This window comes from Lathyrus oleraceus, chromosome 2 (genome assembly GCF_024323335.1).
Source record: "Lathyrus oleraceus cultivar Zhongwan6 chromosome 2, CAAS_Psat_ZW6_1.0, whole genome shotgun sequence".
Taxonomy (NCBI): Eukaryota; Viridiplantae; Streptophyta; class Magnoliopsida; order Fabales; family Fabaceae; genus Lathyrus; species Lathyrus oleraceus.
The window spans coordinates 260,070,155-260,142,243 of NC_066580.1; the positions used below are offsets into that span (position 1 = coordinate 260,070,155).

Below are 72,089 nucleotides of genomic sequence, written 5' to 3' on the forward strand. Positions count from 1 at the left end.
TTGGCAATTATATTAAATCACGTATTTAACATAATAAACAGTGAGCGGTATCTAGCAACACATCACTGCTACCCAAGACACGAAAATGTCATGTGACCTGACAAATCCTTCTATGATAATACTTATATGTATAATTACCCTTTTGCCCTTATGTCTATATTGAACACAAGGCATAAACCGTGTCATCCTTGTCCAGTTTAATATTGGGCCCATAGACATTTATCCTGTTACGTAGGATGGGCAAATTCCATCTAGGTCACTCATGTCCCTTAGCATGCTTCGTGGAGTACCCATCAACTGTCTTTATGGTCATCCAGTTACGGACAACGTTTGATCAACAATAAGGCACTCGACTCTACATCTACGGTCCATAGTGGTTTCAGGTCGAAGGGTGGTATACACCATTATCACCATGAGAATAACTTATGACACCGCATAACATTCTATATAGTATTCTCATAGCGGGTCAATCCAGTATAAATATTACTCTTAATATTCATACCTATGTTTAAGACTTGATAACTCCTTATCCATGATCCATGAGATGTGATCATCAGTCTATATACATAATAGTCTTAATGCTTTAATGCTATCCCACTTCACAATAAAGCTCGACTACGGATACTTTAAGAATAGTGTCCTTATGTTTAATGTGATCTCATGATCAATTCACACTTGATACATTAAACGGACTAACTATTCTAGGGACTTTATTAAACAAACATAATAAAGAAAAAATCCTTTTATTATTAATAAATAATTTGATACAAGTACCAAAAGTATTGGCCTCTAGGGCTTACATCAACAATCTCCCACTAGCATTAGAGCCAATCAGGCATACCCCTAATGCCCATAGATCTAGTATGGCCATCATGCTTCTGGTGCGCAAGAGGCTTTGTCAGTGGGTCAGCAATATTGTCAAGTGTAGGTACTCTGCATATTTTCACATCTCCTTTATCTATTATCTCTCGAATGAGGTGATAACACCTAAGTATGTGTTTGGATCGTTGGTGAGATCTAGGTTCCTTAGCTTGTGCGATAGCACCATTGTTATCACAATAGAGACCAATGGGATCCATAATGCTAGGAACTATGCCAAGTTCACTAATGAACTTTTTGATCCAAACAGATTCCTTTGCTGCACTTAAGGCAGCAATATACTCGGCCTCGGTTGTAGAATCAGCAACTGTATATTACTTTGAACTTTTCCAGCTCACAGCGCCACCATTTAAGAAAAACACATAACCAGACTGCGATCTAAAGTCATCCTTATCCGTCTGGAAGCTAGCATCAATATATCCAATTATAGCCAACTCTTCCCGACCTCCATATATCAAGAATGAGTCCTTAGTCCTTCTCAAATATTTAAGGATATTCTTGACAGCTACCCAATGAGCATCACCAGGATCAGATTGGTACCTACTCGTTACACTTAAAGCATACGAGACATCTGGTCGAGTACATAACATGGCATACATGATAGATCCTATTGCAGATACATATGGAATCTTATTCATGCGATCCCTTTCTTCCTTAGTTGAAGGGGATTGTGTTTTTGATAGACACATGCCATGTTGCATAGGTATGAATCCTTTCTTGGAATCATGCATATTAAAGCGTCTCAACACTTTGTCTATGTATGTACTCTGACTTAGGACAAGCAGTTTTTGTGATCTATCTCTATAGATTCTGATTCCTAATGTATAGGCTGCTTCACCTAGGTCCTTCATAGAAAAGCATTTCCCCAACCAAGACTTTACTTGTTGCAAGATAGGGACATCGTTTCCAATGAGTAATATGTCATCTACATATAATACCAGGAAAACGATCATGCTCCCACTAACCTTCTTGTAGACACAAGGCTCATCTTCGTTCTTGATGAATCCATATTGTTTTACTGTTTCATTAAAACGAAGATTCTAGCTTCTAGAAGCTTGCTTCAATCCATAGATTGATCTTTGTAACTTACATATCTTTTGGGCTTCTTCTGGTATGTCAAATCCTTCAGGCTGTGTCATGTACACATCCTTAAGAAGATTCCCATTAAGGAAAGCAGTTTTGACATCCATCTGCCATATTTCATAATCATGATATGAAGCGATAGCAAGTAAAATCCATACAGATTTAAGCATTGCAACTGGTGAAAAGGTTTCATCATAGTCAACCCCATGAATTTGTTTATATCCTTTTGCAACCAGTCTTGCCTTATAGGTATGTACCTTACCATCCATGCCAGTCTTCTTTTTGAAGACCCACTTGCATCCTATAGGGTTAACTCCTACAGGAGGCTCTACCAAGGTCCAAACCTGGTTTGTGTACATGGAATCCATTTCAGATTTCATGGCTTCTAGCCATTTCTCAGACTCGGGACTAGTTATGGCCTCTTGGTAGGTCACAGGCTCATCTTGATCCATGAGTAATACATCACCTTGATCAGTTATGAGATATCCATATCTCTCAGGCAGGTGACGTATCCCACCTGACCTACGCTGATCTTGTTCTACTTGAGCAGGTTGCTCTTCCACAACTACTTGTGTTTCCTGCTCTAATTCCTCCATAGGTGTATCAATGCTTTGTGATTCTTGAATTTCTTCAAGCTCTACTTTCCTCCCACTGATTCCTTTGGAAATAAAATCCTTTTATAGGAAAACTCTAGTTCAAGCAACAAACACTTTACCCTCAGAAGGATTGTAGAAGTAATACCCTCTTGTTTCTTTAGGATACCCCATAAATAAGCATTTGTCAGATTTGGGCTCAAGCTTAGTTGAAATTTGTCGTTTCACATAAACTTCGCAACCCCAAATCTTCATGTAAGACATTTGTGGTTTCTTACCACTCCATATCTCATATGGTGTCTTCTCAACCTTTTTGGATGGAACACGGTTAAGTGTGTAAGCTGTTGTCAATAGTGCATGTCCCCAAAAGGAGTTTGGAAGATTAGCGTGACTCATCATGGATCAGACCATGTCTAACAGGGTTCGATTTCTTCTCTCAGATACACCATTCCATTGGGGTGTTTCAGGAGGAGTAAGTTGGGATAGGATCCCACACTCTTTCAGATGGTCAACAAACTCTAGGCTTAAATACTCACCACCTCGATCTGATCGAAGAGTTTTAATATTCTTACCTAGTTGGTTTTTAACTTCATTCTTGAATTCCTTGAACTTTTCAAAGGACTCTGATTTGTGTTTCATTAAATACACATAACCATGTCTACTGAAATCATCAGTAAATGTGATGAAGTACTGAAAACCTCCTCTGGCTGGTATGTTCAGTGGTCCACATACATCAGTATGTATGAGGGCCAAAAGATCATTAGATCTTTCACCTTTTCCTGTGAATGGAGACTTTGTCATCTTTCCAATTAAATAAGATCTTTATGAAGTCTCTACTCCATTCTTCATATCTTCTAGGTACTTTGGGCAGTTTCTCTTCCAGTGTCCGGTGTTACCGCAATGGAAGCAGGTGCCTGCCTTTGCTATGCCTCCACTAGGCTTCAAAGCAGCAACAGTGGGTCTGGGTTTGGCAACTTCCTTTCCTTTCCCTTTATCACCTTGCTTGATGGGCCTTTTGTTCTGTCTCTTTCCATTTCCGATCATCAGAATGGACTTCCCTTTTGACTTCAGATTCTGCTCAACAGTTCTTAACATGGCTAGCAGTTCAGGAAGAGATTTGTCCATATCATTCATATTGAAATTTAGGACAAATTGACTGAATCTATCTAGCAACGATTGCAAGATCAAATCAGTCGCAAGTTCCTTTCCGAGGGGAAAACCCAACCTTTCAAGGTTTTCCACATACCCAATCATCTTAAGCACATGGGGACCTACATGGGCTCCCTCAGCTAACTTTCCTTGAAAAAGGGCTTTTGAAACTTCAAACCTCTCATGCCTTGCTTGCTCTTGATAGAGCATCTTCAGGTGTTCGATCATATCGAACGCTGCCATGTTCTCATGTTGCTTTTGCAACTCTGAGTTCATGGTAGCTAGCATGAGACAAGCAGTTTCATTGGCATCATCGACATGCTTCTTATAAGCATCTCTTTCTTCCTTAGGTGCAGAACTAGGAGGTTCCTCTTTAGAAACAGGTTTCTCCAAGACATACAATTTCTATTATGTTTGAGGACAATCCTCAGGTTTCGGTGCCAATCCAAAAAATTTGTCCCAGACAATTTTCCTTGTCAAGGATTGATCGCAAGATGTTGTTAGAGGTGTTTGTTGTCATGGTAATCTACATAAAATTAATGAAAATATAAGTATCAATAACATATTTAATTAGGTCTTTAATTGAATATGCTCCCACTATTTTACTCAAAACAAATGACCCTCACCATTTGATTCGAAAAATCCCGTTGGAAGATTTTCTAGTGGGTCGAGATCCACATTTCACTTTGTTTTAAGTCCGCGTAGGCGGATTACACAAAACTAGGTTATTTAGGTAGGAACTCCTTCCAATTATATCTAATACAACTCTCGAATATTTTAGTTGGGTGAATAACTCCTTATTCCAATCCATCACATGAATCATTTCCAACTCTTGCTTCTAAACACATATAATCTTATTATAATTTGTTTAGTTAAGTTTGACCCATTGTTTTAGCAATTGGATATTACAATTATCCCATCGCACCTTACTAATATAGAACATGCACCTCACGTAGGCGAAACCTACATTATCCGATACTAGTCTTGATGAGTGCTAAAACTTGGAAAGCATAAACTTAATATTTAATTTGAGGGTGCAATTATTTTGATCTCACCGGCTTATTTATCATATAAATCGTCTCTCACATGCATCAACATACATTCACATGCATCAACATACATTCACATGCATCAACATACATGATGAAACAGTTATGGCCCCTAACGCAATTGTTCTCCCAAGCCAATGAGAGAACCTAAGCTAACCTAATAACGATCTAAGCTTCTCCAAACAAGATCTTCAAGGTTGTCCTCCTTTGATATTGAATTACTCTCTTTCTTCATAACATTACATTACATAAGAAACTCGTTTTACATACGAGGGAGTGAGATGAGAAAAGAAGTTACATTAAGAGATTAAAAAGGAGAGGCACGACACGCAGGTCATATTTTAAAACCCAAAACAAAATAAAGGAAAACTAAGGCCATAATCGATCACCACAAGACAATAATAATAAACACATTATAATTATTAATTTTAATTCTTTTGATTAATTAAAACCAAATTAAATTTCGGCGACCGATCACACTACGTAGAGTTATGCTGGGGTCCGCGCCGAAAACTTTAATGAACAGTTCATTTAAAATCGACGTAGTTTTTGCATCAACACAACTCTTGCGCAGTCACAGAATAGAAAAACAGACTTTGTGAATGTGACGACCGTCACAAAGCATGTTACGATCGTCACGTCCAGCTTGTTACGACCGTCACAGGGCCATGACGAATGTCACGCGGCCAAAATAACAGAAACGCCTAGAATTCTGGATCTGTGAATGTGACGGCCGTCACAAAGCATGTTACGACCGTCACGTCCAGCTTGTTACGACAGTCACAGGCCCATGACGAACATCACGCGGCCAAAATCAGCGCTTGAAACAGTCAACAGACGTGATCCAACCAGCCCTCAATTCACAACTCTTTGACAACACAACCCTTGTGTCGTCACTAACCCTAATGCACCAATTTCAGACCGTCAAACACATCTCGATTGTTGATTCAATATGATTGATCAACATGTCATTGCTTCACCATACTAATGTCGGATTCCGAAGCAAATGACCATTGATCGCTCAAAGGAAAACAACCATTAAGTGTTTGAATGAACGAAATAGAAACAATATATCATATATACCGTATTTTGCATTAGGATTACTTATATCATATATATATATATATATATATATATATATATATATATATATATATATATATATATATATATATATATATATATATATATATATAATATATATATATATATAATTATATATATATATATATATATATATATATATATATATATATATATATATATATATATATATATATATATATATATATATATATATATATTATATATATATATATATATATATATATATATATATATATATATATATATATATATATATATATATATATATATATATAACTTGATCTATCTCAATTGCGTAACCTATGGACGATCGATGTATCGCTGCTTCACCATACTAATGTCGGATTCCGAAGCATAGTCAACATCAATCATCCAAATCATACATACATGATGCCAAATTTAATTACTCGGTTATTCTTTGATCCATTCTGTCTTCTAATCGTATTAATACAGAAAATAAATAGCTATCAGATGCATGGTTTCGTAAGTGGCTCTGATACCACTGAAGGATAAGGGCGATCCAAAACGCAGCGGAATTTAAAATTTTCTCCTTTAGTGATCCTTACGAATGGGCATGATCAGTGATCAAATCGCTACCTCTTGTGACGATTGAAACCTTTGATGCAAATCTATGGAGCGATCACGAACGTTGAACGACGACAACGCCTCTACTCAGTCCACACGAACGGATTCCTTCAATCTCAGTGCTAGCTGCTACGAATGAAGGCTTTGAGTGAGAGAGAGAGAGAGAGAGAGAGAGAGAGAGAGAGAGAGAGAGGGAGAGATAGAGAGAGACGAAATTGCAACTGCACTAAATGCTATTGCACAAGGGTTCTATTTATAGAACCACTTGTGTGGGTTGCAAGCTAAAAAGCCCACTTAAGTGTATGTGGCCCATATTTTATAATATGCCAAAATCACTTAAGCACGTGGTACCTTACCATATTTCGTATTCTACTTAAATACACCGTACCTTATGATGTTATACAATTCACTTAAGTGCATCGTACCTTACGGTGTTCCTTAGTTACTTTATCTCTCATCAATCCATCCTTTGTGTGTGACCCTGTAGGTTTTCGCGGCATTGCCAATTATATTAAATCACGTATTTAACATAATAAATAGTGAGAGGTATCTAGCAACACATCACTGCTACCCAAGACACGAAAATGTCATGTGACCTGATAAATCCTTCTGTGATAATACTTATATGTATAATTACCCTTTTGCCCTTATGTCTATATTGAACACAAGGCATAAACCGTGTCATCCTTGTCTAGTTCAATATTGGGCCCATAGACATTTATCATGTTACGCAGGATGGGCAAATTCCATCTAGGTCACTCATGTCCCTTAGCATGCTTCGTGGAGTACCCATCAACTGTCTTTATGATCATCCAGTTACGGACAATGTTTGATCAGCAATAAGGCACTCGACTCTACATCTAGGGTCCATAGTGGTTTTAGGTCGAAGGGTGGTATACACCATTATCACCATGAGAATAACTTATGACACTTTGCATAACATTCTATATAGTATTCTCATAGCGGGTCAATCCAGTATAAATATTACTCTTAATTTTCATACCTATGTTTAAGACTTGATAACTCCATATCCATGATCCATGAGATGTGATCATCAGTCTATATACATAATAGTCTTAATGCTTTAATGTTATCCCACTTCATAATAAAGCTCGACTACGGATACTTTAAGAATAATGTCCTTATGTTTAATGTGATGTCATGATCAAGTCACACTTGATACATTAAACGGACTAGCTATTCTAGGGACTTTATTAAACAAACATAATAAAGAAAAAGCCTTTTATTATTAATAAATAATTCGATACAAGTACCAAAAGTATTGGCCTTTAGGGCTTACACCAATAATCACTACTTACCACCTGAAGGGAGTACGATATTGAGAAAATGGGGCACATGCGTGTCCCCGAAGTCTCAGACTTACTACGATGAGCTCTTATCAAGATGTTTCTAATTATTGCTCTTTAAGTTTGATTTGTAATTCACTAGGTTGATGTCTGATAGGGTCAATGTTGATACTCTTGTAGCCTAGTGGGCAGTTCCTTGATATGTACCTGTATTTCGTCTTCTCGATATTGAATAAAAGAGTTTCTCGACTTTTGGCTTCATAAACTTCTCTCTTTATGCTTTGTATTTTCTTATGTTAAATAAACAAACTCATGGATTCCTTGGAATTGTTTTCCCTTACAAAAAAAATGAATATAATGTAAAAAATAAATGTACACATTAATCTTTTCGCATACATACATGCATTCCCGCATTTATTTGTCATAAGCCGCTAGAAAACAAAATGCTTACTCTCTCTGTTTTTCCATAACAACAACGACGACTCGTCATCAATACTTCACGCGCTCCAACAAATCAAAGATAATGGCTAATTAAAAGCTGACAATGCTGCTGTCAGTGAATCCCCCTCCCAGGTCTCCAAACTCAGAGGGCCCCTGCCTCTGCTGTTGCCAATGTCACCCATGCTGCTGGGGTGACCAATCCTACTACTGTTGTCGACACTATCATCGAAACTCCAGTGAAGATTGTGGTGCCAACCACTGGGAACCGTCAGCTGGTCCCTGCTGACCCGACTAGGCTTGCTGTTGCCTACCCATGGGGAATGCCCCCACACCTTGTTGATCATCTCACCAATGGGAGGACTTTCTTCCCTCACCCTGCTCTCTCTGCTTCTGCTGCTACTAGAAACACTGGTTTCCCGTGGGGTGTCCCCACTGTCCAAACTCCTCCAGTCGATGCTACCAATCTAGAGACCAACCAAGGTCAGGTCCCTAAAGACACCCTTGGCACTGAGGATGACTACCGAGGCGCACACCTCCATTTCTGGATCCCTACTCAAACTGCTTAACTTGCGAGCACAAGTCAGTTCCCGGCCATTCCATTTGGATATCCTGGGGCAACCTTCATGCACACGCTGACTTATGCACCTATCAATCCTGCACTCCAACATGTGTAGACAGAGGCACCTCAGGCCCATAATGCCTAGGCTGGAGGACAATATCCTCAGTTGGTTCACACAACCCAAACCGTGCCTTCGGGTTTCTCTTACCTGCCTCAAATATGGTTTACCCCAAACATGCCCGCACAGATTACTCTAGAAACTTCCCGACCGGCCAATCAGGTCGCTCCTCCCGCTGTTGATCCGGCCAGACCTGTGGATTATCAGCTATTGGACGAAATAATAAGGGCCATCGAGGGTTTCTCCGCCTTCAGCATAGACACCCGAAACCTCTGCTTTGTCTCGAACGTGGTACTCCCGTAGAAATTCAAGGTGTCTGACCTTCCAAAATACAAGGGCCTCAGTGTTTCTCGTAGTCACATCACCATGTACTGCCGGAAAATGGCGTCATACATCGATAATGACAACCTCCTGATCCATTGCTTCCAAGATAGCCTGTATGCGGCTTCCCTGGATTGGTACATGGGTTTGGAGCGCACAAAGATCTGGTCATGGAGGGATCTATCTGAGGCATTCTTGAAACAATATAAGTACAACCTTGGCATGGCCCCGACAAGACTTTAACTACATAATTAGTCACAAAGATCTAATAAAACCTTCAAGGAGTATGCTCAACATTGGCACAAAATGGCGTCTAGGGTCCGGCCGACATTATTTGACAACAAATTGGTAGATATCGCCATGGGTACACTGCAAGGGCTGTATTTTGAGAAGATGATCGACAATTCATCGACAAATTTCGCTGATATGGTAACCATTGGGGAACATGTAGAGAATGGGCTGAAATCGAGGAAAATCACAGACACGACCGCTCCATAGACAACAAACAAGAGGCCGCATGAGGGCTTCATGAAAAAGAAGGAGGAGGAAGAAAAAACTGTGATGGCAAGTTCTCGCCACCAATATCAATTTCCGATGGCCCCTATGCCGTATTATCCGTATCCATACGTCGCTGTAGCTCAATATCAGCAACCGCCATACCAATACCAACCGCAGAAAGGTAATCAACAACCAACACCTACTCAGAAAAATCAGAATCAACAATACAACCTTGACAATAAAGGATAAGATTAAGGGCAAAATAACAGAGGTAATTATGGTAAACACACTCAATACGACAAGATCCAAGTATCATATGCTGACTTGGTACCGTATCTGATCCATCTGGGGGCTATTGTGCCAAAAGAAATCCCTTAAGCTATTCCGCCTTATCATCCCAAACATAACACTAATGCCTCATGTGCCTACCATGTCGGGCATGTGGGACATTCCACTGAAGACTGTTGGTCGTTAAAGAACAAAATCCAAGACTTGATTAACCAGAAGATTATGTATTTCTCGGAGGAAAAGTCGAACGCGAAAACGAACCCTCTACCTAATCATGATGGTCCCAAGGTCAGCATCGTCATTGAAGAGGAAGCCGTAGAGCCTGTAAAGTGGGTCAATGAGTTGAAGACTTTGTTGTCCGTTGTGTTGAGAAGACTCGAACAATTTGGGTTTCTAGCAGGTGTACATGATGATTACATAGTATGCGAGTTTAATCCGGACAATTGCGACAAGCTGAGGGGTTGTGTGCAAGAACTAATGGATCAAGGTTTAATACAGTTATCCAAGTCTAAAGTAGCAAAAGAGGTGGCAGTAATTGAACCAATAACAATTGTGTACAAAAAGAAGAAGGTCGAAGCTCCTCCCAAGAGGATTCAACCGATTCATTTCCATGTTCCCACTCTATTCCCGTATCAGAATACCAAGGTAGTGCCTTGGAATTATGAGAATACAACGTATCAAGGAGGAAAAGAAATCTACATTCCTGACACAGAAATCGTCAACATTGCTGGAACGGGGGGCATGACTCGGAGTGGCTGTGTATTCGCTCCAAAATACACTCCTAGGGTGTCTCTAGCACCCATAGTTATCCCGCATAAGGAGAAGGTCATTCCTACTCCGACTCTGCAGGCAGGGGCCACTGTACCCGCCACTCCGAGCGTGACGACTGCTCTAGTGTTGACAAAGGTTATTGACAATAAAGCTACAGAATCTGAAACGTCTAAAGATAAAGGGCCGATGGTTAAGAAAGAACAAGTTGAAGATCACAAGAAGAGCGTCACTTTTGAGGAAAGCCAAGAGTTCCTCAAATTGATCAAGAAAAGTGATTTCAAAATTATTGACCAGTTGAATCAGACTCCCTCCGAAATATCGATTTTATCCTTGCTATTGAGTTCCGAGGCTCATCGTAAGGCATTGCCGAAAATTCTAAATGTCGCTTATGTGATGCAAGATATCACAGTCGATCAATTTGACGACGTGGTTGCCAATATCACTGCCAGTAGGTATCTGAGATTTAATGAAGCATACCTACCTCCTGAGGGAAATGCCCACAACAAAGCACTACACATTTCGGTCACATGCACTGACTCTCTCCTATGACGAGTCCTCGTTGACACTGGATCTTCGCTTAATGTATTGCCAAAGTCTACATTAAGCCAATTGTAGTTTAAGGGGCCCGAGATGGGGAAGTCGATTTGCCTATCTGTGTTGGACCCCACCAGTTCAGTATCACCTTCCAAGTCATGGATATCAACCCAGCTTACAGTTGTCTGTTGGGCAGACCATGGATTCATGCCGCTGACACAATCACTTTTATGTTGCACCAAAGGATGAAGTACTTAATTAATGATAAACTGGTAATTGTGTGTGGTGAAGAAGATCTATTGGTCAGTGAACTCTCCTCTTTGAGATATGTTGAAACAGATGAAGGGATCGTCGAGGTTCCGCTCCACTATTTAGAGTTTGAAGAAGTCAGTTCTGCTACCCCCAATCACAACCAATCTTCTACTGCCATCCTATCCTCAGCGAAAAGTGCCAAATAAACACTGGAGAAAGGCCCACTTCCCGATTGGGGTAAGGTGGTCAATGTGGCAGAGAAACGTGACAGGTTTGGTATCGGTTATCACCCAGCAGCACGCAAGGCAAGTCCAAAGAAAAAGCAGTTCAACCCGGTCAAATTCAGCAGCGCCGACTATCAAAATGAGCATATTATGGCAGTTATTGGATAGTCCAGCGGTAGCAAACCAGGGGCACCCAGCCTCATACGCAGATGTCCTTTAGGGTTCAAGCTTCTCAATTGGATGGCCACCGTGATTCCCATAGTAAACTCGGAAAAAACGTAATGCATTTTGTTTTCTCGATCCCTCGTCCTCGCCCAAGACGATAGGATAGCTTGTAAGGGCCTCCATGTTTAAACGTATTGTGTGAATAAATAAAAAGTAATTTTTGCATGTGTCACACCCCAATTTTGACCCTGAATCGCCAATTTGACACATTCATCATAGTCGTTGCATCTTTACGTATCATACTATGCATTCCATACCGCATAGTGCCTAAAATATCAGTCGAAACAATTTTTTCGGATCTACAGACAAACCGGTTGAATTAATCAACGGATGTGCATCAAATTAGTGAACGAAATTTTTTAAAATCAAGCTTCTAGACATCAATTCTATTAATCTACGTTTCGCGTAGTTTAATATGGTATGCTCGATTTATTTTTCAGCTAATTTTTCGGCCACTTTTTGATCGGCTCGAGCCTGTTTAACCGGTCAAATTTATTTCAAAATTAAAAGAAACGCTGAATTTTTTCAATAAGTTTATTTCGCACTGATCATTTTGGTGCATTCGATTTAATTTTTCGAGCGATTTTGCACCTGATTTTTATTCATTTTAAATCCGTTTATTTTCATTATTGTGTCAGAAAACTCAGAAAAGTTAAATAGAATTGTTCATGTCATCATTTTATTTTATTGTGGTTGTTTTAAAAAAAGGTGAATTTTATTTATTTTAATTAACTGAATTTGATTTTCATAAATAAAAGCATCTAGAAGGGCCATTCTAGACATTTTAATTTATCTTACCATGTGTGTTTTTTTGATTCGATCCTGGTTGTCAATTTCAAAATAATCAAAGGCTCACAATGGCTATCCATGTCCACCTCTCTCGACCAATCAAAATAAAACAAAATAAGAGAAATAAGAGGAGAAGAAACTTGGAGCAATAAGGGGGACCAAATGGCCCACAATACCAACGACTTTTTTCTCCTCTCGCGTGGCTAGGAAATTGAAGACAAATGGAATATAAAAAGAGGAACCTCATTTGTAAATATCTCTCCACACGTGACTGCATACTAGAAAGAAGGGGGAAACTCTTCACTTTTTGCATACCTACCCAAATCACGACCCTCCATCTCTCTCCACCTACTCTCTCACGCAATAACCCTCATTAAAAATTCTTCCTCTTCATCTTCTCCACCTCACCGTCTGTTCCTCATCCACAACACAATCTATACCCTAAACCCTCCGCCACCACTCCAACCCTAAACCACCGCCGAACCACCTTCGTCTTCACCGTCAAACCTCACCACTCATATATCCTTCCGCCGTCAACAAAGCCTTCAACCGACCACCACCGATCTCGCCGGAAACCGCGAGCTTCGCCTTTGTCTTCCTTCATCACGCCATCACCTTAATCACATCATCACCGCCGACCATAAACCCACGGCCGCGACAACCACAACTGTCCAACCACCGCCGAACCTCCTTCGCACACTCCATGTTCGTCCTCCTTCTTCGCACTACCGCTGACAACAACCGTCGCAAATCACTCACTGTACCAGTCATCATTCGCACATGTTATTGTTACTTGGGATTATTGGGTTACGTTTGATTTTTGTTTAACAGGTTGAAGTGTTCGCTGAATGTGTTTATGAATCCAAAGAGCGGATCCAGGTTCAATTTCAGCTGAGAGATTGGAAGTTTGCATTCACGCCGGTTCGATGAAAGAACAACCAACAACATCGATTTTCTCAGATCCAAACTAAAGTCTATTTTCATGGCAGTCACGAAGCATTTGCTGTTGTTTCCAGTCCGTTGAACTACACCAACGGGCATTCGCACGAAATCTCACTCTCTCTCACATAGCCACAGTAACTGAACTCAATACCAAACAGAGACCAAGATGGCCGAGCAAACTTTCATCATGATCAAGCCCGATGGCATTCAAAGAGGCCTCGTTGGGGAGATTATTAGCAGGTTTGAGAAGAAGGGTTTCTACTTGAAAGGTTTGAAATTTGTGAATGTGGAGCGTGCTTTTGGTGAGAAGCACTATGCAGATTTGTCTGCAAAGCCTTTCTTTAGCGGATTGGTGGATTACACTATCTCTGGCCCTGTTGTTGCCATGATCTGGGAGGGTAAGAATGTTGTGACAACCGGAAGAAAGATAATCGGTGCCACAAATCCTGCTCAATCTGAGCCTGGAACTATCCGTGGTGACTTTGCCATTGACATTGGCAGAAATATTATTCATGGAAGTGATGTTGTTGAAAGTGCTAACAAGGAAATTGCTCTGTGGTTCCCTGAGGGTGCTGCTAACTGGCAAAGCAGCCTTCACTCTTGGATCTATGAGTAAAGATCAAATATGTGGTTGATTTTGAATCTGCCCTATTTTTATCTGTTAAATTTTATTAAGTCTGTTTTGTGTCTTGGTTTGGATGTCAAGTCTCTTTATGTTGTTTCTGTTTGATTTTTCAAATCAAAATCTAGATTTGCTTGAAACGTTATCACAGTTTGATGAATCAAATCATTTTTTTTTATTTCTAAAAAATCCAACCTTTTAAACCATTCCAATTTCAATTTATAAAAAAATCCAATTAGGTTATTTGATTCATATGATTGATTACTAATTGCCAAGGTTAGTGATTAAGGTCATTGTTTCACTTTGATCACCAATCAAATCATTTTCTTCTTAATTTCTAAAAATCCAACCTTTTAAACCACTCCAACTTCAATTTAAACCATGTCTCAATTTATACGAATTAAACCTTGACCAGGTATCAGTCGACAGTCAAGAGCAATATTCAAGCGTATCTTCTTTATTAAAATTTGAAGAAAAAGATTATCCTGGATGGAATATCCAGTTATAATCCCGAATATGGGGCTCAAGTTGTAAGAGCTTGTAAGCCATAAGTGTTCGTCTTCTCTCCAAAACGCCTGTAAATATCTCAAACCATTTTCTTAATAAAATTTGAAGAAAAAGATTATCCTGGATGGAATATCCAGTTATAATCCCGAATATTAGGCTCAAGCTATAAGAGCTTGCAAGCCATAAATATTCGTCTTCCCTCCAAATCATTCGTAAATATTCGAACCATTTTCTTAACAAATTGGAAAGAAACAGACTGCCTGGGTGGAATATCCAGACGTAGTCCCGAGTATTAGACCCAAGTTATAAGAGCTTGCCGGTCATAAGTACTCGTCTTTCAAACTCACAAAATACTTAATTCCTACCTTAACACTGTTTTCAATAAAGATGGAAATGGAACATGGTGTATACCGTGCACTCTTGAGATTAAGATTCGAGGTGGATGCCTCGCCTATCTTAGCTCTCGCCATCGTCTAAAATTGTCAATATGGTTTCTTCAAACCCCTTTCTCAATCAAACCTCAAAATACTTAATCTTTATTAAATATTTTTTCCAGTAAGATGGAAATGGAACATGGTGTATACCGTGCACTCCTGAGACTAGGATTCGAGATGGATATCTTGCTCATCCAAGTTCTCGCCGTCACCCAAAATACATCCAACCAATCAAACTCTTTTCTTCACCGCAATGCAGTCTTTAAAAACCTTTTTCATAAACGAAAGACATCTTGTCTTAAGATGATGCAAAGCAATGCTTCGGCCAGAATTGTTGAGTTGAGATAAGTGACGTTTTTCCGAATGTTGATTTGTAAATCCATTCGATGTGTGATATACGTCCGCTCCTCATCGTTTTTGGGTAAAACAATGTTTTCGTCGATTAATACAATATAGCTTTCGCTAAAATCGACCAACAAACAAACATCTTTCTACCCAGAACTACGTAAGCCTTGATTTCTCTGTTGAGATACGTAGGAGCAGGATTTGTAAATCTTGTCAGACCCACTAATAAAAAACTTAGGTTTAGTCCTTCGTTAAAAATCCAAAAATATTCTCCTCTCTTCTATTCTTTCTTTCCCACTTAATAAATTGAAAAGTCTAACATTTCAAACTAACATTAACGCATACAACTGACCTGATGGTTCCCGTTGAGTACAACGGACGTGAGGGGTGCTAATACCTTCCCCTTGCGTAATCGACTCCCGAACCCTGATTTGGTTGCGACGACCATAATCATTGTCGTTCTTTCTTGGGTTTTATCGATATTTCCCCTTTCCTTTTTGGAATAAATAAATTTCGGTGGCGACTCTATTCAGTCCATCATGCGAGTGTACGATTGCGCTTCGCTTAAGTCGTGTTCTCATTTTTCGAGGTGCAACAGATGGCGACTCTGCTGGGGATAACTGATCTCCCTAAGTGAGTCAAGCCTAGTTAGAAAGTTTGTGTGCCTTTGTTTGTTTACCTGTGTGGCTTTTTCTTTATTGTTTTGCTATATTTATTGTCCTATTGATATAAATCTGTTGTATTGGTTCGATATGCTTTGGGACTTGGAGATACTCTGATTGCAAACCTTGTGGGAAAGACTTTTTACCTGAGTCTCGAGTAAAAACATAAGATAGGACAAGGTTGAGTAGTGCGGGTCCGCGAGATGAATTTCTCGTTGGGTCGGTGCGAGAACCTTACTTAGAGTAGATTCTTGAGAGGATGTTGTCGCTCGGCAAGTAAGTTGCCGCAAGCTTCGATATTTTCTTTAGGATCCATGACTCCGAGGACCATTTGTAGAACCTTAGTTCTTTGGCAAACTAGGAAAGATGGTTGTGTAGTGTGGGTCTGCGAGATGAATTTCTCGTTGGATCGATGTGAGAATCTCGTTTAGAGTAGATTCTTTAGTTGGAGTTGATGCCCGACAAGTAAGTTGCCATAGGCAGCAAACAGTCTAATGGATCGATGACTCTAGGAACTTTTTGAAACCCTAGATAGGTAAACAAACAAAGGCACACAAACGTCCTAACTAGGCTTGACTCACTTAGGGAGATCAGTTATCCCCAGCAGAGTCGCCATCTGTTGCACCTCGAAAAATGAGAACACGACTTAAGCGAAGCGCAATCGTACGCTCGCATGATGGACTGAATAGAGTCGCCACCGAACTTTATTTATTCCTAAAAGGAAAGGGGAAATATCGATAAAATCCAAGAAAGAACGACAATGATTATGGTCGTCGCAAGCAAATCAGGGTTCGGGAGTCGATTACGCAAGGGGAAGGTATTAACACCCCTCACGTCCGTTGTACTCAACGGGAACCATTAGGTCAGTTGTATGCGTTAATGTTAGTTTGAAATGTTAGGCTTTTCAATTTATTAAGTGGGAAAGAAAGAATAGAAGAGAGGAGAATATTTTTGGATTTTTAACGAAGGACTAAACCTAAGTTTTTTATTAGTGGGCCTGACAAGATTTACAAATCCTGCTCCTACGTATCTCAACAGAGAAATCAAGGCTTACGTAGTTCTGGGTAGAAAGATGTTTATTTGTTGGTCGATTTTAGCGAAAGCTATATTGTATTAATCGACAAAAACATTGTTTTACCCAAAATAGATGAGGAGCGGACGCATACCACACATCGAATGGATTTACAAATCAACATTCGGAAAAACGTCACTTATCTCAACTCAAGAATTATGGTCGAAGCATTGCTTTGCATCATCTTAAGACAAGATGTCTTTCGTTTATGAAAAAGGTTTTTAAAGACTGCATTGCGGCGAAGAAAAGAGTTTAATTGGTTGGATGTATTTTGGGTGATGGCGAGAACTTGGATGAGCGAGATATCCATCTCGAATCCTAGTCTCAGGAGTGCACGGTATACACCATGTTCCATTTCCATCTTACTGGAAAAAATATTTAATAAAGATTAAGTATTTTGAGGTTTGATTGAGAAAGGGGTTTGAAGAAACCATATTGACAATTTTAGACGATGGCGAGAGCTAAGATAGGCGAGGCATCCACCTCGAATCTTAATCTCAAGAGTGCACGGTATACACCATGTTCCATTTCCATCTTTATTGAAAAAAGTGTTAAGGTAGGAATTAAGTATTTTGTGAGTTTGAAAGACGAGTACTTATGACCGGCAAGCTCTTACAACTTGGGTCTAATACTCGGGACTACGTCTGGATATTCCACCCAGGCAATCTGTTTCTTTCCAATTTGTTAAGAAAATGGTTCGAATATTTACGAATGATTTGGAGGGAAGACGAATATTTATGGCTTGCAAGCTCTTACAGCTTGAGCCTAATATTCGGGATTATAACTGGATATTCCATCCAGGATAATCTTTTTCTTCAAAATTTATTAAGAAGATGGTTTGAGATATTTACAGGCGTTTTGGAGAGAAGACGAACACTTATGGCTTACAAGCTCTTACAACTTGAGCCCCATATTCGGGATTATAACTGGATATTCCATCCAGGATAATCTTTTTCTTCAAATTTTAATAAAGAAGATACGTTTGAATATTGCTCTTGACTGTCGACTGATACCTGGTCAAGGTTTAATTCGTATAAATTGAGACATGGTTTAAATTGAATTTGGAGTGGTTTAAAAGGTTGGATTTTTAGAAATTAAGAAGAAAATGATTTGATTGGTGATCAAAGTGAAACAATGACCTTAATCACTAACCTTGGCAATTAGTAATCAATCATATGAATCAAATAACCTAATTGGATTTTTTTATAAATTGAAATTGGAATGGTTTAAAAGGTTGGATTTTTTAGAAATAAAAAAAAATGATTTGATTCATCAAACTGTGAAAACGTTTCAAGCAAATCTAGATTTCGATTTGAATAATCAAACAGAAACAACATAAAGAGACTTGACATCCAAACCAAGACACAAAACAGACTTAATAAAGTTTAACAGATCAAAATAGGGCAGGTTCAAAATCAACCACATATTTGATCTTTACTCATAGATCCAAGAGTGAAGGCTGCTTTTCTAGTTAGCAGCACCCTCAGGGAACCACAAAGCAATTTCCTTGTTAGCACTTTCAACAGCATCACTTCCATGAATAACATTTCTGCCAATGTCAATGGTAAAGTCACCACGGATAGTTCCAGGCTCAGATTGAGCAGGATTTGTGGCACCGATTATCTTTCTTCCGGTTGTCACAACATTCTTACCCTCCCAGATCATGGCAACAACAGGGCCAGAGATAATGTAATCCACCAATCCGCTAAAGAAAGGCTTTGCAGACAAATCTGCATAAAGCTTCTCAGCAAAAGCACGCTCCACATTCACAAATTTCAAACCTTTCAAGTAGAAACCCTTCTTCTCAAACCTGCTAATAATCTCCCTAACGAGGCCTCTTTGAACGCCATCGGGCTTGATCATGATGAAAGTTTGCTCGGCCATCTTGGTCTCTGTTTGGTATTGAGTTCAGTTACTGTGGCTATGTGAGAGAGAGTGAGATTTCGTGCGAATGCTCGTTGGTGTAGTTCAACGGACTGGAAACAACAACAAATGCTTCGTGACTGCCATGAAAATAGACTTTAGTTTGGATCTGAGAAAATCGATGTTGTTGGTTGTTCTTTCATCGAACCGGCGTGAATGCAAACTTCCAATCTCTCAGCTGAAATTGAACCTGGATCCGCTCTTTGGACTTATAAACACATTCAGCGAACACTTCAACCTGTCAAACAAAAATCAAACGCAACCCAATAATCCCAAGTAACAATAACATGTGCAAATGATGACTGGTACGGTGAGTGATTTGCGATGGTTGCTGTCGGCGGTAGTGCGAAGAAGGAGGACGAACACGGAGTGTGCGAAGGAGGTTCGGCGGTGGTTGGACAACTGTGGTTGTCACGGTCGTGGGTTTGTGGTCGGCGGCGATGATGTGATTAAGGTGATGGCGTGATGAAGGAAGACAAAGGCGAAGCTCACGGTTTCCGGCGAGATCGGTGGTGGTCGGTTGAAGGCTTTGTTGACGGCGGAAGGATATATGAGTGGTGAGGTTTGGTGGTGAAGTCGAAGGTGGTTCGGCGGTGGTTTAGGGTTGGAGTGGTGGCGGAGGGTTTAGGGTGTAGATTGTGTTGTGGATGAGGAACAGACAGTGAGGTGGAGAAGATGAAGAGGAAGAGTTTCGAATGAGGGTTATTGTGTGAGAGAGTAGGTGGAGAGAGATGGAGGGTCGTGATTTGGGTAGGTATGCAAAAAGTGAAGAGTTTCCCCCTTCTTTCTAGTATGCAGTCACGTGTGGAGAGATATTTACAAATGAGGTTCCTCTTTTTATATTCCATTTGTCTTCAATTTCCTAGCCACGCGAGAGGAGAAAAGAGTCGTTGGTATTGTGGGCCATTTGGTCCCCCTTATTGCTCCAAGTTTCTTCTCCTCTTATTTCTCTTATTTTGTTTGATTTTGATTGGTCGAGAGAGGTGGACATGGATAGCCATTGGTAGCCTTTGATTATTTTGAAATTGACAACCAGGATTGGATCAAAAAAACACACATGGTAAGATAAATTAAAATGTCTAGAATGGCCCTTCTAGATGCTTTTATTTATGAAAATCAAATTCAGTTAATTAAAATAAATAAAATTCACTTTTTTTTAAAACAACCACAATAAAATAAAATGATGACATGAACAATTCTATTTAACTTTTCTGAGTTTTCTGACACAATAATGAAAATAAACGGATTTAAAATGAATAAAAGTCAGGTGTGAAATCTCTCGAAAAATTAAATTGAATGCACCAAAATGATAAGTGCGAAATAAACTTATTGAAAAAATTCAGCGTTTCTTTTAATTTTGAAATAAATTTGACCGGTTAAACAGGCTCGAGTTGATCAAAAAGTGGCCCAAAAATTAGCTGAAAAATAAATCGAGCATACCAGATTAAACTACGCGAGACGTAGATTAATAGAATTGATGTCTAGAAGCTTGATTTTAAAAAAATTCGTTGACTGATTTGACGCACATCCGTTGATTAATTCAACCGGTTTGTCTGTAGATCCGAAAAAATTGTTTCGACTGATATTTTAGGCACTATGCGGTATGGAATGCATGGTATGATACGTAAAGATGCAACGACTATGACGAATGTGTTAAATTGGTGATTCAGGGTCAAAATTGGGGTGTGACAGTTGCCCCTATTTAAGTATCTTCAACTAGAGAATATGAAGAAGTACACTCTTCATATGATCATAGTGGGAGATAGTTGAATATTAAGAAGACCCGAAATTTGATCCTGAAATGCAAATGATATGAGATGCTATGTATGTATGAATGACTCTTTTTGTTTTTGGCTTGCCAGGGATATGGTGAACCCTTAACAGGAGATGCTACTAGACGGACCAATCTGTGGGGAATGCTGATGGTCCACAGGGAGACAGACAGATGGTAAAAACCAACTCGCTGGGGAAAATAATCCTGCTGGAGAATCTGACACACACTAGAGAGTAATCGAAGTGAAAGTTGACAAACGACACTTAGAACACCGGATATTTTGACAGTAAGTTCACACATGACTTACTAAACCCGAATAAGAAAAATTTCTACAATAGGTTCATACATGACCTGATAAAACTGAAATAATCATAGAGAAAGATTCTTCAAAACAGGTTCATACATGACCTTGTAATACCGGAATAAAGGCTCAACAACAACGAGTTCATACATGACCTGACAATGCTGGGGAATACCAAGAACGGTTCTGACAGCAAGTTCAAACATGACCTAACAAACTCAAAAAAAGTTCAAAAAGAGTATATCAACAGTTCATACATGACCTGAGAACACTGAAATAATCATAGAGAAAGATTCTTCAAAACAGGTTCAGACATGACCTGGTAATACTGGAATAAAGGCTGAATGTAACGCCCCGATTTTTATTAAGTGTTGTTATTATTATTTTTATAATGTTTGGTTTATAATTATTTCGGTAAAATATTTTTTTGTGTGTTAATATATTATTAGAGTTTAATTATGAGAATTGTGGTATAATAGCTATTGGGCCTAGTGGTGTATATAGTAATTAAGGGAGGTGTAACAATTAAGCTCATTAGTTAGTTTTTATTTAATTAAAACAAAGAATAGAAATAGAATAGAAATAGAAAGAATAGAAATAGAAAGAAGTAGAGAGAAGGAGGAGAAAAGAGAAGAAAAGAGAGAAAAGTTAGGGTTTGGAGGAGGAAGAGGAAATTGGAGGAGAAGAGCATCATCTTGATCAACCCAAGCTTGCTAGAACACTATAGAGTAACTCAATCATCATCTCTAAGGTAAGGGTGTGAGTTATCATTTCCTATAATTATGAAAATGATGGATTTTATGTGGGTAATGGTTGTTAGAGGATATTGTTGGGGTTTGATGTTGTGATTGGATTCCTTGCTTTGAAAATGTTGTTTGTGTTCTTGATGTAGTGTTGATTGTTTGTGATTATTGAACATGTATCAATTCTTTGCAAAATTTTAGGGTTAGGTTTAGAAGAATGATAAATAACATTGTGTGTTGTGTTGTTGTTGATGGTTTGGGGTTGATGTGTGTTGTGAAAAATATGCTATTGTGTTGATGAATCAAAGTATGAGTAATTTCACAAATTGTGAATTTAGGAAGTGTTGGAAATTAATTGAATGATGTTTAGAATGATGAAATAAAAGTTAAATTATGGTTATAATGGCTTTGTAATATTGAAAATATTGTAGTTCGTTGAATTCTGAGAATGAGACTTTTTACGGAATCGAAATCGGAGGCCCGGAAGGTATTTAACGGTCAAAAACGCATTTTCTATGTTTCCTGCTAAATTCACGGCGCGAAAGAGAGTTCGCAGCGCCAACTGAGTTGAAAACAGAATTCTTTTGTAAACTTCAAAAAGTCATAACTTTTGAACCGTAACTTCGTTTTGGTCCCCGTTCGAAGCGTTGTGAAGCTTATGAAATTTTCTACATGTTGTTGATGTTTATAGGCCATTATAAGGGCTTATTTTAATAAGTGATTATTTTGGAAAAGTGATTAATAATTGATATAGTAGGAAGCCTATTTGATTAATGAGGAATACCACTTAACTATAGTGTCTAGGTGTGCGATGTAAATAAACATAGCATGAGGTTAAATTACCTAAGAGATTGTATGATGAAACAATTGATTGTGATGAATATTCTCATTTGTTTTATATATAAACATATGTATGAATGTTGGTGAAGATGATGTTGTGTGAATGCTTTTATGCATGTGAATGGCGACGTGGCCTAAATGGCAATAGCGACGTGGACTTCGGCCATTGTGATGAGTTATGTTGATGTGATGATGATTTTGGTGTATGTGTATCATTTATCATGGAGTCACATACATTTGCATAAGCGACGTGGCCTTTTGGCAATAGCGACGTGGCCTTTTGGCAAAAGCGAAGTGGGCATAAAGCCTTGGCCTTGATGGCAAAGCGACGAGTCGGTACCGCATAGCATTTGCATAGTTGAGTCACATATGTTGGTTATGTTTATTTCCGCATTTTGTGATAATTGTTGTTATGTGACGGTTTATGATGTGCGGTAATATTTTGCGATGATGCGATGAATCGTAATGTTTTATGATGGATTGATGAAATGTTAAAGTGATGAGATGCTATGATGTAACATTGATGTTGTGGATGATTATTGACTTTGTTTATGATTAAATACATAAGCATTCAAGTGAAGGATTGTGCGATGTGGTAACAATATTTCTAACTTTCCGAATTTACTTATATATTGCTTATCATTATCTTGATTATATGATTTGAGTATCTCACCCTTTTGTTGTTGGTCATTACCTTTATATTGGTAACGTGCAGGTGCTCCGCGTTGAGAGGAGGATAGTGGTAGCACACTTTTGGCGTCATTGGTCTGATTAGGATTGTAACACTCAGGGGTTAATGAATGCTTTTCATGATTTTGATAGTAACAATGCCCTTTTGTATATCATTGTATATGATAGTTGTGATGGGCATTGGTTTGCTCGTTTTCTTTTGAATGTGTAAATGTACGACTCAACTTAATTATCTAAATGATTTCCGTTGTGATGTTTTGTGTATTGCTGCTATATGGACTAGGTGAATCCATATACAGTGTTGTTTATTATTTAACAAGGACTAAGTGGATCCTTGCGCAATTGCCGTGTTGTGTAATTTGTTTAAATGTTGATGAAATGATATATGTGATGCCTCAATTTTGTGTGAAATTTGTTTACTCTGATTTTTAATTGAATTTACGACGGGTAGAATTGGGGTGTTACATTAGTGGTATCAGAGCAGGTCGGTCCATCCGACCACGTTGTTGAGTCTTTTGTTGTTTAACGACCTTATGTTGTTAATTTGTTGCTAATCCTTGTTTGTGTTGTGAGCAGAAGTGTAAGATGGCCGGAAGAAACGCTGGGAGGAATGATGAGGCTCTTGCTGGAGCTATGCAGGCAATGGCTCAGGCGTTCCAGAACCCACCCAATGCTGACGAGAACGTGGGGTCTCGTAGTCTGGCGACGTTTCAGAGGGAGAACCCGCCTACTTTTCTGGGTAGGTATGATCCTGAAGGAGCCTTGGCTTGGTTGAAGGAGATTGAAAGAATCTTCAGAGTGATGGATTGCACTCTTGTGCAAAAGATCCGTTATGGAACTCATAAGCTGTCAGGTGAAGCCGATGATTGGTGGGTGGACACTCGTCTAAGGTTGGAAACTGCGGGCGAGGAGATTACTTGGGAAGTGTTTCGTAGAGAATTTCTGAGGAAGTATTATCCAGAAGATGTGCGAGGAAAGAAAGAGATTGAATTCCTCGAGTTGAAGCAAGGGAACTTGTCAGTCACGGAGTATGCTGCTAAGTTCACTGAATTGGCTAAGTTCTATCCTCACTATGATGTAGCCAATGCCGAATTCTCTAAGCGCATCAAGTTTGAAAATGGATTACGTCCGGAAATTAAGAAAGTTGTGGGATATCAAAAAATTCGTGTCTTTGCGGATCTGATTGATAGTTGTAGAATCTTTGAAGAGGACAACAATGCACACTATAAGATCTTGTCTGAGAAGAGAGGAAGGGGCCAACACAGTCGTGGTAAGCCATATGAAACTCCGGTTGGAAAAGGGAAACAGAAAATGATTCCGGGTCGAAGAATAAGTGGGGGAGATGCTCCTGCTAATGTTATCTGTTTCAAGTGTGGAAAGCCGAGTCACAAGAGTAATGTGTGTAGGCTTGGTGAAACGAGATGTTTCCGTTGTGGTATGCCGGGACATGCGGCTCGTGATTGTAAGCAGAAGGATGTTGTTTGCTTTAACTGTGGGGAGGGAGGACATATCAGTGCTAAATGTCAGAAGCCAAAGAGGGGACAAGAGAGTGGTAAAGTGTTTGCTTTGTCGGGAACTCAGACTACAAATGAAGATGGACTTGTTCGAGGTACTTGTTTCATTAATAACATTCCTTTAATTACTATTATTGATACCGGTGCCACACACTGCTTTGTTGCTGCGGATTATGTTGAGAGATTGGGTCTTTCTTTGTCTTCCTTGGGTAGAGATATGATTGTTGAGGTTCCCGCTAAGGGAACGGTATCTACGTCTCTTGTGTGTAAGAGTTGCCCCTTGTCAATATTTGGTAAAGATTTTGTGGTTGATCTTGTTTGTTTGCCGCTTGTCGGGTTGGATGTAGTATTGGGTATGGACTGGTTGAAATCCAACTATGTTCATATTAATTGCTACAACAACACTGTGAGGTTTTCTTCTGCCGAAGAAGAGGGAAGAACAGAATTGTTATCCAAGAAACAATTGAAGGAGTTCATAGAAGAAGACGCGTTGGTGTTCTTGTTGATGGCAAGCTTGTCTGTGGAGAGTCAGGCTGTAATTACGGACATGCCGGTGGTGTGCAATTTCCCTGAAGTTTTTCTCGATGAGATTCCTAGTGCACCGCCAGAAAGAGAAGTTGAGTTCACTATTGACCTTGTACCTAGTACTAGACCCATCTCTATGGCGCCGTATAGGATGTCAGCATCAGAGTTGGCTGAACTGAAGAGTCAGCTAGAGGATTTGCTTGAAAGGAAGTTTGTGAGACCTAGTGTCTCACCTTGGGGAGCTCCAATTTTGTTGGTGAAAAAAAAAGACGGAAGCATGCGACTTTGTATTGATTATAGATAATTGAATAAGGTGACGATTAAGAATAGGTATCCACTCCCAAGGATCGATGACTTGATGGATCGTTTAGTGGGTGCTCGTATTTTCAGTAAGATTGATCTAAGGTCGGGCTACCATCAAATAAAGGTGAAAGATGAGGACATTCAGAAAACTGCTTTCAGGACTCGTTATGGACACTACGAGTACGCTGTGATGCCTTTCGGTGTTACTAATGCGCCGGGAGTATTCATGGAGTACATGAATTGCATTTTCCATCCTTATTTGGATCAATTTGTGGTGGTGTTCATAGACGACATTTTGGTTTATTCTAAGTCGGAGGAAGAGCATGTGGAACATTTGCGTATTGTTTTGCAAGTGTTGAAAGAGAAGAGATTGTATGCTAAGTTGTCTAAGTGTGAGTTTTGGTTGAGAGAAGTTAGCTTCCTTGGTCATGTTATTTCCGGTGACGGAATTGCGGTTGATCCATCGAAGATTGATGCGGTGTTGCAATGGGAAGCTCCTACGTCAGTTACCGAGATAAGAAGTTTCCTAGGCTTGGCAGGTTACTATAGGAGGTTTATAAAAGGCTTTTCTAAGTTGGCACTTCCTTTGACTAAGTTAACTTGTAAGGGTGCGGCTTTTGTATGGGATGTCCGATGCGAAGAAAGTTTCCTTGAGTTGAAGAAAAGGTTGACAACGGCTCCGATTTTGATTTTGCCAAATCTCGAGGAACCGTTTGTGGTTTATTGCGATGCTTCGAAGATGGGATTAGGAGGTGTGCTTATGCATAATGGTAAGGTGGTTGCTTATGCTTCTAGACAATTGAGGATTCATGAGAAGAACTACCCTACGCATGATTTGGAGCTTGCGGCGGTTGTGTTTGTTTTGAAAATTTGGAGACATTACCTTTATGGATCTAGATTTGAAGTCTTTAGTGACCATAAAAGCTTGAAGTATTTGTTTGATCAAAAAGAGTTGAACATGAGACAAAGGAGATGGCTGGAATTGCTAAAGGATTATGACTTTGGGTTGAACTACCATCCGGGAAAAGCGAATGTGGTGGCCGATGCTCTAAGTAGGAAGACTTTGCATATGTCGACCTTGATGATGAAAGAGTTGGAGTTGATTGAGAAATTCCGAGATATGAGCTTAGTGATCGAGGTGACACCAAGAAGTGTGATTTTGGGTATGTTAAAGATTAACAATGATTTTCTTGATAGCATTAGAGAGGCTCAGAAGTTGGATATGAAACTTGTTGATGTGATCATTGGACTCGGACAATCTGAGAATGAGGATTTCAAATTGGATGCACAAGGTGTGTTGAGGTTTCGTGATAGGATTTGTGTTCCCGATGATGTGGATTTAAAAAGGATGATCTTGGAAGAAAGCTATAGGAGTAATTTGAGTATTCATCCCGGAGCGACTAAGATGTACCAAGATTTGAAAAGATTATTTTGGTGGTCGGGAATGAAGCGTGAAGTAGCTCAGTTCGTGTATGCGTGCTTGACTTGCCAAAAATCAAAGGTGGAGCATCAGAAACCTGCGGGGTTGATGCAACCGTTAGAAATTCCTGAGTGGAAGTGGGATAGCTTTTCCATGGACTTTGTGACGGGTTTACCAAATACATCTAGAGGATGTGATGCTATTTGGGTGATTGTTGATAGACTTACGAAGTCGGCTCACTTTATTCCTATTAACATAAGTTATCCGGTGTCGAAGTTGGCGGAGATTTATACCAATGTTATTGTGAAGCTGTATGGTGTTCATCTTTGTATTGTTTCGGATAGAGATCCGAGGTTCACTTCAGAATTTTGGAAGAGTTTGCAAGAAGCTTTAGGTTCCAAGTTGAGGTTGAGTTCGGCGTATCATCCTCAGACGGATGGTCAAACGGAGAGGACTATCCAATCCTTGGAAGATTTGTTAAGGGCGTGTATTCTTGAACAAGGAGGTTCATGGGATACTCACCTTATGTTGGTGGAGTTTACTTACAACAATAGTTACCATTCAAGTATTGGAATGGCGCCTTTTGAAGCTTTGTATGGGCGGAGGTGTAGGACTCCGTTGTGTTGGCATGAATCTGGTGAAAGTGTGGTACTTGGACCCGAGATTGTTTGAGAAACTACCAAGACGGTTAAGATGATTCGGGATAAGATGAAGATTTCTCAAAGTATGCAAAAGAGTTATCATGATAAGAGGAGAAAGGATTTGGAATTTCAAGAGGGTGATCATGTGTTTCTAAGAGTCACACCTACGACCGGTGTTGGACGAGCATTGAAAGCTAAGAAGTTGACTCCTCGTTTTATTGGACCGTATCAAATTACGAGTAGAGTGGGAAAAGTTGCTTATAGAGTGGCGTTACCGCCAAACCTCTCAAATTTGCATGAAGTGTTCCATGTGTCTCAACTTAGGAAGTATATTTCGGATCCGTCTCATGTGATTCAAATGGATGATATTCAAGTGCGCGATAACCTTACGGTTGAGACGATGCCTTTGAGGATCGAAGGTCATGAGACGAAGTCCTTACGGGGAAAGGAAATTGATTTGGTGAAGGTTGTTTGGATTGGTGCAGTCGGAGAAAGTACGACATGGGAATTGGAGAACAGGATGCGCGACTCCTACCCCGAGTTATTCAAATGAGGTAATTTTCGAGGACGAAAATATTTAAGTGGGGGAGAGTTGTAACGCCCCGATTTTTATTAAGTGTTATTATTATTATTTTTATAATGTTTGATTTATAATTATTTCGGTAAAATATTTTACTGTGTGTTAATATATTATTAGAGTTTAATTATGAGAATTGTGGTATAATAGCTATTGGGCCTAGTGATGTATATGGTAATTAAGGGAGGTGTAACAATTAAGCCCATTAGTTAGTTTTTATTTAATTAAAACAAAGAATAGAAATAGAATAGAAATAGAAAGAATAGAAATAGAAAGAAGTAGAGAGAAGGAGGAGAAAAGAGAAGAAAAGAGAGAAAAGTTAGGGTTTGGAGGAGGAAGAGGAAATTGGAGGAGAAGAGTATCATCTTGATCAACCCAAGCTTGCTAGAACACTATAGAGTAACTCAATCATCATCTCTAAGGTAAGGGTGTGAGTTATCATTTCCTATAATTATGAAAATGATGGATTTTATGTGGGTAATGGTTGTTAAAGGATATTGTTGGGGTTTGATGTTGTGATTAGATTCCTTGCTTTGAAAATGTTGTTTGTGTTCTTGATGTAGTGTTGATTGTTTGTGATTATTGAACATGTATCAATTCTTTGCAAAATGTTAGGGTTAGGTTTAGAAGAATGATAAATAACATTGTATGTTGTGTTGTTGTTGATGGTTTGGGGTTGATGTATGTTGTGAAAAATATGCTATTGTGTTGATGAATCAAAGTATGAGTAATTTCACAAATTGTGAATTTAGGAAGTGTTGGAAATTAATTGAATGATGTTTAGAATGATGAAATAAAAGTTAAATTGTGGTTAGAATGGCTTTGTAATATTGAAAATATTGTAGTTCGTTGAATTCTGAGAATGAGACTTTTTACGGAATCAAAATCGGAGGTCCGAAAGATATTTAACGGTCAAAAATGCATTTTCTATGTTTCCTGCTAAATTTGCGACGCGAAAGAGAGTTCGCGGCGCCAACTGAGTTGAAAACATAATTCTTTTGTAAACTTCAAAAAGTCATAACTTTTGAACCGTAACTCCGTTTTGGTCCCCGTTCGAAGCGTTGTGAAGCTTATGAAATTTTCTACATGTTGTTGATATTTATAGGCCATTATAAGGGCTTATTTTAATAAGTGATTATTTTGGAAAAGTGATTAATAATTGATATAGTAGGAAGCCTATTTGATTAATGAGGAATACCACTTAACTATAGTGTGTAGGTGTGCGATGTAAATAAACATAGCATGAGGTTGAATTACCTAAGAGATTGTATGATGAAACAATTGATTGTGATGAATATTCTCATTTGTTTTATATATAAACATATGTATGAATGTTGGTGAAGATGATGTTGTGTGAATGCTTTTATGCATGTGAATGGCGACGTGGCCTAAATGGCAATAGCGACGTGGGCTTCGGCCATTGTGATGAGTTATGTTGATGCGATGATGATTTTGGTGTATGTGTATCATTTATCATGGAGTCGCATACATTTGCATAAGCGACGTGGCCTTTTGGCAATAGCGACGTGGCCTTTTGGCAAAAGCGAAGTGGGCATAAAGCCTTGGCCTTGATAGCAAAGCGACGAGTCGGTACCGCATAGCATTTGCATAGTTTAGTCACATATGTTGGTTATGTTTATTTCCACATTTTGTGATAATTGTTGTTATGTGACGGTTTATGATGCGCGGTGATATTTTGGGATGATGCGATGAATCGTAATGTTTTATGATGGATTGATGAAATGTTAAAGTGATGAGATGCTATGATGTAAAATTGATGTTGTGGATGATTATTGACTTTGTTTATGATTAAATACATAAGCATTCAAGTGAAGGATTGTGCGATGTGGTAACAATATTTCTAACTTTCCGAATTTACTTATATATTGCTTATCATTATCTTGATTATATGATTTGAGTATCTCTCCCTTTTGTTGTTGGTCGTTACCTTTATATTGGTAACGTGCAGGTGCTCCGCGTTGAGAGGAGGATAGTGGTAGCACACTTTTGACGTCATTGCTCTGATTATGATTGTAACACTCAGGGGTTAATGAACGTTTTTCATGATTTTGATAGTAACAATGCCCTTTTGTATATCGTTGTATATGATAGTTGTGATGGGCATTTGTTTGCTTGTTTTCTTTTGAATGTGTAAATGTACGACTCAACTTAATTATCTAAATAATTTCCGTTGCGATGTTTTGTGTATTGCTGCTATATGGACTAGGTGAATCCATATACAGTGTTGTTTATTATTTAACAAGGACTAAGTGGATCCTTGCGCAATTGCCGTGTTGTGTAATTTGTTTAAGTGTTGATGAAATGATATATGTGATGCCTCAATTTTGTGTGAAATTTGTTTACTCTGATTTTTAATTGAATTTACGACGGGTAGAATTGGGGTGTTACACTGAACAACAGGTTCATACATGACCTGATAAAACAGGAACATTCAAAGAATTTTCAACAACAGGTTCATACATGACTTGACAACACTTGACTATTCAAAGAATTTCCAACAACTTGTTCAAACATGACCTAACAACACTTGAATATTCAATGAGTGCTCAATTAACAAGTTCAAACATGACCTGGCAGCATTTCGGAACATACAAGGAAGGTTTGACCAACAGGTCCATACATGACTTAATGACAACTTGAATATCAAGAAAACTTTATTCAACAGGTTCATACATGACCTAACAACACTGAAAAAAATCAAAGAATCTCATCAATAGGTTCATACATGACCTGACCATTTGGAATATTCAAAGAGTTTCAATAACAGGTTCAAACATGACCTGATAATGCTGGGGGATATCAAAAGGTTCCATCAACAAGTTCAAACATGACCTGAGAATACTGGAAAACATACAAGGCAAGTTTTATCAATAGGTCATACATGACCTGACATCGTTGGAATATACAAAACATTTCAACAACGGGTTCAATCATGACTTGACAATGTCAGGGGACATCAAAAGATTTTATCAACAGGTTCAAACATGACCTGACAATACTAGAAAATAAACAAATAAAAGTTCCATCAACAGGCTCAAACATGACCTGACAACATTGGAAAATTCAAAGTGTTTTAACAACAAGTTCAGACATGACCTGACGATTCTGGAGAAAGTCAAAGAATTTATTAACAGGTTCAGACGTGACCTGACAAACTGACCTGACACTTTAGAATACTTCTGACGATTCTGGAGATTTCTCACAAGAAATTCATCCAATCGAAGATTTTGGAGATTCCTAATAGGGAATTTATGCAAAACAAAGATAAGCAGAAGTCTTCTTATAAGTAGATCACCCATGCAAAAGGCTATGATGATTCTTTAAAAAGAAATCAAACAAAACCAACATCATTGGAGTTTTCTAACACGAAAACCTCCAAGCTTCTGGGAATTCCTCAAGATGATGAGTCATACATGACTTTCACGGAACCATCAGGAAAGACAAGGTAATTAAACTCTCTGTACGTGCCAAACAACGGTATGACTTTTAACCGTAAGTAATGGATTACAACCAACTTTTAACGGATAGGTGCCAACAACAATTGGACTTTGACTGTAAGCAACGGATTACAACCAGCTTTTAACAGATTGGTGCCAACAACAATTGGACTTTGACTGTAAGCAATGGATTACAACCAGCTTTTAACAAACAGGTGCCAACAACAGTTGGACTTTGACCATAAGCAATGGATTACAACAAACTTTTAACAGGTAGGTGCCAACCACAATTGGACTCTGATTGATGTTGGCAACGACCAAACTCCAGATACCAATCACGATTGTATTTACAAATAAAGTGACAGTGATGCCAACGACAATTGGGTTTAAAATGAGTTCTAGTGACCACTGAGCTTGGAATAATGCCTAGTAACAACTGAATTTTAGGAGACACCAATGAGTCTTGAAATAATTCCAGGGAGTGGCATAGGGGTTCTGGAAGTGCGTCAGAATAAAAATGACATGTCTGGGAATTCATCAGAGAGTAAAAGAAACAAATTTTGGAAATGCATCAGAATTATAAGTGATATTCTGGAAATACATCAAAATACAGACACATCCGGTAATACATCGAGGAAATTCTGGAAATACATCAGAATACAAGATAGACATATTCAAGAATACATCAAATAGGTGAGGAAACATCTGGAAATAGATCAGACAAGTTATGGGAATACATCAATAAACCAAGGAGTAATCCGGAAATTCATCGGATAATCCAAAAAAGAAATTGAACCTCCTAGACAAAATTGCCAACTGAGTCGGATTTGAAAATGACTGCGAAAACCGGATGATGGTTTAAGGGCACCAAAGACAAATTGGAATTAGAGGTCAAAGGATATAAGATCAACAACAAGACCCGGGTTAATGCAAAATGAGCCCGAAGTACATTTCAGCTATGTATGATTTGAATTTCTTTTTATGCATGATATATGAATGATCATGATATGAAAATGCTGACACCTGAGCGGACTGAGGGTTGTAGAGGCTTTTTATGGATATCATGATTCCTTAACACCGAGAACTCAACCAAATATTTTGTGATAGATGTTGCCAAAGGAGGAATCTATCAAGCTTGACAGCCACAACTTAGCCAATGGGATCCTTTTGGAGGATTCATGAATCATGCTAGCATAATTTCTGGGCATTCGTCTTAAACTCAAAAGTTGTTGACGTATGGAAAAATTTGTTTGAGCAGTTTGAAAGCATGAAGAAAGAGGTTTTGCCCCTCTGTGGCTCATCTTGCCCCAATCTGTTGGGTCTTTGAAAATGTTCACCTTGCAAGTGAGTTTGAGACAGCTTGACATGAGACGATATCAAGATGGCTTGCCTCAATGTTTGAATACTGCAATAATTAGACCTTGATTAACCAAAACTTGGAATGGTAGACTTCTGATTGACTGTCTTTGGATAGTTGGACTTAATGAGCTTCTGAGGTGGCTTGCCCCGGCCTGAGTCTTGAAGCAAATCACATTTTGCTAAGTGAACCTTGGGGTGATTGGATCAGATTGAATGATACTCAAAGTGATTTTCCCATGACTGGACTTCTTTCACCTTATCAAATTCCTCAATTGTATATTGTTGGAATTTCTTTAATGCTAAGTGTTGACTCGCAAATAAGATTGTGCATTCAAAAATGGTAATTTTAATGCAGTGCTTATGCAAAAACTTGAAATCAGAGTTTATTGATATGAACGAGTCATTGATAAGCACACAATGATGATCAAGTCATTCACAACATGCAAGTTTGTGCCATCAAATGATTAACAAAAATCATTTGGAGTCAGGTTAACACAACCTTGTTGTAGTATGATTTCAGAATAAACTCTGCCTCAATTAGGTCTTTTAAGGATTGTAACGTGGTCTGGTTCACGGTTTTTTGAAACAAAAGGATATAAGGCTCAAAATTTATTTTTACCCACCCCTTCTTCTTGATGATCTCCAGGTCCTATGTTCAGTTAATTCAATACACGCATTCGACTTCGAAGGTGCGAAAGTGAAAATGAGGATTCAAGGTGAGATTTTCTTGAAATGGCAGTCACCTTATTTTGTTTTTGTTGAGGATTTAATGACCTCTTTTGATTGATTTTCTTTATCCCTGATTTTGCCTGGACCGCTTCTTTGAAGCTTTCGGTCCATCGGGATGCCCTGACTTTTGCCTAAGTCATTTTGTGGTGTTTGACTTAGCGGACTTTTTTCTGTTTTTTTTACGTGTTGACTGCCAGGTTATTGGTGGATGAGGATCAACCAACACTAACTTTAGCTTTTCTCAACTTCTTCGACACCTCAACATATGCGCGAAGGATAACATGTGGTTGAACCTAATTGGAGGGCGTACATATGGACGATTTTTTTTGAAAGATCGAATGCACGGTCAAACTATTTGAACACAACTACCCTGCCCCAGGTTAAGATTGAGGGTTTTAGATCCGAAATAAACACCAACTTCTAGGCTCAAAGTGGTTGTCTAGGGATTAACTCCTTATCACTTCAGTGTTTGGGGATTTGAAACAATGCCTTACATCACCGACAAGGTTTTACTCAAAAGCATACCACAACAATTTCAGGTGTTTCCTTTTCATCATCCTCCTTCCAATCTTTGTTAACACAACGATTTGATAAACAAAAGTGAATGAGAGAAGTATTTTTTGTTTTTAACATGAATGAAAAACGAGTGAATACGAATGGATTAATTCAAAAGATGCATAAACATTTCATTAATCTTACCAATTCAAAGAAAACAACAATGCTTAAAAACAATTAACAATCAACATGCGAGGAAACTCCAAAAGAAATGCTGAAACAACCAAATGATGGCCATCTTTAGGGAATGACTTCTTCAAACTTGATCCATTAACCTATGGGGACACCCCTTGAGACCTTCACACTTATCCGGCCGATGGGTTAACGTTTACCACCAAGCTTCCTTCTTGAAAGGTTATGTACATGTTGTCAATCAACTGTTGTACTTTGGCCTTGAAAGCGTTGCAGTCTTCGGTTGAATGCCCTTCTGATCCGGCGTAATATCCACATTGCACATTTGGGTCATACCCGAGTGGGTAAGGTTGTGGAACCGGCTTAAGAGACTTGGGAACCACCAACGAGTTTTGAATCAAAGGCTGCAGAAGTTGGCTATATGTCATGACGATTGGATGACGAGGAGCATTTCTTATTTCCAAGTTAGTTTGGGGCCTAAGCTGATTTTGACGTTGATTTCGATATCTCGGGCCTTGGGCTCATTGATTTGGATGAGGAGCAAACCAGGATTGTTTGTAATGAAGACCAAAAGGTAGTGTTTGCTGGTATGGCACTTTAGGCATTGCTAACTGCTCATTTTTAGCCACTTGAAGGTTGGGATCAACGAGCTTTTTGACATTGGCACGATGATCTTCAAATTCTTTTCCTTCAATCTCATCGTTGTATGCAACCCTCTTGGATCCACTACTCACTTCTCCTTTTCTTTCGTTGGTATGGGTTGTGACATTGGAAATCCAAGGCGATATCTCAATGCTCTTACCAGGAAACGATGATATCTCATTAGCCACGTCCTTGATCTCTTCCTTGTGGTACAAAACCTTGAGGGGTTTCAGGGGTCCTTTTCCTTTCTCACTACTTGGCCCAAAAATCAAGATGTATGTACCTGAGCTTTCCTCCTTGAGTGTTGGTGACCTTATGTCAATCAATCTTTGCAGCATGAACTTAAAACTCTTGCATTCCTCGATGGAGTGCCCCATTGTTCCAGTATGGTATCCGCACTTGACCTTCGGGTCATCTTCTTCAAAGACTAAGCTCTTTTTGTTAATAAATTCTCATACCAAGGCTTTCGGCACTAAGCAAGAATCCAGGAAATATCCCAATGCTCCTCTATGGAATTCACATGTTGCATTTGGATTGTAACATGGCAGGTATGGTGACATAGGTGTGAGAGCTCGAGGGGTCACCAAAGCATTCTGGATCAGCTGTGGGTAAAGCTTGCTATATAGCACCGGAATCGGGTTATTGTGAGTTTTGTTCCCCTTGTTCTGATTCTGATTCTTGTTTCGAATCTGACTTCGATGATTTTGAGAAGGAATAGCTAGATGATGTTGATGAATACATCCTGAGGGAGGGTCATATGCCTGTAGATGAGGAGTTGTCACATAGAATTTCCCTTGACTTGGGGTAACACCTGATGGATATGGAGTAGTAACTCCCTCTGTTACCGTAATGGGTATGGGATGACCCTCTTTTCTCAATAAGGCTTGCAGGGTTTCCACGACCCCTCTCACTTGGCTCTTCAAAAGATTGAGTTCCTCATTCAATGCTTATTGACCTTTCCTTAGCTCACCCATCATCTCTTGAGACATGGTTCCTTGTTCTAAACGCGTGTCAGGAATCATTTTGCTGAATCATGGACAAAGGGTGGATGATTTTTTTTGTATTTTGTCTGGAAAATGACATGCATTATGATGGGATGCAGATGCAATGGAATGTGAATGAATGCAATGCAAGCCATGCATTTTTTTCAATACACGGGTTCAAAAGTCTGAGGTACCGATGAATCTGATTGCTTTCCAAGAATAGGTTCTCCCCGGGTATGATCTAGGGTTATAAAGGTTCCTAGAGTCATGGATCCATTAGACTGTTTGCTGCCTACGACAACTTACTTGCCGGGCATCAACTCCATCTAAAGAATCTACTCTAAGCAAGGTTCTCGCATCGATCCAACGAGAAATTCATCTCGCAGACCCACACTACGCAACCATCTTTCCTAGTTGGCCAAAGAACTAAGGTTCTACAAATGGTCCTCAGAGTCATGGATCCTAAAGAAAATATCGAAGCTTACGGAAACTTACTTGCCGAGCGACAACATCCTCTCAAGAATCTACTCTAAGTAAGGTTCTCGCACCGACCCAACGAGAAATTCATCTCGCGGACCCGCACTACTCAACCTTGTCCTATCTTATGTTTTTACTCGAGACTCAGGTAAAAAGTCTTTCCCACAAGGTTTGCAATCAGAGTATCTCCAAGTCCCAAAGCATATCGAACCAATACAACAGATTTATATCAATAGGACAATAAATATAGCAAAACAATAAAGAAAAAGCCACACAGGTAAACAAACAAAGGCACACAAACGTCCTAACCAGGCTTGACTCACTTAGGGAGATCAGTTATCCCCAACAGAGTCGCCATCTGCCGCACCTCGAAAAATGAGAACACGACTTAAGCGAAGCGCAATCGTACGCTCGCATGATGGACTGAATAGAGTCGCCACCGAAATTTATTTATTCCTAAAAGGAAAGGGGAAATATCGATAAAACCCAAGAAAGAACGACAATGATTATGGTCGTCACAACCAAATCAGGGTTCGGGAGTCGATTACGCAAGGGGAAGGTATTAGCACCCCTCACGTCTGTTGTACTCAACGGGAACCATTAGGTCAGTTGTATGCGTTAATGTTAGTTTGAAATGTTAGGCTTTTTAATTTATTAAGTGGGAAAGAAAGAATAGAAGAGAGGAGAATATTTTTGGATTTTTAACGAAGGACTAAACCTAAGTTTTTTATTAGTGGGCCTGACAAGATTTACAAATCCCGCTCCTACGTATCTCAACAGAGAAATCAAGGCTTACGTAGTTCTGGGTAGAAAAATGTTTGTTTGTTGGTCGATTTTAGCGAAAGCTATATTGTATTAATCGACGAAAACATTGTTTTACCCAAAACAGATAAGGAGCGGACGTATACCACACATCGAATGGATTTACAAATCAACATTCGGAAAAACGTCACTTATCTCAACTCAACAGTTATGGCCGAAGCATTGCTTTGCATCATCTTAAGACAAGATGTCTTTCGTTTGTGAAAAAGGTTTTTAAAGACTGCATTGCAGCGAAGAAAAGAGTTTGATTGGTTGGATGTATTTTGGGTGATGGCGAGAACTTGGATGAGCGAGATATCCATCTCGAATCCTAGTCTCAGGAGTGCACGGTATACACCATGTTCCATTTCCATCTTACTAGAAAAAATATTTAATAAAGATTAAGTATTTTGAGGTTTGATTTAGAAAGGGGTTTGAAGAAACCGCATTGACAATTTTAGACAATGGCGAGAGCTAAGATAGGCGAGGCATCCACCTCGAATCTTAATCTCAAGAGTGCACGGTATACACCATGTTCCGTTTCCATCTTTATTGAAAAAAGTGTTAAGGTAGGAATTAAGTATTTTGTGAGTTTGAAAAGATGAGTACTTATGACCGGCAAGCTCTTACAACTTGGGTCTAATACTCGGGACTACGTCTGGATATTCCACCCAGGCAGTCTATTTCTTTCCAATTTGTTAAGAAAATGGTTCGAATATTTACGAATTATTTGGAGGGAAGACGAATATTTATGGCTTGCAAGCTCTTACAGCTTGAGCCTAATATTCGGGATTATAACTGGATATTCCATCCAGGATAATCTTTTTCTTCAAATTTTATTAAGAAGATGGTTTGAGATATTTACAGGCGTTTTGGAGAGAAGACGAACACTTATGGCTTACAAGCTCTTACAGCTTGAGCCCTATATTCGGGATTATAACTGGATATTCCATCCAGGATAATCTTTTTCTTCAAATTTTAAAAAAGAAGATACGCTTGAATATTGCTCTTGACTGTCGACTGATACCTGGTCAAGGTTTAATTTGTATAAATTGAGACATGGTTTAAATTGAAGTTGGAGTGGTTTAAAAGGTTGGATTTTTAGAAATTAAGAAGAAAATGATTTGATTGGTGATCAAAGTGAAACAATGACCTTAATCACTAACCTTGGCAATTAGTAATCAATCATATGAATCAAATAACCTAATTGGATTTTTTTATAAATTGAAATTGGAATGGTTTAAAAGGTTGGATTTTTTAGAAATTAAAAAAAATGATTTGATTCATCAAACTGTGAAAACGTTTCAAGCAAATCTAGATTTCGATTTGAATAATCTAACAGAAACAACATAAAGAGACTTGACATCCAAACCAAGACACAAAACAGACTTAATAAAATTTAACAGATCAAAATAGGGCAGATTCAAAATCAACCACATATTTGATCTTTACTCATAGATCCAAGAGTGAAGGCCGCTTTGCCAGTTAGCAGCACCCTCAGGGAACCACAGAGCAATTTCCTTGTTAGCACTTTCAACAGCATCACTTCCATGAATAACATTTCTGCCAATGTCAATGGCAAAGTCACCACGGATAGTTCCAGGCTCAGATTGAGCAGGATTTGTGGCACCGATTATCTTTCTTCCGATTGTCACAACATTCTTACCCTCCCAGATCATGGCAACAACAGGGCCAGAGATAATGTAATCCACCAATCCGCTAAAGAAAGGCTTTGCAGATAAATCTGCATAGTGCTTCTCACCAAAAGCACGCTCCACATTCACAAATTTCAAACCTTTCAAGTAGAAACCCTTCTTCTCAAACCTGCTAATAATCTCCCCAACGAGGCCTCTTTGAACGCCATCGGGCTTGATCATGATGAAAGTTTGCTCGGCCATCTTGGTCTCTGTTTGGTATTGAGTTCAGTTATTGTGGCTATGTGAGAGAGAGTGAGATTTCGTGCGAATGCCCGTTGGTGTAGTTCAACGGACTGGAAACAACAGCAAATGCTTCGTGACTGCCATGAAAATAGACTTTAGTTTGGATCTGAGAAAATCGATGTTGTTGGTTGTTCTTTCATCGAACCGGCGTGAATGCAAACTTCCAATCTCTCAGCTGAAATTGAACCTGGATCCGCTCTTTGGACTAATAAACACATTCAGCGAACACTTCAACCTGTTAAACAAAAATCAAACGTAACCCAATAATCCCAAGTAACAATAACATGTGCGAATGATGACTGGTACAGTGAGTGATTTGCGACGGTTGTTGTCGGCGGTAGTGCGAAGAAGGAGGACGAACATGGAGTGTGCAAAGGAGGTTCGGCGGTGGTTGGACAACTGTGGTTGTCGCGGCCGTGGGTTTATGGTCGGCGGTGATGATGTGATTAAGGTGATGGCGTGATGAAGGAAGACAAAGGCGAAGCTCGCGGTTTCCGGCAAGATCGGTGGTGGTCGGTTGAAGGCTTTGTTAACGGCGGAAGGATATATGAGTGGTGAGGTTTGGTGGTGAAGACGAAGGTGGTTCGGTGGTGGTTTAGGGTTGGAGTGGTGGCGGAGGGTTTAGGGTGTAGATTGTTTTATGGATGAGGAACAGACGGTGAGGTGGAGAAGATGAAGAGGAAGAGTTTCGAATGAGGGTTGTTGCGGGAGAGAGTAGGTGGAGAGAGATGGAGGGTCGTGATTTGGGTAGGTCTGCAAAAAGTGAAGAGTTTCCCCCTTCTTTCTAGTATGCAGTCACGTGTGGAGAGATATTTACAAATGAGGTTCCTCTTTTTATATTCCATTTGTCTTCAATTTCCTAGCCACGCGAGAGGAGAAAAGAGTCGTTGGTATTGTGGGCCATTTGGTCCCCCTTATTGCTCCAAGTTTCTTCTCCTCTTATTTCTCTTATTTTATTTGATTTTGATTGGTCGAGAGAGGTGGACATGGATAGCCATTGGGAGCCTTTGATTATTTTGAAATTGACAATCAGGACCGGATCAAAAAATACACATGGTAAGATAAATTAAAATGTCTAGAATGGCCCTTCTAGATGCTTTTATTTATGAAAATCAAATTCAGTTAATTAAAATAAATAAAATTCACCTTTTTTTTAAAACAACCACAATAAAATAAAATGATGACATGAACAATTCTATTTAATTTTTCTGAGTTTTCTGACACAATAATGAAAATAAACGGATTTAAAATGAATAAAAATCAGGTGCGAAATCGCTCAAAAAATTAAATTGAATGCACCAAAATGATCAGTGTGAAATAAACTTATTGAAAAAATTCAGCGTTTCTTTTAATTTTGAAATAAATTTGACCGGTCAAACAGGCTCGAGCTGATCAAAAAGTGGCCGAAAAATTAGCTGAAAAATAAATCGAGCATACCAGATTAAACTACGCGAAACGTAGATTAATAGAATTGATGTCTAGAAGCTTGATTTTAAAATTTTTCGTTCACTGATTTGACGCATATCCGTTGATTAATTCAACCGGTTTGTCTGTAGATCCGAAAAAATTGTTTCGACTGATATTTTAGGCACTATGTGGTACAGAATGCATGGTATGATACGTAAAGATGCAACGGCTATGACGAATGTGTTAAATTGGCGATTCAGGGTCAAAATTGGGGTGTGACAGCATGCAAAACTTGTGTTCCCTTTTCTTTCAATTATTTTCCTTTTTCACTAAAAACAACGAAATGGCAAAAGATTTTCTTTTTCTTTTTTCCATTTTTATCAAAAAAACATACTAAAATAAGTTCATCATATGCAGAGCAAACAAAACTATTGATTAGAACATGGCTAAAATCAACTATAAATCTGGATTTCCAATTAACCAAGCTGAAGACAACAGTGAGGAAGAAAAAGAGATTCATCCGCACAAAGAACCAGTGGATCTCATTAACTTGGGTTCTGAAACTGATAAAAAGGAAGTAAAAGTTGGGGCATCTCTTGCCAAGCATGTACACTCCGAGTTGGTAGAGTTATTGCGCGAATATGTTGACGTCATTGCTTGGTCGTATCAAGATATGCCAGGATTAGACACCAGAATTGTTGAACATCATTTGCCACTCAAGCCTGAATGTCCTCCAGTCAAGCAAAAGCTCAGAAGGATTATACCCGACATGGCACTCAAGATCAAGGAAGAGGTTAAAAAGCAACTTGATGTCGGCTTCTTAGCCATTTCTGAATATCCGCAGTGGGTTGCTAATATCGTTCTAGTTTCGAAGAAAGATGGTAAAGTCAAAATGTGTGTAGACTATCGAGACCTCAATAGAGTGAGTCCAAAGGATGACTTCCATTTGCCTTATATTGATATTTTGGTTGACAACACAACTCAATTATCCGTCTTTTCTTTCATGGATGGGTTCTCCGGGTATAATCAGATAAAGATGTCGCCAGAAGATATGGAGAAGACGACTTTCATCATGCCTTGGGGAAATTACTTCTACAAAGTCATGCCTTTCGGCTTGAAGAACGCAGGGGCAACATATCAGCGCGCCATGTTAACCCTCTTCCACGACATGATTCATGAAGAGATTGAGGTTTATGTGGACGACATGGTTGCCAAACCCATAACTGAAGAAGATCACTTGGTGAACCTGAGGAAATTGTTTGTCAGACTCCGAAAGTTTAAGCTGCGCCTGAATCTGGCTAAATGTACTTTTGGTGTCCGATCTGGTAAACTCTTGGGTTTCATAGTCAGTCAGAAAGGTATTGAGGTTGATCCTGACAAAGTTTGAGCCATCCAAGAAATGCCAGCTCCCCGAACAGAAAAAGAAGTCTGAGGCTTCCTTGGGTGACTTAATTACATCTCCAAATTCATATCACACTTAACGGCTACCTGCGAACCAATATTCAAACTGTTGAGAAAAAACCAATCGATTGTGTGGAACAACAATTTCCAAGCGGCATTCGATAAAATAAAAAAGTACTTGCAAGAACCACCAATCTTGATACCATCGATTCCTAGTAGGCCTCTCATTATGTACCTTACAGTGCTCGATGAATCTATGGGTTGCATTTTGGGTCAACATGACAACACAGGCAAGAAGGAACACACTATCTACTATCTCAGCAAGAAATTCACTGAATGTGAGACTCGATACTCACTTTTAGAGAAAACTTGTTGTTCTTTGACTTGGGCTGCTCGACGCCTGAGACAATATATGATTTTCCATACTACCTTATTGATATCCAAAATGGATCCGATAAAGTACATCTTCGAAAAGCCTGTTGTTACTGGTAGAATTGTCTGGTGACAAATGTTATTAACCGAGTACGATATTCAGTATGTAACCTAGAAAGAAATAAAAGAGAGTGTTCTGTCTTACTACCTTACTCACCTGCCTGTCGAAGGTTATCAACCGTTGAGGTTTGACTTTCCAGACGAAGACATTATGTTTATCAGAGATTTCACTATGCCAGGCTTCGAAGTAGGCCCTGAGGAAGGCCCTGAACCAGGACCGCGATGGACGCTCATGTTCGACGGTGCTTCCAATGCTCGAGGCCATGGCATAGGTGTTTTTATCACTTCTCCAACTGGTTTTCACCTTCCATTTACCGCCAGATTATGTTTTGACTGCACCAATAACATGGCAGAATATGAAACATGTATCTACGCTTTAGAGGCAGCAATCGACTTGAGGATCAAGATTCTTGAGGTATACGGTGATTCAGCTCTGGTAATCAGTCAGGTGAAAGGTGATTGGGAGACTCGGGATAACAAGTTGAGACCTTATAAAGAGAATATCAGGAAACTGATACCCTATTTTGATGAAATTTCTTTTCACCATATTTCTAGGGAAGAAAATCAGTTGGCAGATTCTCTAGCCACGCTGGCATCTATGTTCAAAGTCAAATGGAAGAATGAAGCACCATCCATCCACATTGACCACTTAGATGAACCAGCACATTGTCTAGCAATTGAGGTCGATCCTATTGATAAGCCTTGGTTCTACGACATAAAGACATTTCTGAAGAAACAGAAATATCCTGAGGGTATATCCACCACTGATAAGAAAGCTTTGAGAAGACTCTCTTCCAAGTTCTTCCTAAACGGTGATGTGTTATACAAGCGGAATTATGATTCTGTACTGCTCAGATGCATGGATAGACATGAAGCTAGTACGATCATAAAGTCCATGCATGAAGGATGTGATGGTGTACATGCAAAGGGTCCTTCTATGGCCAATAAGATCCTTTGGGCTGGGTATTATTGGACGCCAATGGAGGTTGATTATTATAACTTTGTTAAAAAATGTCATAAATGCTAGATATATGGTGACAAGATCTTTGTGCCACTAACTCCGTTGAATGTTCTGACTTCTCCATGGCCTTTTTCTATGTGGGGCATCGATATCATTGGGATGATAGAGCCCAAGGATTCCAATGGACATCAATTCACCCTAGTCGCCATCGACTACTTCACGAAATGGGTCGAATCTACTTCATATGCTAATGTCACTCGACAAGTGGTTACCCGGTTTATCAAGAAAGAGATAATCTGCCGCTATGGGATACCTAGCAAGATCATCACTGACGATGCTAGTAACGTTAACAACAATATGATGAAGGAGTTATGCGGAGAATTTATGATCGAGCACCACAACTCTTCACCATACCGGCCCAAGATGAACAGTGTCGTAGAAGCAGCTAATAAGAATATCAAGAGAATCATCCAAAAAATGGTCAAGACATACAAGGAATGGCACGAGATGTTACCCTTTGCTCTGCATGGTTACAAAACCTCGGTCCGCACATCCACTGGGGCAACTCCATACTCTTTGGTGTATGGGATAGAGGTTATCTTACTGATTGAAGTCAAGATTCCTTCACTCAGAGTCATCATGGAGGCTGACCTCGATGAAGCTGAATGGGTTCAATCACGGTATGACCAGCTGAATCTGATAGAAGAAAAGCATTTGACAGCCATCTGTCATAGTCAGTTATACCAAAGACGTCTCAAACGAGCTTTTGACAAGAAGGTTCTTCCTCGTGAGTACCGCGCCAGAGAACTCGTGCTCAAAAGGTATTATGCTATTCACTCAGACCCGCGAGGCATATGGACTCCCAACTATGAGGGACCTTTCATCATTAAGAAGGCCTTCTTAGGTGGGTCTCTAATCCTCACGATAATGGATGGGGAAGACTTACCCTCGCTAGTGAATGCAGACCTAGTCAAAAAATATTATGCCTAAAAAGAAATAATGAAAGCCCGCTAGATTAATCTCAGCAAGGTTGATCTAGGCAAAAATGGTTATCCCGATGGACCAAAAAATGAATTGTCCATACAAAAGTTAGGGAACAAACATAAGGCTCGCTAAGTCGAAAACCCGAAAGGGCGGCTTGGGCAAAAAGGAGCATCCCGGTGGACAAAAAGAATCAAAATGTCCATGTAAAAGTTAGAGATAAAGGCATTGACTATGATCCTTGAGCTCATTACTTTACAAGCTAGATATCAGATGGTTAAGGACCGATCCAATCACCGTCATCCGAAGCAAGGTCTCGGAATTCAGATTCTACAAGTAGACTAATGCCAATGTTGTAATCACTGGAAGAAAATATATACAAAATATTTCCCATTGCCATTTCATTTATTTTTCAATTTTTGCAACACCCTCATCAAAGGTGTCTGCATTTTTGTATACATTGTTATGTACAGTTTCATATCAATAAAATTCAGTTCATTCCATCAAATGTTGTCCTCCTGTGCTTTGTATGTAAAGTAGTTGATTTATTTTACTCACATAATGCTTTAAAAATGGAAAGATGACTGGTGACTCAAAAATGGTTTTACTTGCACACCTGTGACATCCAATCATCTAGGGTACCGTGTTGGTTCCAGCAGTTCAGTGTTCCTCAACAGGCAGATGATTCCTTGACAGCAGTGTTGGCATCACCTAGATTCTACAACAATTACCTTCCAATCTTCGATGACGAGTCGGAGTTCCCATCATAATAATGACTCAACCCCACAAATGACAAATAAGCAAACAAACATGCATCATAAGGAAAAATCATACATCGTGCACTACATATATCATCTTTCCCGCCATGATATCTTATGTAAACATCAAAAGTCTAGGATGACTTCAACCACCTGTTCAAGCAAATTTTGGATACGTCAGTTTTTAATCCTCTTCAACCTCGAATACCTGAAAAGCTCTCGCAATTCTTGTATTCAGGTTCAAGAAGATTAAATAGGGGCAACTGTTGTACCCTAAAATTTTCCCTCCCTTTTTCCTAATTATTCATCCAACCACTTGGTCTAGGGATCACTTGCATACATTCATAATTCATCCACATGCATCATTCCTTCACTAATGGATCATCATGGATTCCAAAACCTTGGGCTTGTGAAGCTAGGGTTTGTGTGGATATCAGGTCTCAAAAGCATGATCTGATTACTCCATCAAGCATAGGGGATGTGAAACCCTAATTGTGATGATAGAGGCTTGGATTCAATAAGGATTTGTCCAGACAATCCTCTAGGGTCTGCAAACCCTAATTTCTCAAGGTATTATCTCATGGAGCTTCCTTAGGCCTTGTCTTGGCCTTCAAATCCCTAATGCAGGCTCACATTCTGGAAGATTGATGGTTGGAGCATATGGCTTGATTCAAAAGACTTGCTTAAGGGGTAAGCCTCAGGGAAACCCTAATCAAGGAGATGATGAATCAAATGGACTTGGTGGCTTGACCTTGCATGCATGACACCCAATTTTCAGCTATTATCAATGTACTTGGTATAATTCACCTTGGTCTCAATGTCTTGTTATTGTCCAGTTGATTGTTGGTGCATCTATGACCTTGGTTATCCAAACAACCAAACTTCTTGTGTCACAAGCTAATTGCAAGTCATGCCCATTGATTTATGGATGTTTCATTCAAACCCTAATCTTATGCCCTCAATTCATAGCTTTGTTAATGTTAATTACCAGTCAAGTCATGTTCTTTTCAAATTTAAGCATTCAAGTCATAAAATAAACCAATTTCAAACCATTTGTCAATCCATTTCAATCCATTTCACACCATTCTAAACCATCACATTTGATTCTACATGAAAAATTACAAGTCTTGGCAATTTTGACCAATTATTGACTTTGGTCAACGGTTGACTTTTTGGTCAACTTTGACCAAAGTTAACCCAAAATCCCTAAACCCTAAAATTACCCATAACCATCAATTCAATGTCCATTTACAAGGAAAATACAAAGAAAATTGAATTTGGACCATTTGTTGACTTTGGTCAACAATTGACTTTTGGTCAACGTTGACCAAAGTCAACTCTCACTTGCTCTTGATCATCCAAACTTGACGTAGCCTTTCGCTTTGATGTGTCACCCAATCTTCATGCTTGGTTGTGTTTTCTCTTGATTGCTTCATTTCCAAGTAAATGACATTGTGCACACCATCTTTATTTTGACATTTTGAATCACTAACCATTGGCCTTGGTCTGTCCCAAATCAACTCCAAAGAGCTCTAGCACAACACAACATTATCCCTTGCTTACCATTCATTGCTCTAGCCAAAGACAACACACCAAGCCAAGGAAGTGCACGATTTCACTATTGGAGAATCCCTGGTATAACAATTATGGCCCTGCTGCTGCAGTAAGCCATTCAACATTTGGCAGCACCATTTACCTTGCTTTGTTGCTATTAAACAAGGGCATGTGGAACTTTCCAAGGACCCTGCAAAGAACATCACCACCAAGCCTCATCAAGCATGAGCTGAGCCAAAACCTGAGTGGCAGCATGGTGCATAAATGCGCTTGTGAACCAACACCTGTTACCAAAGATCCAAATGAAACCATATCAAACCAGTGAAGTTGCAAAGAAAAACCTACTACCAACTGCGATCATCATGCAGAAGCATACAGTCATTTGAGCCTACATAAACATTTGGACATACTAACACATGCATTTAGCTTTGAACTCATGATGATGAGAAAGGCTCATGAAGGCTGCAACAAAGGAACCAATCTCCCTGCAAAAACAAAACTAGCCAGAAGCATCAATGCACAATCCATGAATGTGTGTGTCAACGACCAATCTACTGTAAGCACAAGTCAAGCCAGGAAGTATTGAACCAAATGGAGTTAACCTGCTGCAGAACTGCATGCAATCCATTCACATCTTATGATATCCACAAACTGTGATGCATAGTAACTGTGTTAGGCATACAAGAAATGCACCTATCCCATTGTTGGATGAAGCAACTTCATCAGTTGAATCAAAGCCTACAAACTAGTCCAGACCTGCTACAAAACATAACAACCATGGTCATTAATACCTACCGCATGTCCACAAACTGAACTCATGCCAACTATAGCCAAACTGCAACAATAATAGCAGACATACATCATGACCTGCTCACCTGTTACCAAATGGCCATCAAAATCTTGGTCATGTGCAGCATCACATCATGTTGCAACACTTCAAATGGAACCACACCAAGGCAGTGGATTTGCAGGACTTGTCACCATTTTGCATTGGCCATAAAATCTGCAGACAATCAAGTAAAAAAAACATACAGAGCTGCAAGATCATGATCCAGGAATTGGGAAGTGAGGTACAAGGGAAAATGCATTGGTCCTGCATCCTGCAATAGCCAAGACAACAACATGAGCCTTACACCATCAATCAAACTTCCGACCAAATTGCCGCAATGGTCCTGCTTGACCTGTACCAATCCACAACACCTAAACCTACTGCTACCTGAATAATGTTAGCAAGACCACTAGCTATGACAGTAGAAACCAGGTCCGACCTGCAAGCCACAAGCAAGATCACAACATGAGCTCACAAGCATTCCCCTGCACAGCCAGAACATGACCAATCAATACTAAGCTAACTTAAGCACATATGGTTGTTACCTTGCAATTCAATAAAAAATCAGACTTGGCAACTTACCAAATGTTAAATTGGAAGGGGGATTCAACATAATTCACACATGTGCATTGCAAAGCCAATGGTAGAAGCAGTAGTGCATTATCACAGTGAAACACACACCTCAAAGCCAAACCTATTCCAAGCCTGCATGAAAATGCTACCACTGTCAGTTATGGCTAAACCCTAATTTGAACATGATTTACCAAGCCCATTCGAGCATGATGCAGTAAAACCAACGAGGGAATGAGTACAAGCAGTGGGAATAAACATGTACGACATCATAAGCAAAGGTAATACTCACTTGTTCAGTCAGTCAAGGATCAAATTGCAATTGCCACAAGGAGCCACTTAAAAGCTCAAGTTGCAACATGTTCAACATGTCACTAAACTAATCCCACATGACCTCAATCTAACCATAACCTGCAATAGCCAGTTTCAAGTGTCAAAATCACTCCACTAACCAACATAAACTAACATAACTAACTGAGTTTCCATTCCCTAACTAACTGAGTTTTCAGTTAACTCAGTGAGTCAAGTTCAACTGATCCCAAGCCATCCCTAACTAACTCCAGACCTAAATTCAAACCTAACAAAATTTCCAAACCTCACTTCTATTTAAGGAATTCACCATTCACATTCAACCACCCTTGACATTTGCTCGAATTTGCACTCTCACTATTGCAATCTCTCTTCCCTCACCTTACTCAAAGCTCTCTTTCCTAGAAGTCATTGAAGCTTTACATTGAAGCTTCAATATGCTTTAGCTAAGCCACAACAATCTAAATTCATCGTTTCCTAGTTCAGAAGAAAAAGAAGAAGAAGAAAGAGGAAGAAAAAGAGGACGAATCAAGTTCAAGAACTCACCCGCTGAATTTTCTGATCGCCTTCTCCGGTAAGTTGCTTTCTCTTTTATGATGTTTTCTTACTTTGAGCTTACCAGAATGTAGCATCTAGGGTAAGGAATGAAAGCCCCATAGTGGTAGAGATCAATTCGTTCCAAGCATCGTTTAATTTGAGTTTAGAAGGCTAGGGTTCTTCCACATTTTTGTTTGATTCGACCAATCCAATGACTGTTTCCCAAGTCTGTTTCCATATTCGTGTTTAGCATATCTTTTTGTATCCAATGGTGGTGACAAATTAGTTTTAGGCCACCACCGTCACCGGCGATGGCCGCCGGCACGGTGGTCCACGGCGGATGGACGGTGAGGCTAAGGGAGAGAGTGAGCGCGTAATGAAATTCATTTGAATCTGTTGACTTTGACAAGTCAACAGGGATGAGGGATTGGGCTTAGTTCGTTTAGGCCCACTGAATGACGTTTCACACACCACCATTGATAATACACCCCTAGTGAGTAGTGGAAGAAATGAAACTGGGCTTAGCAAAGCCCATTGGTCTTTCTGCTGATTCACCCTATGTTTTCAACATACACCCCCAGGCAATAGGCGAATTGGTATTGGGCTCAGGCGCAGCCCATGTGTTGTTTTCTTTATCACACCCCACCTCATTTTTGGAATAGGCTTCTTGTACCAAAAACTGTTGTGGGCTTGTCTGCAGCCCATTAGGCAAATTCCGTTTCTCACCCCATTTCCAATTCACACCTCCTAGTTAATTGCTTTTTCTTTTATTTTTCTTAATTGTTAGCAATTTTTAATTAGATTAATTAGGACAATATTAGATTAATTAGGTTGATAATTGATAATTAGGAATTAAAATCTTGATTTTAGGATATTAGGATTTTAATTAGGATTTTCCTTGAGATTTAATTAGAATTTTAATTAGGACTTTGATTAGATTTTAATTAGAGATGATTTACCTTTGATTGAATTTAGAATAATACCATCGTCAATATTAGGATTTAATCAACTTTAGTCCATGGTTAGATTTTGATATTTGGACATATTTTATAAATGACCATTTTGCCCTTATGGGCTTATTTTGTTATTTTAGTGATAGAATGACATGATCCCATTAGAATTAGAATGTGACATAGAACTTTAATCATTTCCTAACAATTGTAGGACTTATACATAGGGTTTTTAATAAATATTTTTGACCAATATGCACATGCTCCCTTAGGACCTCTAACTTAGAATCTTCAATCTTAATCAATCAATGCATGATCCCTTAGGACAGTTTCTAACAATTACTAACTTCTAAAATAAGATTAACCTAATTCCCTAAAAATAAAACAAAACCCATGGTTAAATTGATCAAAAGCAATTTTGATTAATTAAATCCTTTGAACTTGTATAATCCCATAGTCTAAATTTAGTGACCAAAAGACCATTGGTCAATTAATAAGACTTTTCTTCCAAGTTGTGGAGCTCAAGGCCCCAAGACAGCATATTCAATCAAGGCATCCTCATTCATATGAAGCAGCGGATTATTCAAGCAATCAAAGGTGGAAACTACAAAAGCTTGTCAAATCAAAGTTAGAAGAGTATGGCATGAACCTTAAGCAATGGAGAAGGAGAGGACTGGAGTATTCCTACCCCCATTCTGAGTATCTTTGGGTATGGGACGTATAACCCAACGCTCATCGTAGTCACCCTCATTCATAGACTTTAGCACAATTCTAATCATACGATTGACAAGTTTCTCTTCACAAAGCAAAAATAACGAAGCAAGGACTACGTCAACAACTTATCAATCATGGACCAAGTTGTACGATACGAGCCTTAAGCAATGGAGAAGGAGTGGGACTGGAGTATTCCTACCCCCATTATGAGTATTTTTGGGTATGGGACGAATGACCCAACGCTAATTGTATTCACCAATATTCATAGACTTTAGTACAATTTGAATCAAACGATTAATAAGGTCTTCATCATCAATGCAAGAAACAACTACAAAGAATCTCCTCTCTCTCTCCACTTGAAGGTTAAGACAAGATTTACATGCCACGAGCCTTAAGTGGTAAAGAAGGAATGAGACTGGAGCTTTCCTACACTCATTCTGGATATCTTTGGATGCAAGACGTTTGACTCGTTGCTTATCGTATCCACCTTTACCCATAGACTTTAGTGTGATTCTCATCCAATAGCTATCAATTCTATCCATTCTAATCATTTCAATTTCAATCAATCTTTTCTTTTGCCTCCATCAACTTGCTTTCATCCCTAGTGGGCTGAACTATGAAAGCTCTGATTTCCTCATTACACAATGAGGGTACGTAGGCAGGAGAATTCAGATTCTCCGTGAGCTACCCTATTTATTAATCCATCATTCTTCATTCATCAATCAATACCATCTTTTTGAGATCGAATATCACTTTCCCTTGGTTTCCATGTTCATCCTTTTAGAACGCCTAATGAATAGTCCGCCTTGTGAACCAAGAGCTATTTAGATTGTCCCCAAACATTTAATTTACTGTGACAGGAGTGGGTATGCCTAGTTTCCTCCACATCCTAGTCAATACTCTTTCTCTCGTCGGTTCAAAGTTTATTCCTTCATGGATCCAAGATATTATCCTTCTTTGATCTTGAACTGTTTGCTCCCTAGCAAGTGATATATTATTCCTTGCATTCAACAACCCTTTCTTGTGGGTCTCATACTCACCCTTTTAGGACGCCTAAGGAACAGTCTGCCTTGTGAACTGAGAGTTGTTTGTTCTATGCAATCAAACACTTAATTCAATCTTTTTTTGGTCGTCCCACCAGTGTTATAGGCCCTCACTTGTTGGTTCGTACCAGTTATACTCTTGGGTTCTGAAGCTAGCAGAAATATACCCGAACGTATCGCACACTCGAACATACAACAAAGTCGTCATCGAACTTTACTTATCCCAAAGGGAAGGGAAAACATCCATAAAACCCGGAGGGAAGAGATATACTGGGTAAGGAAGTCGGTTATGCAAGGGGAAGGTATTAGCACCCCAAACATCCATGGTACTCCATGGGAACCTTTTTGATTGTTCTCGCTCGAATATGTGTGATAACTAAAGATTACTCGCAAAAGAATGGGGGAAAGGAAAAAAATAGATAGAGTTCTCGGTGAGGATTGGGGCCCTCATGCCTACGTATCCTCATAGTGCAATGAGGAATTCAGAGCTCTGTAGTTTAGAGAACTAATGAGGGGAGATGAGAAGAAGAGTGATCAAAGGTATGGTCTGAACTAAAGGATAATATGATTTGAAATCCTATAAGGGGTGAAAATATGAACCCAAGAGTAAAACTGGTATGAACCAACAAGTGAGGGGTCTAAGACATGGTATCACTGTATTGGAATAACCGAAAAAAGAATGAATTAAGTGTTTGTTACATAGTACAAATAACTCTTGGTTCACAAAGAGGTACAAGATGGAGCACAAAGGTATAATATATTTGGCTCAAATAATAGGTATATCACATGAAGTGAATGAATGAAGGTATCATGAAAATGAATGAAGTGAAGTGACCAAAAGTCACAGAATAGAGTATTTGGTGACAAGTGACTGAAGAGGTTTAGTTTGAAACCAAAAGTCAAGGTATATTGGAATCCATAGGAGAAATGAAATTTGTACCATAAAGGGAAAGGTGGCATGAACCACAAGTGAGGGATCTAAGACATGGTATCACTATATGGTTGGCCGAAAAAGAAGGAATTAAATGTATGACAATAAGCAAAACAACTCTAGGTACAAAAGAGGACTATTCATTAGGCGTCCTAAAAGGATGCATATGGAATTCCAAAGAAAGTGTATCTCGATGTCAAAGGTATAATATGTCACTAGGTGGACGGTTTATGATCGAAGGTAGGTAATGAATTGTGCAAGATATGGATGATGCCCTAAGGCAAAGGAGAAATAATTAGAAGTATGCTCGCCAAGGATTCGTATCCTCGTGCCTACGTATTCTTATTATGCAATGAGAAAATCAGAGCAATCGTAGTTCGGAACTATGAAAAGAAAGGAATGGAGATATACAGTGATGAAGATTATAACTTGCACCAACAGAATGGTATCGAGGGAGCTCACGAAGATAACTGGCTTCGAAATCAAGAGTAAAACTGGTATGAACCAACAAGTGAGGGCCTACAACACTGGTGGAACAACCGAAAAAGATTTAATTAAGTGTTCGATTGCATAGCACGAACAACTCTTGGTTCACAAGGCGGACTATTCATTAAGCATCCTATAAGAATGAGTATGAGACCCACGAGAAAGTATTGTTGGGTGTAAGGGAGAATGTATCACTTGCTGGGGTACAAACAATTCGAGATCAAAGAAGAAGAATGTCTTGGATCCATGAAGGAATAAACTTTGAACCAAAGAACGAAAGAGGTATTGACTAGGATATGGAGGAAACTAGGCATACCCACTCCTGTCAGAACAATTTAAATGTTTGGGGACAATCCAAACAGCTCTTGGTTCATAGGGCGGACTATTCATTAGGCGTCCTAAAAGGATGAACATGGAAACCAAGGAAAGGTGATATTTGATATCAAAAAGACGGTATTGATTGAATGAATGAAGAATGACTGATTAATAAATAGGGTAGCTCGCGAAGAAACTGGGTTCTCCTGCCTACGTACCCTCATTGTGCAATGAGGAAATCAGAGCTTTCGTAGTTCAGCCCAGTAGGGCTGAAAAGAAATTGATTGAAGGCAAGAAGAAATGAATGATTGAGATTGAAATGATTAGAATAGAATGATTGAGAATTGAATAGAATGAAGAATGGATATACTTGATAGTTACGGGATGATGAGAATCACACTAACTTTCAAGTGGAGAGAGAAGAGTCTTTGTAGTTGTTTCTTGTGTTGAAGATGAAGACCTTATCAATCGTTCGATTCAAATCGTACTAAAGTCTATGGATGGAGGTGAATACGATGAGCGCTGGGTCATACGTCTCATACCCAAAGATACTCAGAATGGGGGTAGGAATACTCCCGCCTCACTCCTTCTCCATTACTTAAGGCTCGTATCGTACAACTTGATTCATGATTGATAAGTTGTTGATGTTGTCCTTGCTTTTGTTGTTTTTGCTTTGTGAAGATAGACTTGTTAATCGTATGATTAGAATCGTGCTAAAGTCTATGAATAGAGGTGAATACGATGAGTGATGGGTCATACGTCCCATACCCAAAGATACTCAGAATGAGGGTAGGAATACTCCAGTCCCACTCCTTCTCCATTACTGAAGGCTCGTGTCACACTCTTCTAACTCTAATTTAACAAGTGTTGAAGACGCCACCTTTGATGTGCTTGAATAATCCGCTGTTTGGTATGACTGAGGATGCCTTGATTGAAGATCTCGTCTCGAGGCCTTGAGCTCCACAACTTGGAAGAAAAGTCTTATTAAGTGACCAAGGGTCTTTTGGTCACTCAATTAGACTAGGGGATTATACAAGTTCAAAGGATTTGATTAATCAAAATCGCTTTTGATCAATTTAATCGGGGTTTTTGTTTTAGTTTTGAAGGGAACTAATTTTGGATCTAATTGAAATTAGTAATTCTTAGAATCTATCCTAAGGGATCATGCATTAGAAAGTGATTGAATATTCTAAGTTAGAAGTTAGAAATCCTAAGGGAGCATGTCAAAATATTGATTAAAATCATGATTAAAATTCTATGTTAAGTCCTACAATTGTAAGGAAAAGATTAACTCTTATGTCACATTCTAATCCTAAAGGGATCATGCCACTCTATCACAAAAATACCAAAAATAAGCTCATAAGGGCAAAACGGTCATTTTCAAAATATGTCTAATTTTATTTATGGTTTAAAGTTGATTAAAATCCTAAAGATGAATTCTAATCCTAATGTTGAGAATAGTGTAATTCTAAATTTAATCAAAGCCTAATTGTTTCTAACTAAACCTAATCAAAATTCCTAATTAAAATTCTAAGGAAAGATCCTAATTAAATTCTAATGAAAATTCTACTTAAATTTTAATATCCTAATGAAAATCCTAATATCCTAAAATCAAGATTCTAATTCTAATTTCAACAATTAACCTAATTAAACTAAAATTGTGCTAATTAACCTAGTAAAACTCAATTAAAAATAAAAAGAAATTGAATTGGGCCAGGAGGTGTGAGTTGAGGAGATGTGGTGTGTGAATCATAATTCCTTGGGCTCAGATGGCTTTAAGCCCACATCGGCCCGAAAGAACACAGAAGGGTGGATTGGCCTGCAGGAAGAACATGGATCAACAGAGAACGATAATGGACCGAACCTCCTATTTGGGCCAGCGTATCCCATTACACCAATCCAAAACTCCCTTCCCCTTAAGCGGATTTGAAGTGAAAGGCGATTATGCAGAAAGAATCCTAATCCATGAACGAAACCAAAGGCTAGGAAAAAAGTGATTATGCAAGCACCAAACACCAATCTGGAAAACGTTTATGCAACGAACCTAGGTCAATTCTACGACGACATTTCGACGCTCTCACGTCCTTGCAATTGATCCACATCGTAGATTGCCTCCGGTCTCTAACGCGCCGCGTTCGGAATCGTCGTGTTCATCCTTCAGCTTATGGTTCGTATCGTTCCATCATCATCAATTCGAAGATTCAAGCCCTAATTCCACTCTCTTTGCGATAAATTGCTTTGGCCATGTAGATACGACTAGCATTTTTAGGCTACCGAGAAACCAGACAAGGGTTTGGTTAAGAGCATTTGACACAGCTGAAGCTACTGCAATTGTACAGCAGCACATACTAAGAGGTTAATGTGCCCACTTGATTTTTCCTGATTTAAAGCATTTGATTCGCACGATGTCGTCGAATGGAACAACTGCCTCACTTGTTGAAGCAAAACTTCAAGCATTATCACAACCAGGCGTTCCCTCTGCTTCTTCTAATTCTCATAGAAAGCATGGCGATTCACTAGCTGGATTGAAAATGGAATTGAAACCATGAAGGAGTTGAAGGTTTGGTATTTAGAATGACAGCGACTTGAAGATCGATGAAAAATGCAGGTGGTGAGTTTTGAATCTTGCGAATAAGTTGCTCCAAGGTAAACGGAAAGTGTTTAGATTGTGGACTAAATGGATTGGTGGTTGAAACTCTTTTAAACTCAATGTTGGTTGGGGTTAGTAATGATTAGTTTTCCATGCGTTTGACGACTTCGTTTGAATGGCTTTGCAGGCAATAGTTAATGGGACCTAGATATGGTCCGGTACACTCGTACCAGATGGGTCAATTTTGGATAATCCTTTCGTTTCCATTATTAGCATCAAACAAGAGCGGAAAACGTCAATGAAACGAATGCCCATATCTATTTATCCATGCTGCGTGCAGACTTCTGTTTAGGCTTGAATGTACGCTTGGTTGACATGATGTTGTTAATTCTGTTATAGATGAAGGGGTGGCAATGATTTCTTTTGGTTTTTCTGTTATGGTTTTTGTACTTAACTGGGTTTTGCAGTGACGCAGGGTCTCTGAAGTGTAACACATGGTGCAAAATTCACTTGCAGCTCTCACTCAAATTGGTCTGCTAGCATTGCGGTTGGCGTTTTGTTATGGAGCTTATGATGGCAGAATTTTGACAATTGAATACCATGATTTAATTCTGAAGGCTGATGTATTTTCGATGTTAATGTTAGTTTGGATGAACTGTTGTATTATTATGGTAAAGTGTCGTCTTCACTTGCTGCAAGTTATGTGTTAGTTTTGGAATTGCAGTTCGAATGAAAGGTATGTGAATGGTTGAAGCTCATTTTCCGTCATATCGCCGGTCGGTTTACAGACTGTGTTAATTTTGTGTTTACATTGATTTTGCAGGTACATGATGCTTTCACAAAGTGCCGCTATGTGGAGCTGTAAGCGGTATAGTGTCAAAGGAAGCGTTAGAAGCAAAATGCAAGGCTAGTGAAGGTTAACTTCTGTTAGGAGTTAGTTTAGAAATCATGTTAGTGATTTGTTAGCTGTTAGGAGAATCTATTGCCCTGTTACAGATTGTTATGGAATTCACTTTGTAAAACAAAATTAACTAAATTCTCCCATGGCTTATGTTATAGAATTATGCAGGCTGGATGGGAACGAACCGTGCCGGCCAAGCTGCAGATTGTCGTGTTTACCTGCTGCAGGATTGCGTAAAGGTATAGTGCAGATACCCTTCACCGAACATCCATTTAAACCAGGAACCAAGTTCAATTCAACAGCCGCCGCTCTCATGGGGCATGCTTCCGCGAGCTCAGGTATTACACCATAAATTGTTCTCTTCACATCGATTGTAAATTCGAACAAATATTTTCACGATAGAGCTGGATCTTGTTGCAGGTTTGACATGGCGAGGTTAGTCGTGATTGATATTGAAGGATTATGAATACTGACTTGTTAATTGTTAGTGAATTTAGATGTCAATCTATTAATTTGTAGCATGATAGTGTATGTAGATGGCAAGCTATATTGGACTGCTAGTCGTTGGAATTCTATTATGAGTGTCGGCACCGTTACTTTGTGGGTGAATACCGGTTAGAAAAACTTACTGTTAGTTGATTAGGTCCTTGAAATGCTACCTCTAAGTGCCGGTTTGATGGGTTGCTTACAGGCTTTTTATGTGAAGCTAGAGTGGAAACCATGGTTGTTGTGCGTAATTGTTTTCATTTCAAATTCATTAATTTGCTTTTTGTTGTTTCAATGCGAAATTGAAAAGCCAGTTGAACACTTATGTTATTATCTGAACTAAATTGGCATTCTGTTTGTATAGGTTCTGCTAGGAACCGTCAGTTTGGCTTTAATTTCCTGATGTTCAAATCTTGAAACTGATTAATGCTACTGCTATTTCGGTTGGCTACTGACATGGATTCAACCTGTTATGGGCTATTCCAACAGATTAGTATGTTAGGTTAATGCTAACTAGAACCATTTCCTGTTACACCAATGCCTGTGAAAAATTTAGGAAGTTCTTATGGCAATTGAATGTTATGCTTGAATGTTCCATTTGTTGATGTTTTGCTTGATTTGCTGCAGGTTTAAACATTGTCCAAGTTGGATATGGATGCGGCATTGGATCCCGAGGGCTGCCAAAGCTCTCCGCTTTTGAAATGTCGTAGGGTATAATGTATTAGTGAAGTGGTGATGTAATTCTTGTGACTAAACCCTCCTTATGACAAAGCAACATGTAATTGATTTTTAAAAAGAATGGTACATCCAAGTTTAATACAATTCCAATTGTTTTATTATGCATGAAGTAATTGTATGAAATGGATGGCCATATGAATGTACATGAAAGTGGATTTTTTTGGTTTAAAGATTGAAAAAAAGAAAGGAGGGATTATCTTCTTGAATGCTTATGTATGTCCATGCTATGCTTAAACTGAACAAAAGTGAATGAATTATTTGGCTTGCTAAAACAATGGTGTAAATTGAACCAAATGGGATAAGGAATATACGCGATCAATGATACCGCAAATCAGGAAGGTATGGGCCCCTTAATGGGTGGTTGACTTTGGTCAAAGTTGACCAAAAGTCAACCGTTGACCGAAGTCAACACCTTGGTCAATGTTTTTTTTTTGTTTCTTATGTAATAGACATTTGTATGGCCATGCAATGAATGTGATTGGCATTTGTTCATGAATGAATTTGATACTTGTATAGTGGAAATGATTTGACTTTTTTCAAACAGCTCGACTTTATGAATGAAACTAACCCTTAAGCCTATGAATCAAATGGTAACACACGAACCAAATGGATTAAAAATTCACTGATGAATCAGGAATGCAAACCCTTATGAAATCAAAATGGACCGACATAAGAGGGTCTAGACAAGGTAAGAGTGGGGTATGATTAGGGTCTAGTGGTCAATGTCAGACATCCATAAAATCAAACACCAGATCCTTATAGAATCAACGCCAAGAATTAGGATTGAGATGCCCATATGAACATCATGGTATAGGTTTCAAGAGTCGAGAAACCAACAATTAGGATTTCAGTCCGCATGTTGATTCATACCACAGTCTCTAAGCTATGAGTCTGATTTTCAATGACCAACAACCTTGAGTCTAATGAAGCCTGTTAGTATATATTGATTATGTATGAATGATGCAGTCAGCTGAAAAGTAAAAGGAGAGAGCAAATTTTGGGGTACTACAGGTTCGAAGCCAGTCATCTTTGTGAGTTCCCTTGATACCATTCTGTTGGTGCAAGTTATAATTTTCATCACTCTGAATCTCTTTCTTTGTTCTCGTAGTTCCGAACTACGATTGCTCTGATTTTATCATTGCACAATGAGAATACGTAGGCACGAGGATGCGAATCCTTGGCGAGCATACTTCTAATTATACCTCCTTCGCCTTAGAGAACCATTCATATCTTTCACAATTAATTACCTACCGTCGATCATAAATCGTTCACCCAGTGACATATGATTCCTTTGACATTGAAATACACTTTCTTTGGAATTCCATATACATCGTTTTAGGACGCCTAATGAATAATCCGCGTTTGTACCTAGAGTTGTTTGACTTATTGTCAGACATTTAATTCCTTCTTTTTGGCAAATATGCATGTTTCCCTCTATGGTACAAATCCCATTTCCCCTATGGATTCCAATATACCTTGACTTTTGGTTTCAAATTATACCTTTTTAGTCACTTATCACCAGGTGCTCTATTCTGTGACTTCGGTCACTTCACCTCATTCATCTCTATGGAGGATTCATATACTACCTTCATTCACTTCATGTGATATACCTATCATTTGAGCCAAATACAATATTTCATTGTATTCCATCTAGTACCTCTTTGTGAATCAAGAGCTGTTTGTACTATGTAATCAAACACTTAATTCAATCCTTTTTCAGTTGTTCCAATACAGTGTTGTAGGTCATCACTTGTTGGTTCATACCACCTTACTCTTGGGATCATCTTTTCCCCTCGTTGGAGTTCAAATCATACACTTCTTTGGTTAAAACCATACTCTCTGTCACACTTCTTTTCACCTCCCACCACTAGTTCTTTGAACTACGAAGCTCTGAATTCCTCATTGCACTATGAGGATACGTAGGCATAAGGGCCCCAATCATCATCGAGCACTTTATCTATTTCTCTTCCTTTCCCATTATTTTGCGAGTAATCTTTAGATATAACACCTATTCGAGCGAGAACAATCAAAAAGATTCCCATGGAGTACCATGGATGTTTGGGGTGCTAATACCTTCCCCTTGCATAACCGACTTTCTTACCCAGTATATCTCTTTCCCCCAGGTTTTATCGATGTTTTCCCTTCCCTTTGGGGATAAATAAAGTTCGATGACGACTTTGTTGTATGTCCGAGCGTGCGATACATTCAGGTATATTTCCGCTAGCCTCAACATTCAATACGTACCAAAAGTATTTCTGAAGTGTTACGTTCACACTTGTAGTGGTGCAATTTTTCAAAAATCTCAAATGAATAGTAAAATGTAAAATGGTAAATTAATTAAAAACACACAAGTGTAAAGTTGGTATTTTTCATAAAATATAGAGGCATATGGATAAGTTTAGGGGTATGGGCATAAGTGTAGGGGTATGGATAGAATTTACTATGGATATCTAGGATTTGAAACCCAATAGAGTGTGTCGATTTTCTCTCGATTCACCCATATTAGTTTCTATAAGTTATTGTGTTGTCATGGTCTTGCCTTGCCTTGATAAATCATATTCTTCTTTTAGTTATGTTAGACATGACCAAATTATTTGTTCAAATTCTTAATAACAATGTTTGTTGTATATCTATTAGTCAACTTCTCAAATCTTATGTGATAGGTAATCAAATTGATATCACCAAACCTGAAGATGAATATCTTATTGGTTAAGAAACTTACAAAAACAATCTCCATTGCCGTATAATATGGCCTAAGAGCACTACACCTCCAAAAATAGATGTCTTGGATCTAATTCTGATTGACATGATGAAATGCAATATGAAATGCTAAATGAATGCATGAATGAGGAGGGCAAATTTTGGGGTGTTACAGCTGCCCCTATTCAATCATCAACTAACCCGAGTAGGATGAAAGCGAACAGCTTATCAGACAAACGGGGTGTGCTGTGATTGAATACCAAAGGCAGACCGAAAATTTGCGCTCCGAGAACACCACAAAAACGCGGAAATACACCGCGCTGTTTATTTTTCTTCCGATCCTCTGGCTGGATCTGAATCAGTCTTCTGGCTTAATCTGGAGTTTCGATCCTTTGGCTGAACCTATACTCAATTTAGTCCTCTGGTTGGATATTAATTTTGATCCTCGGGCTGGATACGATTTTGATCTTCTGGCTAGATCTTCTTCGATCTTCTGGCTAGATGTCCTTCATTTCGATTCTCTGGCTGAATCTATTTCCTTTGATTCTCTGGCTGAATCTACTTCGATCTTCTGGCTAGATCTGAATTGTTTCGATTCTCTGGCTGAATCTATTTCCGGTCTTCGGGCTAGACCTGACTTCGATCTTCTGGCTAGATCTTCTTTGTTTCGATTCTCTGGCTGAATCTACTTCGATCTTCTGGCTAGATCTGGATTGTTTTGATGATAAATTCCCATCATTAGGATCCCGCATCTGAGGCATGCGCTGGTTGACCCTCTTTTGAAATCTACACCCAACCTTCATATTAGATATGCAGCTTCGAGAATATTCCACTTTTGGGCTTCGTACATATTCTTCGGGCTAAAACATGTTATAACGACTCCTCAATTAGACTTGGGCTTGCTGGGGAAATAAAGCTTGTAGGCGACTTCACTGGGGAATCTTCAAATTGAGCCTTAGGCTGGCTTACTGGAACACGATTCTCAGGCTGAATCTTCGAAATGACCCTCAGGCTGGATCACTGGAACACGATTCTCAGGCTGAATCTTCAAAATGACCCTCAGGCTGGATCACTGGAAAACGATTCTCAGGCTGAATCTTCAAAACGACCCTCAGGCTGGATCACTCACGCTTGATCCTCTGGCTGGATCTCATGACCTTGGTTGTAAAGTAATTCTTCAATCTGCTTGGAAGAACCTGTTTATCAGCTTATGTGTATGCTTGATATGATATGCATGCAAATGCAAATGTTATGCATGGTGTAAAAAGAAATCTGCTTGGGGAAGCAAACTCCGGTAGGGAACAGATCGCTGTATCAATCCTTGAATGCTCTGTGGGGAATGATCCGTCTGCCGGGACCAATGAGCCACCAAAAATAAATTGGCTGCCTGAAAAGTTGACCTTGCGGGGGGAGTATCAACTATGGAAACTTTGTTCGGCGAGGCTCTGTGAGGAGAGTTTGTGGGGAAAACACTTCCTAGGGAAATGTCGTAGGAAACGACCTTTGCTGGGGATATGAACTTGCTAATCGCCCTCAAGCTGGGGATTAACAAATCTGTTAAAAATAATCTGCTGGGGAATGAGATGAACACTGGGAACACCACCCTCTCATCTGTTGGTTATGCAACCACTCAGCTGTTGCTAGGAAGATACAGTCTGACACTGTCAACTCCGCTGGGGAACATGCTCTGCTGAGGAGAGACTTTGTCAACCGCTTGGGGATGAGGATTCATGACTTGGCATCCGGTTCCTATGACCTGCAACCAAAAATACACGTATGCCTCGGGGGAATTACTCGGTTTGAAATCACCGTCCGGGATTAAGCACATTCAAAGCAATTTTAAATGTTTCCCTGTGCAAATCATCTGCAAAAGCCACCATTATGTTCATATGCAATATGTTTTATCAAAAATTCGGACATTTTTGCAAACAAACTGATAAATGAAAAATAAAGAGGCTCTTTAACTGAATTATTCGACTCTTACTGGGGAGAAAATTTGTGCCAGAAATAGGCGAGGGTATCAGGAAGCTGATCCCTGAAAAGAGGTGATCGCTATAAAAAGAGAACTATCCTAATGGCAATGGGGATACGGGGTCCCACCGAGTTTCGACTCTGTTATGGCTCGTATGTCCTCAAGACGCTCTGCTCATCTTGCTTTCTGAAGTGGATGATTAGTCGATCTTTAACCTTCGAAGATTGCCGGATTGAATGAAACAGTGATATAACACTGATGAACTCAGATCACAGTCATTCGCTTATTCCCTAACTTTTGCCTGGATCGCCCCCTTTTCGGGTTTTCAATCCACCGGGATACCCATTTTTGCCTGAGCCACCCTTTTGGGTTTTCGACTCACCGGGTGTACTCTTTTTTTATATCCCTAATTTTTGCCCGAACCTCTTTATTCTTTTTTTTTGGTTCGTCGGGATGCCCTTTTTTTGCCTGGACTATTCTTTTTATCGTCCAGCGGGTCTATTTTATGCGAAGTATTTTTTTTTAACTGCGTCTGAGTTAATAGGGGACGGGAATCCTTCTCCATCCATGGTTGTTAGCATCAAAGCTCTGCCATAGAAAATCCTTTTAACCACGTACGGACCCTCATAGTTTGGTGTCCATTTGCCCCTGTGATCTGTGTTGGGAGGAAGAAATCTTTTGAGTACCAATTCACCGACTTGATACCCCCGAGGGCGCACTTTCTGACCAAATGCTTTCTTCATTCATCTCTGACCGAGATACGTCAATTCTGGGTACGTAGTTCCAGCATAGCACCTTAATCATCGAAGACAAGGTAAACAAAGCATCAGCAAATTGGTTTTCTTCAAAAGAAAGTCTACAATCTTCTCGTGTAGTCTCTGTAAGAAGCCAGATGAGGCTGAGGTGTATACCATTTCCCGTTGGTTTGATTGATGACCAAAGCTGAATCCCCGTATACATCCAGGGTTTTAATCTGTATATTGACGGCTTCCTCAAGTATTAGGATACAAGCTTCGTATTCGGATTCATTGTCGGTGCAGGGAAAAGTTATTCTAGCACCAAATGGCATATGAACCCCCTTCCGGTGTGATCAACACTACACCAACTCCGCGACCATTGACGTGGACCGCCCCATCAAACATCATAACCCATTTGGATTCAGGGTCAGGCCCCTCCTCCGGGAGTGGTTCCTCTCAATCTTTCGATTTGAGAAACATGATGTCCTCATCAGGAACGTCAAACCTCATAGGTTGGTAATCATCAATCGGTTGCTCTGCAAGATAGTCTGACAAGACACTTCCCTTGATGGCTTTTTGTGAAGTGTATTGGATGTCATACTCTGTCAGTATCATTTGTCACCTAGTAACCTTTCCGGTAAGTGCTGGCTTTTCAAAAATATACTTGACTGGATCCATTTTTGATATCAATAGAGTCGTGTGAGTCAACATATACTGTCTTAGTCGGCGAGCAGCCCATGCCAAAGCGCGACAAGTTTTCTCGAGCAATGAGTATCTTTGTTCACAGTCGGTAAACTTTTGCTAAGGTAGTATATTGCATGCTCTTTTCGACCTGACTCGTCATGCTGACCGAGCACACAACCCATTGACCTTTCTAACACAGTCAAGTACATGATCAACGGTCTTTCCTCTCGGCCTGTAGACTTGCCCCGATCTTGATCTCTTTCTTGTCGTCTGCGGTACCGATGTTGACGGTCTCAATCACCTCTTGATAAGGTGTAATAGCTCGGTCCTCCTGTTTCAACAATCTGGCTAACCCTTCAGGCAATTCACAATCTTCCTCAACCCCTTCTTCGGCTTAATAGATAGGATTGTCGAAGTCATACTTGGCCATAGCAGTGTCGTTAGTAGTGAGATCCGGGTGGTCAGCTCTGCATGATGGAGGATCATGCTTTACCTTAGAATGAGAGATTTTTTTTTGGAAAGAAAGAAAAAACGAAAAAAGAAACATTGCCATTTTTTTTGTAGAAGTAGAAAAAACTGAAAGAAAGAGAACACAAAATTGTTTGCAAAAGCCGTCCTTTATTGATGATAAAAATAATTGCGAAATGTAACTAAATGGATGGCCCTACAAATGAGCCGTTACACCTTGGGCAAAGTGTAAGACTTTATTATGCATGTAATAAAGGAAAACAATAAAAATCACTCTTTCAGTAGAGTAACCCAGACGGTTTTTTCAGACGACCAATTGTCGAGCTTTTCTCCCGGGACACACGGGCGAATCCAGCTATCTAAGTCACAGTCGCTGTCAGCCTTGTCTTCATCTGCAGCATTGACGATGTGGGGAGAAACCAAACCCCCACTGGAGAGAGTACCGATTTCATTCTTCTGAGATCCCGGAGCATACCCCAATCCAAACTTGTCTTCTTTGATGACTGGCTCCACAAATTTGCCCCAGCCTTGGGCATTACCAGCTTTAACCACTTCGACAGCTTGCTTGTATGAAGAGATAGAAGTCCCGACCTTCTCAAACTCAGGTGAAAAGACAGCTTCGGGCGCGACCTCATTGATGTTTGTGGCTTCGAAGCCCTGACACAGCATCTCGTGCATCTCGCCGTCCATCTCTACATACTTAAACGTAGACAAGTGGCTAACAAAAATATCCTCTTCACCACAGACAGTGACGACCTGACCTTCTAGTTCATATTTGAGCTTCTGGTGAAGGGTAGAAGTAACAACACCGGCAACATGAATCCAAGGCCGACCTAGCAGACAGCTGTAGGCAGGCTGGATATCCATCACATAAAAGGTGCTCTTGAACACCTACGGTCCAATCTTAACTGGCAACTCAACTTCGCCAAAGACAGCTCTCTTAGAGCCATCAAAAGCCCTCACAACTAAGTTACTTGGCCTCAGGATGGTGTCATCGCAATCCAACTTCGTTAAGGCTTTCTTTGGAAGAACATTCAGAGAAGAGCCTGTATCAACCAAAACATGGGAAAGCATCACCCCTTTGCACTCCATTGTGATATGCAAGGCTTTGTTGTGATTCCTGCCCTCAGATGTCAGGTCATTATTGGTGAAACCTAGCCCCCGGCTAGCGTTTACATTGGAAACTACCGACTCCAGCTGGTTAGCAGTTATCTCCGGTGGAACATAGGCCATATTCAGTACTTTCAACAAGGCTGCTCTGTGCGCCTCAGAGCACAACAATAGTGAGAGAATGGAGATCTTTGAGGGTGTCTGATTTAGCTGGTCGACTACCTTGTAGTCACTTTTCTTGATAATCCTCATAAACTCATCCACTTCTTTCTCGAATGCGGTCTTAGGAGGATCTTCCTCAGTAGTAACCTCTTCGGCGGCCATCTGTTTCCCTTTAGCCTTGGCAGCTGCCTCGACTTCAGTATTCGCGCGTAATGTTGATGGTGCAAATAGGCGTCCACTGCGAGTGAAGCCACCAACCCCTCCAACATTGTCTACAGCGGAGCTACCAATGTCAATGTCTTCTTCGTTAACTTTCTGCCCCTGGCAGTAGATATCAGCCCCATAGTGCCACGGGATAGCACTATCTTTCTCATACGGAACGGGTCCTGGTATTGTGATGGTGATCGGACCAACCAAAGTCGGTTGAGGGCTGTCAGAGTAAATTGCAACTGGTGCTGAACTTTCGATGTTCACCGCTGCTGGTTCTGTACTTTCTGGGAAATATATTGTTGTCGGAGCGAGTCTCTCGGGAACATATATTTCTTCAGGAGTGAAATAAAACGTCACCGTCGATACATCATTCTTCACTGGACGGGCCTGATCGAACTGAAGACAACCTTCATCTATCAGTTGCTGAATACCCCTTCTCAAACTGTCACATCCGTTTTCGGCAGCTTGACAATTTATGCACTCTTCCCCACAACCCGGGAAAATCTGTCCTTTCAGAAGTCGGTCTTTAACCACCGATAGCGAAGTCTTCACCTTAGTCACATCAGAAACCAAATTCAAAGTTTCCCCACTATCAACAACATTAATCCTCTACCCGCCGTGAGCCGGCATCGGGTTCTGGATAACATTAGGCACCAGAGCAAAATTGATAGCTTGGGCATCTCTCAAATATTGTACCTTTAACTGGAGAGCCTTGCAATTATCTGTAGTATGGCCAGGTGCGTTGGAGTGAAAAGCACATCTGGCGTTGACATCATAACCTCTAGGCAAATTATTGGGATCGATTGGTGGGGCCAGAGTTCTCAACGTAACCAGATTCATGTCAATCAGCTTGGGAAGTAATACTGAATAAGGCATTGGGATTGGCTCGATGACCCGGTCCGTCTGCCTTGGACGTTGTTGATAGTGTCTCTGCTGACCCGGATTACCTCCTTGTTGTTGATTGTTGTACCTGGGTTGTTGTTGCGGATGATATTGCGGTTGAGGAATAGGTGTTGGAATAGTGACTGCGGCCACTTGATCTTGATAATAATTAGGGCGTCCTCTACCCCTACCTCTGCCGGCATACACAACGCTTGCCTTGCCTTCTTTTCTTCGCTGACCGTTACCAGCAAACGGTCTCTTGGGAGTTGGAAGCACTATTGTCTTGAATTCGGCCCATCTTCAACAGACTCTCGATTCTTTCTCTAGCAATTACTGTCTCTGCAAAGCTGATTGACGGGCAAGCAGCCAATCTCTCAATATAATTGCCTTGAAGAGTGTTCATGAACATGTCCGCCATCTCCCTTTCAGACATAGGGGGTTGGACGGACGCAACAATCTGTCTCCAACGCTGAGCATACTCTCTAAAGGTTTCCTTGGCAGTCTGAGACATACCTTGCAACAAGGTCCGATTTGGAGCCATGTCCAAGTTGTATTGATATTGCTTGACAAAAGCCTCTGCCAAGTCTTTCCAGCTCTTGATGGTAGTACGAGACAAATGAGAATACCATTCACGAGAAGCTCCAGTTAGACTGTCTTCAAAATAGTACATCCACAGCTTTTCATCTTCCGTGTGAGCTCCTAACCTTCCCAGATAAGATTGGAGATGAGTGCGTGGGCAAGAAGCCCTGTTGTATTTCTCAAAAGTAGGGGGTTTGAACTTGTGAGGAATCCTTACTCCCTGAACCAGACCAAGATTTGTGACATCAAAGCCTAAGGAATTTTGAGACTCCAAAGATTTGAGCTTCTCAGCAAGCTCATCCATACGGCGAGTGGTCTCGAGGGCCTCGTCGTGCAAAGAAAATTGATCATACTAATAATCTTCAGTAACAGGGCGCCCGTTAATCCGAATTCCTTGATTCATATTGTACCTTCCTCCAATACCATTTCCAACATTCCCCGTGTTGCCAACATTACCCGGGTTTCCATCAGCATTTGCGTTACCCGCGTTACCAGTGTTCACAGGGTTATCAGCGTTCCCAGGGTTACCAGGGTTTCCCTCAGCATTTGGTATCTCCACCTCCGGATCGGGTCTCGGTTGCTCAACCAATTCCCTCAGCTTTTCCTGGCCTTCCGCCATACCAGTCATCAATGTCATGAACTGATCCATCCTTTCACGCATATCAGCCAGCTCTTTTTGTACTTGGTCCATCGCTAGCTGTGGACAATTTTCCTTTGTCGGGTACCTGTGGACTCGCTTGGGACCAATAACTGCCTGATACAGGGAACAAACATTAGACACTGCGGTGACACCTGCAAAACAGACAAGGGTTAATATGCATGGTATGCGATGCACTGCTTGTTCAGTTTTAAGGCACCGCCGTTTTGAAAGGGAATACCCTGCAAATGAATAAGCATGAGATGCTGGATGCAAATATGCAGATGATGTTATGCAATGCAATGGCATGTCAATCAGAATTGATCGATCCGCTTGAACATCTGTCAGGTTGCACTGCCTGGAGAGAAATTCACTGAGGAATATAATACAAGACCAAAACTCTGCTCCAGAAAACCGGGTTGGTTGGAGGTTAAGGTTTCCTGAATTTAGCCCGCCCCTCACTGATAGGTTCTAAGAACAGAAGTTCGTTAGCTTCAGCCCTTCAGTCGCGAATAATACGTTTACCACTGAAGGTTTGGTATTATTACGGGACAAAAGACCTCCATTGACTCCCCTCAACAGGACATCCTAATAGCAAGTTCCCAGTCTCGGGATCCTCGGATTGAGCAGCGAGAATGCGCCCACCAGAGCTAACATAATCACGTCTCGGAGGAGAGGCCTCGACTGAGTTCTCGGGAAATGGTCACCAGAGTCGACGATTTCTAGAGGAACATCCTGCCGTTACGGAACACCCGTAAGACATAATATATCCAAAAGAAACCTCGTCTGGGTGTGGTTCTTCACGAACGACTTAACGTAGCAACACGCCACGCAAGCCTCATGATTATCCACTCTAAAACCTGTGTGTACACTCAAGCCTGGGTAATGGGCTTATCTCTCATAGAACACCCCATCCCAACAAACAAACAAACAGATCCAACAGATACAACAGATGCATGCAAGCAGGTAAGCAAATAAATGTACAAAAACATGAACACCCAATAAACAAGAAATCACACAAGCTAGGAGGGACTCGCTTAGGGAAGATGGACCAGCAAGAGGTCAACTTCTTTCAGTCCCCAGCAGAGTCGCCAGCTGTCGCAACCTGAAAAATACAGTGCGCGAAAAAACAACCAGCGAAAGAAAATGATAGAAGAGTCGCCACCGTGCGTTATTCATCCCAAAGGAGGGAAAGGAAACGCTCGAAGTAAACCTGAAAAAGGAAAGGACAAGACGGGGTCTCGCAACCAAATCTTGGGTTCGGGAGTCGGTTATGCGAAGGGAAGGTATTAGCACCCCTACGCATCCGTAGTACTCTACGGGATCCACTTTTGTAGTTCTTGTCTAAAGGGTGTGGGTTTATCTAATGTGTTATTTACTAAAAAAGGGGGGTTAAATGAAAATGACTCGCGCGGATGTCGCATCCACTGCATACGTATCTCATCTGAATATGAGAATCAGAGTCTTCGTAGCTCGGCTACCTAGGGGTTAAGGGTAATTGTGCTCGCTAAGACATCGCGTCTTATGCCTACGTATCTCATCTGGCCTGAGAATCAGAGCAAAACGTAGTTCGGCTAACTATGGGGTTATGGATTGGGTTTTGGACGAACGACGTCACTACGCAATCTACCGGATGCTCGACCTTTGGAGACTTACTCGCCTGTAGTAGAAGGAGTTAACGTGTTGCTTTGGGTTTTAGGGTTTGGGATGCTCAAGGGCAAAAAGGCAGTCCTTGACGAAGGAACCGCGCTACCTGCAGGAATACGAACACATACAAAATAAACATGTATAAAGTAAATGTGCCCACAAGGGGCTCAGAAGTAAATAAACATAAGAAAACAAATGCCTCCTATCGAGGTCTTCCAGCTAAGAAAGCGATAAAATGCGGAAAAGAGGTAAAAGTACCACACGGATAAAGATCCGAAGTAACAGCAATTAAAGGAGTAAGAAACCCAGGGATCTCCCAAGCTAATGCCATCAAAGAAAGGTGAGTCAGTACAGGTAATCGGAATGAACCTCCAGGGGGTATCCCACAAATAAAGTGGGAAAACCACGCAAACCATCTCTGCAAGAGTCTGTGAGCCCTCACAAAAACTTAACAAAAGGGTTAGTGAAACACGATAAGCATTTTTTTCATGGATAACAGTATGGTTTCAGAAACCTCAAACCCTGTGGCATACACTAAAAAATTAAACGGTTAAACATTCAAGGCATTGTTTATACATTCATATACATATTAAACCCATGGGCAAAAACATAATGAAATTCATCCATCATACCTCATACATTCATATGATCCAAATTAAGAGCATAAAGGTAATGGGAATAAGGGCAAACCTGATTGGAGAGATCGGTTGAAATCAAATGGCACGGCTGGGTTTGCAAGGCAATGTTAGGGTTTGCGTGAGATGAAAGTGTGTGAGTCAGATTGAATTTTTCAGAGCTGCCTGGGGGTTGCTCTGAGTTCTCTGTCAGGTTTCTCTTCAGGTTTTGTCCAGGGTTTTGTTCCAAGGAAACCTCAGAGTATTTTGCTTCCCTTCCTTTTTCTGTCTGATCTCCCTCTTTTATAACCTGATTTTCATGGCTTTGTGGGCTCAAATGAGAGAGGTCCAAGTCCAAGTTTTTTCTATTATATTTTATTTATTTTTTTTATTATTATTTTTATTTATTTATTTATTTTTATTTATTTTTTGTTTTTTTTTTTCGTTTTATTTTTCGTTTTTTTTTTCGTTTTTTTTTTTTAAAGTTTCTTGGATCTAATTCTGATTGACATGATGAAATGCAATATGAAATGGTAAATGAATGCATGAATGAGGAGGGCAAATTTTGGGGTGTTACACTTGTCTAAGGAGTCAGATCCATTGCTTAACATCCTTACATATTTGGTCATCTCTTCTAGTTTAGAACTTAGGAACATGGCTTCAGTTTTGAACTTAGAGATGATTTTCACATGATCTTCCTTCCCACTCTCGAGCTGTGCTATCTTCTGACTTTCAGCTTCTTGATTTTCATCTAGCTTGGCATTCAGAACCACTGCTTCTGTTTGTAATTTGGAGATGGTTTCCAAGTATTCTACCTTCTCATCCTCAAGTTGAGTTATTTCCTTCTTCTGGCTTTCAACCTGTTTGCATAACTCTACACTTTTATGACACAACTTTCTATAGGTAGAGGCCAATTCTTCAAAGGTTACTTCATCATCACTTGAATCTTCATCAGATCCCCATCTTCTTGTCAAAGCAGTCACAAGATTTGCAGCTTCCTCTGCTTCACTCTCATCAGACCAGGTGGCAGCAAGACTCATCTTCTGCTTCT

At 39.7% G+C, this 72,089-nt stretch overlaps 5 protein-coding genes and 1 long non-coding RNA gene across 18 annotated transcripts; 4 read left to right on the forward strand and 2 right to left on the reverse strand.

The window, feature by feature from the left end:
* The first annotated feature begins 13,801 nt into the window (after positions 1–13,801).
* On the forward strand, positions 13,802–14,435 carry LOC127119079 (nucleoside diphosphate kinase 1-like). Its single transcript, XM_051049290.1, has one exon. The coding sequence runs from the start codon at positions 13,881–13,883 to the stop codon at positions 14,328–14,330; it is 450 nt and encodes a 149-aa protein (XP_050905247.1). The 5' UTR covers positions 13,802–13,880; the 3' UTR covers positions 14,331–14,435.
* Positions 14,436–18,808: 4,373 nt separating this feature from the next.
* On the reverse strand, positions 18,809–19,296 carry LOC127119081 (nucleoside diphosphate kinase 1-like). The gene has a single exon (XM_051049292.1). The coding sequence runs from the start codon at positions 19,238–19,240 to the stop codon at positions 18,824–18,826; it is 417 nt and encodes a 138-aa protein (XP_050905249.1). The 5' UTR covers positions 19,241–19,296; the 3' UTR covers positions 18,809–18,823.
* Positions 19,297–24,212: 4,916 nt separating this feature from the next.
* LOC127122805 (uncharacterized) lies at positions 24,213–25,970 on the forward strand. Its single transcript, XM_051053089.1, has one exon. It carries the CDS (start codon positions 24,213–24,215, stop codon positions 25,968–25,970), a length of 1,758 nt encoding a protein of 585 aa, XP_050909046.1.
* Positions 25,971–28,097: 2,127 nt separating this feature from the next.
* On the forward strand, positions 28,098–28,583 carry LOC127122806 (uncharacterized). The gene has a single exon (XM_051053090.1). The coding sequence runs from the start codon at positions 28,098–28,100 to the stop codon at positions 28,581–28,583; it is 486 nt and encodes a 161-aa protein (XP_050909047.1).
* A 10,503-nt stretch (positions 28,584–39,086) lies between these two features.
* Positions 39,087–39,697, reverse strand: LOC127119080 (nucleoside diphosphate kinase 1). Its single transcript, XM_051049291.1, has one exon. It carries the CDS (start codon positions 39,639–39,641, stop codon positions 39,192–39,194), a length of 450 nt encoding a protein of 149 aa, XP_050905248.1. The 5' UTR covers positions 39,642–39,697; the 3' UTR covers positions 39,087–39,191.
* A 16,124-nt stretch (positions 39,698–55,821) lies between these two features.
* On the forward strand, positions 55,822–58,741 carry LOC127119082 (uncharacterized). Of its 13 annotated transcripts, none has more exons than XR_007802610.1 (5): positions 55,823–56,871; positions 56,979–57,247; positions 57,335–57,847; positions 57,949–58,400; positions 58,526–58,741. It is a non-coding gene; the product is annotated as an uncharacterized LOC127119082 (long non-coding RNA). The 13 variants fall into 13 exon arrangements; XR_007802609.1 differs by having other exon boundaries at positions 57,335–57,750; positions 57,940–58,400; XR_007802608.1 differs by having other exon boundaries at positions 57,335–57,461; positions 57,581–58,400.
* Positions 58,742–72,089: the final 13,348 nt, after the last annotated feature.

Bases quoted from the DNA above. Each gene is read 5' to 3' on its own strand.
- LOC127122805 (XM_051053089.1), top strand. From the start codon at position 24,213: ATGGCCGGAAGAAACGCTGGGAGGAATGATGAGGCTCTTGCTGGAGCT.
- LOC127122806 (XM_051053090.1), top strand. From the start codon at position 28,098: ATGAAGATTTCTCAAAGTATGCAAAAGAGTTATCATGATAAGAGGAGA.
- LOC127119081 (XM_051049292.1), bottom strand. From the start codon at position 19,240: ATGGCCGAGCAAACTTTCATCATGATCAAGCCCGATGGCGTTCAAAGA.
- LOC127119080 (XM_051049291.1), bottom strand. From the start codon at position 39,641: ATGGCCGAGCAAACTTTCATCATGATCAAGCCCGATGGCGTTCAAAGA.
- LOC127119079 (XM_051049290.1), top strand. From the start codon at position 13,881: ATGGCCGAGCAAACTTTCATCATGATCAAGCCCGATGGCATTCAAAGA.